The sequence below is a fragment of the Triturus cristatus genome, chromosome 9, assembly GCF_964204655.1.
Source record: "Triturus cristatus chromosome 9, aTriCri1.1, whole genome shotgun sequence".
In the NCBI taxonomy this organism is placed as follows: domain Eukaryota; kingdom Metazoa; phylum Chordata; class Amphibia; order Caudata; family Salamandridae; genus Triturus; species Triturus cristatus.
Window position 1 is genome coordinate 563,526,058 of NC_140592.1, and position 72,089 is coordinate 563,598,146.

The following is a 72,089-nucleotide window of genomic DNA, read 5'->3' on the forward strand; positions in this document are numbered from 1 at the left end:
ACATTGTTGCCTGATGTGGAGCATGTGGAGGTAAGAGATGAAGCAGATCGTGATTGTTTGGATGTACTTGATTTTTGTACAAAACCAAGGCCTGACATAAAAGATGACCCTTTACCAGAAAGTGATTATGTCATGTTTGTTGATGGATCTTGTTTGAGAACAGATGATGGAGTACTAAGTGCAGCATATGCGGTATTTACAGTTGCAGCAGTGATGAAAGCATCCTATTTGAAAGGAGTAAGGTCGGCCCAAGTAGCTGAACTTATCGCCCTGACCAGAGCATGTACGATTGGTAAAAGTGTGAGAGTGACTGTGATAACTGATAGCCAGTATGTGTAAGGAATCTTGGAGCTTTCTGCAGGAGCGTCAGGAACCAGTAGAGTATGCCTCAATCTTCCCCTGCGGTCCTCCGACTCTATCAAACCCTAGAGCCTCGGATGACACGCCAGGGAAAAACAGGGAAACAAAACAAGGGAAGAGTGGGGTCCAGTCTATGGTTGGTTGAAGAGGACTTCAGGATGAGACAATACTCCGCTGCAATATAAAGAATGGGTTAACTTCAGATATCACAATGTCCCTCTATGTCTTATTAAAGTGTATTCTGTAATGTCGCATACCACAGGTCTGTTAACTCCGGATTTGGAACAGGGTTAAATTGGTGGCGTCACTCTGGAGCATCCTATACCACAAACAACAGAGGGTTAGAAACAACTCTTCCTGAAATTATGCACAACTCTCCCTTCTCATCTATGCTAGACTCACAGGTTCAGTGGAAGGGGTCTCCTTTGAGGAGTTGATGCGTGGTTTGCCTAGTACTGCGCTTCTATGGTAATACGGAAAACTATGAAAGGAAACAACACAAATTACTTCCCCCTTTCAACCTTACATGTAAGAAAAAATAAAGCAGCGCACAGCGCTATTACCGTGTCTCTGTCGAATTGAAGAATACGGCACAGTGGTTCACGCTAGATACCCCTTCTGCCTATGGGGCGAATGATCCACGCTATATGCAGACTGTCAGGATGCAGCACTTTGGATGAGTGGAGCCAGACTTACAGAAGTGCTGCCCCAAGGTACCGGAAACCGCTTCAGCTGAGCGACGAACCACTGATAGACAGGACCCTCAACTACAGGTAAGGAGGAGGAATAAACTAAAATGCCAACAGAAACCAAGGCTGGGTAAGATAGGGGCACCGCCGAGGAGCGGATAACAATGAGGAAGGACTATGTATACCAACAAGGAGTAGGCAAGGGTATGAATGGTAACGAATGAAAGGAGCAGATAACACTCACTTGGATGCGGGGGAAGTGAGCGGAACCGCTGTGAACAAGGAAACTCGTAACGCCGTGTCACGAGAGGCGAAACGAGCTGCGGGACTCTTGGGACACCAGGAACCGTACAACAAACGGTGCAAGCTAACTATCGTCAGCGGCGTCTCAAACGCCAACAATACGGCCGCTAAGAAACTCCCAGGATGCTCACTAGAACACCATACCAGGACTACGGAGCCTCCGGGACCGGAAACAGGAAACAACAAAATCGGAAGTCAGGCAATGTGTGTAAGGGACGGAAACAGGGCTCGGAGCTAGAACGCTAAGCGCGTTCGTTAGCGTTTCGAGTCCTTATATACTGGACCTTCGTTCGCGTTCGTCCTCGGGGCATGACAGTATGGCTATGGGGTGGTCCATGATTTCGGCCAAATTTGGCTGCAAAGAGTAAGCAGTCATGCTTCTACCATTCCGTTATTACGGCGAGCTAACCAGGCTGTCTTCACGCTTTAACAAGCAGAGATATGTTCGCATTCGCAAGGCTTTGCTTGTGGAACTACAAGAATAACGGGTAATATACTGCATATATACACCTTGCTGGCTGACCTGAAGCAGGGCTTTTAAAACTTTACATTGGCATCAGCCTTTCAATTCTGACCGCTCAGCATAGCCTCAGTCCCATTACATAAGGAACATTGCATGTGACTTTCAATGAGAGCGCCTAGCATCGCGTCATTTGCATTGAGGGAAGGAACACTGAAAATCATATTACTAATTAAGAGCGCCTAGCATAGCACCAGTTGCATTTACCTGAAGAACATTGAAATCTGACTTTTAATTCTGACCACTTAGCATAGCCTGCATAGCGCCAATTGCATTACGTGAGGCACTTTGAAAATCATATTACAATTAAGAGCGCCTAGTATAGCACCAGTTGCATTTACTTGAGGAACATTGAAATCGGACTTTCAATTCTGACCGCTTAGCATAGCCTACATAGGAAACATTGCATGTGATTTTCAATGAGAGCGCCTAGCATACCGCCAAATGAGGGACATTGAAAATCATATTACCAATTAAGACTCCAATATGCCCTTATTAAAGTGAATAGTTGCGTACTCGTGTTATGCGCTACGAAGGCAGCCATGTACGTGCGGAGAACGCTTCCGGTATGAATGTCATCCATACTTGTATGTGCGTGAAAGCGTGCTTCACTTCTCGAACATCGTACCCATATCACACTGCTTGATATGATACTGTGCATGACGCCTCATCCAAATGCCAAGCGTTACCAGTGTGCGCATCAAGGTTACATCAAGCTTACATCGTGCTACACTTACTGTCCGATGTGAATAGTAACTTCACACACATTCAAATTTTTTAAACATCTTTCCAATCTATTGCGAAACCCTCTAAACAATAAATAACTTCTCAACATTGCTTTGCTAAACGCAGACATGCGTAGGTTTACCTGGGCGATATAAAGAGGCTTGACAAGTATTTTGCGCTTTTTTTTTTTTAAATCACATGCCCCTTGAAAAACCAGATACTCGAACCCTTAACCATCAGAATTGGCGTGTAGGACCTTAACCAGTAAGCCACACCAGACTCTGAACACACACGTGAATGCACTGCGCCTCCTGCGCTATATTATGAAACTCTTATTGTGGTGCACTAGCTTCACCGTCTTGGGGTTTCGAAAGCACTATACATAATGGGTGCTCATATCACCCCGCTGTGCTCAAATCTACCCATGTGAGAAGGTTTAAAAAATTGCCTGAAGACTGCACAAAGCTCCCCGGAGCCGGCACGATAACCCACTGAGACACCTCGCCCCTGTATCTAGCTAAAGATAAGGATATTCACACCATTTCTTTTCGGTTGATTGCGGCGCGCGTTCATTAAATTGTCCACTTGTTTCCTGGACGACATTATGTTATAGACCATAAAATATATAAACAAGACTGATTTTGGATATATTAATCCTCTGTATTTCACTGCAGCTTAATTTCCACAGGGATGAGATATTTCTTGGAAGCCGCGTAAATATAAAAAAATGGGGGGGTGGGCACAGACAGAACACTCGGGGTAGCGTGACCATGGCCAGATGTAAAACTAGCACAGTACAAATCGGCCCCACAGACCACACGTCAGGCCCACTAACAGCCAAAAATTCGGGTCCACACAGTGCCCTATAAGAGCAACCCATCGGGATCTGCCTGATCGCCCCACAGGCCAGTCCGAGCCTGGAGCGCTGTGGAGCGCTTCAGATGCCAGTGAGGCTCCAGACACACAACCCGACAGTCTGGGATGGTCTAGCAGTTAAGCTGCCAATGTTTGGGACCCGTGGTCCTGAGTCTGAATTCCGGACCTGGATCTCTGCTGTAAATAATGCGATTCCCCGCAAAATACTTAATGTAATTAAGCCCAAAATTTTAAATATCGCTGCTATGTAATGCGCACTGAAAAAATGCCCAATGTAACGGCGTTGTGAATTAAAATGTGTAAATCCGCAATGATAGCACTCCGTTGCTACGCCGCTATGTGGGCCCTCTGAAAGTATTACCGCCCGCCCTGCTCTTTGCCACAGAAATATGTTCACCAAGACCGTGACAAACCAAGTCTATTTTAACGGAATATTAGGAAGTTACTACACTGCTATTTCACCATTAGCTTATGGAAACAATAAATGTGGCTACAATGATTTTTACCACAGTTCATGTTCTGCGCTTCGACATTGCCATCAGCGTGTTGTAGGCACCTGAACTTCCCGAGCTCAACGCTCATCTAAAACTAGTCTTTCATGTTCCGATCCAGATGTTCCTACCCAAGCGTCTTTATTCGCGTGAAGATCTTGTCATTATCATGTCTGCAAATCTAATCTTCAGACAGTGTCCATATAATGTAACACACAACGACAGCAACAAAAGTGTGCTATAGATCCCTTGCTGATGCTATTTTTATTTATTTATTTTGAGAGTTTTATATAGCGCTGGCTAGACCTGGAGGTATCAGAGCGCTTTACATAAGGTTCCACAGAAATTACAAAATTACATCAGTTACACGTTACATCAGTTACTAGAAAAACATTTCAAGAGAGTAGAAGACAAAATACATGGAGCTTAGAAGGGTAAAGGGGTAGGAGGTAGATAGGATGGAGAGGCGAAGGAGAGTCTGCTCAAAGTCCGGCTGGGTAGGTGACGGCCGAGGAGGGAGTCTACAGCCCATCTCCTCTTTAGCTATTGCATAGATCCACCGGGCATCAGCCAAACAGCTAGGTCTCAACGGGAAAGGAGCAAAGATGAGGGATAAATGGAGCGTAAAGGAGAAAGGGGGTGGAGTAAAGGGGGTAAGAGGGAGAATACTTCAGTACAGGAGTTATTAGCGAAAACGAGAAGCAGGATCCAAACAGATCAGGGAGAGTTGGGAGTCCAAAGGAAGGAGACAGCAGCGGAGGAGAAGACAATACAAATGTCCCGAAACCGGCTGGGTAGGTGACGGCCAAAGCAGTGTGCCAGAGCCAGTCTCCCCTATAGCTGTCGGAGCAGCTCCACCGGTAATTGGTCATGTGGTTCGGACTCCGCCGGCATAGGGTGATGAACCGGGGTAGGTCGAGGTTGTTGATCACTGTAGCTCTGAGGCTGGGGGTTTTCAGCCACGAGACTTGTCCATGTGAGATCAGTGGCATCTATTTTAGGGTCAGGTGCTGAGCGTAGTGCAAGTCTTTTGTTGTTAAAAGACAGGCCAGTTCCCTGGATAGAGATTATGGACAACCAGGAGACTACAAGATGATCCAGGGCGGAGGTCACCAGTTGGAGAGAACAGTAAGGTCATTCCCTAAGCAAAAGCAGCCTGGGTGCCATGTTGGGGTCTCTAATTGTTTAGAGAAAGGAGAAAGCCCTATGGTAACAGGGGCAAGTCCAGTCCACCTCCAGAGATAGTTATGGCCCCCCTGGGTAATTACAAGGAGTCACCACTCACCGTCGTCTCGAAGGAGGTCACTGGAGTCCCGAGGCGCCATCTTGTCTTTTTTCAACAGATGGTCCTTATCACGAAAAAGAAGATGACTACCACAAGCACGGACAACGCTCGCTGGGTCATAGGCCAATGTCGATCGCTTTGTCTCCGGGTGTTGCCTTTAACTTTCAGCCTCCAGACCTCCGCATCACGGGTCTCTTGTGTTATTCTGAGGGGTTAAAGCCCGTAATTATACAGCAATGCAGGGATTTTGTGCCGTCGGCCCCCGATACTGCAGCCATCAGCTTACACCGAAATTAACTTTGTACACCTCAGCGATGATGATAACAGGTATCGTACTCACTTTTTTATCCCCAATGGTGCGAGGAGAGTTGTGGCATAGTTGCGGTGGTGCCGGTAGTTTGCAGACACGGGAGACACAGCCCAGTTTCGCTTTCTCCTATTCCGCTGCGTATGCTGCCACCATCTTGATACAGCCTGAGGCGCCGAGGGGCTCACCTTAGTTGAAGGAGACCCACAGGCAAACGGATGCTGCTTGTTAGAATCACTTAGAACTATGATAACAAACTAAAATAACTGCAGGATTACGTATTTTGCGGTACATCTCAATGGAGATTTTTTATGTGGCAATGCCCGATCACCCATTTGTTACTGGATAGAAACCCGTTTTTTAAGGTTACTATATTTTCAATAATGAATCCTCACTGGATATCTGATTGTCTGCAAGGCAGCAGCTGGAATTAAACATGCGCATGGTCCTACCAAAGCATTTAAAATACAGATGTTCCTACCCCTGCATCTGTATTCGCATGAAGATCTTGTCATTATTATTTTTGCGAATCTAAACTCAAAACGGTGCCCAATATAATGTAACGCAAAACGACAAGAAACAAAAGTGTGCTATAGAGCCATTGGTGATGTTAAAATAACTATTTGGGATTACGTAATTTGCGGTACATCTCAATGGAGACTATTTATGTGGTACTGCACGGTCACCCATTTGTTACTGGATATGAAATACTTTTTAAGGTTAATGTATTCTAAAACTAGCACATTTCTATCAGATCTATGACATCGATCCGACACAGGATTTAGCTTTCTGGCTTAAAAAACGTCTGTCCGTATCAACAGAGTCATTCGTAATTCATAAGATATAGCAGCACTTCTCATTCTAATTCAGACTTTGAGGCAGTGTCGATAGGATAGTGTTGAAAACCAGGAAATGCCTGCAGGTGCTGAAGAACAGGCGCATACTATATGCATGAAAAAGAAGTGGGTGTCAGCAGTTTACCATGTGTCCGCAGCGCCTCAGCTAAAGCCCAAACCATTTCTGGCGTAGAAGAACACTTTTAACCTTTCTACCAAAACCTGCTCCAAAGCCAAATGGACAGATGTGAGAACAGATGCGCTATTCTTATTACACCTCCAATCAGGCAATCCATTAAATCACGTGCTTCTTCTTGGATGGACCAATACAGACCGTGGATTCCGGAAGTCCACCAAACCTTTCCACCTTCTGAATACTGTCTGACCATCTCTCTCCATCAGCAGACCCGGTGTGTCATACTACAGTGCAACACGAAGTTGACGTAGAGACTAGCATTTAATTCTACATCAGCCATCCTGTTTCCAGGCGTACACAAACCTCTATCATGGGCATTTTGTCAGACACAAAGTACAAATTGCCTTATGGGTGCATTGTGACCCTGTTGGACATGGAGCGCCGAGTGCCTTACTGTGCCATTCGGGAATATTTCATAGGCTGCAGTCCCTACAGCGTGGACACAGCCCAGTAAAAGTAAAAAGTGCTATAAGTGCCCGCCAGCTGAAAGCACACGCTTCAACTCCCGCGGTATAAAGCCATCCTCACTCGCATCTCCACCGGCTGATGGGAAGGCGAAACCCACACACAGCTGTGCTATCCAGCGTGATCGCTCCCCACCCGGGAACTCCCAGCCACTTAACTTAACTGAAACATTGCTTCTGCAGCTCCCCTAGGCCCCGCAGCTCCAAACCGGCTCCCCAACGATGATGATGCTTCTCCTCCTGATGGAGGCCTGAACACGGACTCGCCAGCAGCTTCGGACAAGTGCACCACGGCCTTGTATGGCAACCTGACTCCAGGAGGAATCCTCACGCCACCTGAAAAACAAAATGAAAATTACATTACGGGCCGCTGGTGGCCCGGGTGCTGTGCCAGTGGGGAGCATAGAACAAGAGACTGTTCTGCTCCCCACACCCCCTTTTAAAGGGGGGGGTACGGGCCAGGCCGGTCTAAACCAGCCGGACCCCCAGGCTGGATGCCCGCGTGAACCGGAAGCACTAAAGTGCTTCCGGTTCACGACACGCAGAACGCCGCCTATTAAACGCTTATGGGCAGGTGGGAGTGCTGGAGCGGGTAATGCAAAATTTTGTATACCCCCCCATTCTGCATGTTTATATTAATCCGAATAATCAATTAATCGTAATATTAATAATTTGGTTGAAGTGATAACTCACCAACTATATTAACAGAAAAATTACACGTGGGAATTGCACTTTGCATGGCTATATTAATTGTGAATTAACTTGTGCACGCATATTAATAGTAGAAAATTAGAATATTACATGTTATATGTTGCTTTGATGATGTATTTGTAATTTGTGCTTTATTCAGTGAGTATAAACCGCTCTGAGTGTTGCTTCTGCTAGATAAATACACACACATATGGATATTAGCAAGGGGATAACATGTTATTAGTCATTTCTATGTTTTAATTACGTTTTTGTGTTTCTTTTGCTTAAGTTGACCATTTCAGCCTATACAAGATGGCTGAACGAGACGTTAAACATGACTGCCCTGACAACACGAGGTTCTGGGTGAAGTGCGCAGGAGTCACCGCCAGCAACAGTGGCCTGGACCTGACCCCGGGAGAACATGTACCCTCCAAGGACGCTCCGGGAACCCATCCAAGACTAAAGACAAAGCTCAATTTAAAAGCCGGAAAGAGCAAGTTTGATGACTTCATCATTCAACACCCTGAGAACCGTACCCCGCCACCCCAAGTTGACCAATCCATACTCTCTAAACTCCGATCTTGATACTTTTTGACATTATTTTCATTATAAAAGTTGGTAGGAATTGAACTGATTGCGCTTGCTCTTCTCTGACGAACTCGATTTCCTGACGTTATGCTGACGGAGAGGACGGTGACACTGCTGGACAGCTGTTATCCTGAATCTTTGAAAGACTGAATTGCGGCCTAACTTTGCTGAATAAATTCTTCTTTGACTGATTGACTTAGAGGACGACTTTACCCAGAATAGGTAAAAATGATGCTCTAAAATGCTGATGATGATGATTTCTAATTTTGTTGCAATATAATTTAGATAAAGAATATTTGATTAATTGACAAATGTGTTGTGTCGGTTATTTGAATAAGAGAAATGTGGTAAGGAAGTAATGCATAGATAGATGAGCATTATTCATTAAAACCAAATATAACAACTAAATGATCCATCTCCTTATGAGAGGGATATCTTAGGAATCTGAGGGCAATGTGTTTAAGGGTAAGGTAAAGGTATTACTCTCATGTCAGCATTTGGAAGCGTAATTTCCCTCAGAAAACAGATCAACGGAGTGTAAGTATATTGGTGTTATGGGCCCCACCAATGAATGTATTTGAGTGAATTGGATGCCGAGGTAGTTGGTCTGTGCCGAAGGGGGAATTTGACGTTCTGCGCTGCATCAGCAAGATGATGGTTTTTATTGTTTTGGTTTGGTGATTATTTGCTTGTAAATAGCTTATTGATTATTGGTTATAGATATTGATTTATGTACTAACACTCTATGTTGAGTCGTGTTGAGTTTTATGTTGTTTGCACGACTTCTGAGATGTAGGAAGTCGGAAGTTTGTAACGGTTCCGTAGTAGGGCAGAGGTAAGTGCTGCTCTCGGGAAAGACGGAATTGTTGTTATCCTGTAGGTACACAGGAGAAAACGTGTGACGATTGAAGTTGCATGACGCATTGTCTGGGTTCGATTCGGTGACATCGCCGTGTGTTGCCATTAGAGACATTTTCTCTGTGAGAGAAGTGTGTATGATAGCGAAGGTTACCTGTGAAATTCTGGTCTTAGGTACCAGAGATCCAACTGGCTTTCCGATAACGCTTATCACTGGAAAGGTAATAGGTATTCTCTGAGCTTGCTAGATGGACAAAGTAAGAGGGAAGCGCTGCTTTGTTAACGTGTGTTATAATTCTGTAGTAGAACAGACTGTTTGCTGTTCTCGGGAAAGACAGGATTCTGCGTGAATGTACTACATTTTCTAGTGTGAAAGTGCGTGAACGAAATAGCATTTGGGTTAATTGCGAAACTCTGGGTTTATTTCTCAGGAGCATTGGGTCTCCAACTATGTGTCTTAAATACTAGAGAAACAATTAGTTAATGCTTGTTAGAAGGGTGAAGTAGAGGGATGTGCTACTTTATCAACAGAAGTAACGATTCCGTAGTAGGGCAGAGGTAAGCGCTGCTCTCGGGAAAGACGGAATTCTCGTAAGAAAGGTCTATTGCTATTCTTTGGTTAGCGAAGCAGACAATGGAGACGTTTTTATGTTGTTACTAACGGAATTGAAGAAATTGAAACAAAAGCTTGCGGAGAACGACCACGCTGGGATTGGACAGTCGGTCAGAACTAAAAAACACTCCGGATTGGTGCGTTAGTGTGCGCCGTGCTAGGAGTGGAGAAATACAGGGTGACGTAAAACGCTCCCTATTGGTGCATTAGTGTGAGTCGCGCTGGGATTTGAGAATTGTGACAGTGACGTAGACGCTCCGGATTGGTGCGTTAGTGTGAGTCGCGCCGCGATTGGACAGAGTAGCGGTACAGTCGTAGGGAGAAACTAGTGAGACACGAAAGAAAGGAAAATGTATTACGATCCACCAGAAAAGAAGAAAAAGTCATGGTTTGGTAAAATTAAGAAGTGGTTTAAGAAGGATAAACCGATCATAACTAGGGAAGGACAGTTACTTCCTCCACCAAAAACCCCTACATCCTTAATGATTGCGAAATATGGATATCACACCTGTATTTGGTTAGGCAACTGGGTTAAGTATACTGAGAAAGACGGAGTGTTGGCTTTTCCAGAGCATGGTTCATTTAATTTGGCAGTTTTGAGAAATTTGAGAGAGAGAATGATGAATTTAGAACCGAGACCTAGACCCACTCAATTCGAGGCTTTGACGGAGTGGGAAGACGAAATGCATGACCGAGAAAGACAGAGAAATGGTAGAGGATATAGGTACTTGTTTGGCAGATCTTACGGACATGAGACACATGATGATCGAATGAGAAGGTGGCGGAATGCGAGTATGACTGAGGGTTTGTTTCCCATCGCGCAATTTGTTACCTGATTATGCTGGCTACCAGACCACTACAAAATACCGAATGATCTAGAGATACGTTCATCACTGAACCGATATCGTAGGAATCTTTAAACAAGGAAGAATCACATACACCACACACATGAGCCCTGAAGAAGTCTCACTGGAGACGAAACGCGTTGGCTATGGCTATGTGAACATGAAATGTGAAATACAAAGGAATCTTCACCCATAAGAAATACACGAAAGTATATAGGGCTGGACCTCTTGTGTGTTGGAATGTTGATGCAGGATTTATCCTACATTTGTGAGAGTAAATGAGGGAAGTACTCTCTGGTTTCGTGCACTATCCTTTACTTATTACAGTAACCACTGCCATTTGTTGTGTGCGGATTCAATTAGCCTCTACCCTCATTCATGTGTTTATGATATTAGAGAGGTAGAAAAGAAGTCTGGAGGAAAATTGGATGGAGAAAATTCAGCAGAATTAGCTAAAACAACCCTAGAATTAACGGGGAAAATAAGAGAATTGACTAACAATCTGGAAGCGGTAACTTTACCAGTAATGGTAGGTCCAGTAATGCCTATTTTTGACAAGCAGAAAGACAGCGAACATTGTTTGACAGTCCCTTATAAAAATAATAAACTGTGACCCCCCTGACCTCTTAGTCCTCCTTTCCCTTGACCGCCATCTGGTGGTCGGATGTAGGGTCCCCCTGCTGTAGTCTGACGCCCACTTCATGTCACTACGCCTCGCCTTTTGTTTTTAGTTGTTATTTATGGTAAACGTATGTATCCTGATTCCCTTAGGAGTATCCGGAGCTTCTGTAACGGGCTGGGGACCTTGGGTCGGTTGAGGACTTTAACACTGTGTGAGCCTTTTTGATTCTAGCGGCCGGCCCTGGTGGTTGTAGGCCCATGCTTGTATCCTTTTTTCTGTTTAATAAAAACCTTTTAAAAAAAAACAAAACAAAAAAAAAAAAAAAGTAATAAACTGGTTGAACAACCAAGAACGTATGAAAATGATAGAGACAATGTCAGAAACTCAAAAAGATTTTGGACAAGGAAATGTAGAGAAGCCAGTAGGACCATCTACAGAGGAGTTGAGTGAATGGTTGAGAAGCTTGCAAAAGAAAGACAAGGAATCTCAGTCAATAGATGTAGCTAAATTACGAATGGTACTGGAAGAATTAATAGTAGGAACTATTCCGACAGAGAAGTTAAAAACCTACCAAGATGAGGAGTTGTTATTTCTGTGCAAAAGCGTGAAATGGAGAGCGAAAAGTCTTCATGAAAGATTAGAAGAAGTGGCAAATGAGATGGGTATTGATATTGAAAAAGTAAAAGCCTTACAGAAACCCTATCAAGTAGATTTCACTGAAAAAGACATTGAAAACATGAATACCACAGGACGAATAGGTCAGATTAGGGATATAATTATTTTGTTGAGAAAATGGGGAGATGTGGACAAATGGAAGAGCAGATGGTATCGTAAGCGAGACGAAGTTTCAGACAAAACGTTTTCAGCTTATCCTGTGAGAGAGAAAGAGAAGGTTGTGACAGAATACCCTATGAGAGAGATTCCAGGAGGAGGATATGTGCATGTCCCATGGACTAGACCGGATATTTTTTCATTTACGAATGACTTCCCTCGACTGCGTGAAAAGCCCGTCGAGTGGTATAGACAGGTGGACAGATTTGTGAAATTATCCAAAGTATTGTGGATTGATCTAAATAGCCTGTTTGACATAATTGTACCAGCAGATCTATGGACAGAATGTAAGATAGTAATAGATTGGTCGACACAGGAATACCCAAGGGAGCCTAAGACAGTGTCGTACTTTGAAATTTGGGACCGCGTAGGAGGCAGGGCCCTACCCCTGTCTATCCCGGTATTAGCGAACCGCGAATGGTCAATGCGGTATGTACAAGTGCTTTGTGTAACGTTTTAGCTATGAATGCACTGTGTATACGTTATTATACATTGACTTTGTGGGTTCCATCTTAGAGCGGTGGCCATCTTATGGTTGCCCTCACATAGGCTACATATCATGAAGCAAATACGGGCCTTTAGAGCACATGTGCCTTCCTTTGACTTCTCTGTGACCTGGGCAGCTTGGCTCCGCTGCCCCAGGTCAGTCTGGTCCCACGAGCTCCCCGTCCCCTGGCCACCTGTGATTAGCATCAGGGCTTGACACACCATAAAGCCTTTTCATCCCACACGAGCCTCCAGCTAATCTCTTTCACACCTGACTGTTCCTGCTTTATGGCTTGTTTTCCAAACAGGAGATGCTCGTTTTTATCGGGGCCTGTTGATATCTGATGTGGGATCTGAGCCTTGCTGGGTAAATAATTGTGGGCTGGCTTAACTGGAATGTGGGATGGTCATCATGACCCTGCCTTTTCGTGTGTAATGTATACATTTATATGGCCATATCATAAAACAAGGAATGTATGCCTGAAGCAGGATATTTTGTATTTAAGGAGAAGCCCATTTCTGTAACTTTTAGCAGTCTCCTGAGAACATACACGCTGTTGTACTTCTAGGATACCTGTAATTGGTCTGCAGCCAATAAACTGATCTTTGACTTCACCCAGAAGACTCTGTGTTTCTGTAGGTCTGAAACAGGTAGAACCCGAAGTCATAGGGTGTGTTCCCCTGCACCGCTGGGCTTAAAATTCCCAGTACTTCAACAGGAGCTCCAGACCCTGAAGTAATGAAGAAATATGAGCAGGTTATGGCATTCCTGAAGAACAAGGTACCACCTAAAGAGACAGATTGGGTGAAAATTGACAGAACACATCAAGAAAGCAAAGAATCAGTACATGCCTATTATGAGAGGTTAATATTAGCCTTTAAACAATTCAGTGGAGATGAGAATTTGAGTGACAAGGATTTGAATCATTTCGTATACAGGTTTGTATATGGTCTTCGTCCAGAAATTAGTGAAATGATAAAACAGCATACAGTAGATTGGCAAAACAAGAAAATAGACGAAGTATTGAGACATGCAAAATATTTCAGTGATGAAATTGAGGCAAAACAGCGAAAACTAAAAGAGAAGGCAATGTGGGCACAGGTATAAGTAGCAGAGAGACAGGAAGCACAACTAGTAGAACAAGCTGGGTGAAAACAAAGATTTTATCCTGGGAAAAATAATGGGAATATTGAGGAAGCTAAAAAGAAATTTCCGTGTCATAATTGCGGTAGGATAGGGCATTGGAAATCCGAGTGTAAGAATCCACCAAGTACTAATGATGAAAATTCATCCTTGAATCCACAGGTGCAGAATGAGGTGAGTGGTCAACAGCAACGACAACAACAGGGTGTTACACAACACAATCAGGTGCCAAAACCATCTTTTCCACAGAACAAAAATTGCCAGAAGTATAGTAAGGAGAATGGATTCTACAACGAAGAACAGGTAAATAAGCTGCAACGCGCTAGCGCTGCTTCGCAGTATTGGCTGCAACGCGATGAAAGCGATTCAGAAGAAGGTTATTGACGGTGCCGAAGGGAGGAAGAAGAGTGCGTACTTGGCGCAACTCTAGAAGTAGACCAGACAGGCCCATTTGTAGATGGAAAAGTTAATAATGAAAATATTACTGTCCTAGGTGATACTGGTGCTACTCGATAAACTGTTAGATCAGCTGATGTCAAGAATCTTCCTCTCTCGGACGAAACGATCCAAGTAGTTGGGGTCTCCAACAGACAGATTAAAACTTACCTTACAGAACCAGTGAAAGTTAGTATAGGGAAATTTACTGAAATGCACAGATTCGTAGTGTGTGACACTAGCCTGTGAACTTGTTAGGTAGGGATTCATTGTGCAAGATGAATTGCACTATATTTTGCACTCCAGATGGAATAGCCTTTAAAACACCAGATGATGATGTGTTGTATAAAATGACATTGGCAAATAGAGAGAAAGAAGTTACAGGAACATATGCTGTATTCAACGCTGACGAACTACCAAAAGAATTGAAACAGTAAAAGCAGAAGTTTGGGACTTAACAGGAGAAGATGTAGGATTGATGATAAATGTAGATCCAGTAAAGATAACTGTAAAAGAAGGAGTATGTTATCCAAATGTCCCACAATATAAATTGACCCCTGAAATAATTGAAGGAGTTACTCCTGTGATTGAGAAAATGGTAAAACAAGGAGTTTTGAGAGAAATAATGAGTAGCCCATGTAATTCACCGATAATGGGACTGAAAAAGCCTAGTGGGAAGTTCAGAATGGTGCAAGATCTGAGAAAGATAAATAAAATTGTTGTACCATGTTGTCCCATTGTACCAAATCCATCTGTGATTTTATATCAGATCCCTCATGACGCAGAATGGTACACAGTGATTGATTTGTGCCATGCTTTCTTTTCCATCCCATTGCACCATGACAGTCAGCAAATTTTTGCATTTCGTTTCGGCGAGCGTATTTTGGCGTGGTGCCGAATTCCACAGGGATATACAAAAAGCCCCTCAATATTCAATCAGCTATTGAAAAAGTCTTTGGAGAGTCTAGAAATGCCTGAAAATTCAGTACTAGTCCAGTATATCGATGACCTACATGTGGCATTGAAATCTCGTGAAGCTTGTGAGGTAGACACAGTAGCTTTGCTGAATCATTTGGCAGATGGAGGACTAAAAGTGTCCCCATCGAAAATTACAATTTTGTAAAAGAGAAGTCGAATATTTGGGACACAGCATTGAGAAAGGACATAGGAAAATAACCATAGATAGAATCAGGATCATAAAAAGAATGAGTCCACCAATGACACAAAGAGAAGTGAGAATGTTTCTGGGAATGGTTGGATATTGTCGTCAATGGATAGGCAATTTTTCATTGATTGCAAAACCTTTGGTACGTCTGACAAGAAGTGATGTGAGAGATCCGATTGATTTGAACAAAGAGGAGTTGGCAGCATTTAAGAAGTTAAGAAAAGGATTGTGTGAAGCGCCAGCATTAGGTATGCCTGACTATGATAAGGAGTTCGAGTTGTATTGCAGTGAGAGAAATGGATGTGCACTCTCTGTTCTAGTGCAGAAACATGGAAAACTGAGGAAACCAATTGCATATTTTGCATCTATGTTGGACACAGTAGCTGTAGCCCTTCCTGGGTGTCTGAAAGCAGTAGCTGCTACATGTCGAAGTTTGGAACAGAGTGAAGGAATTGTGATGGGATACCATGTGAAAGTGTTTGTGCCTCATGATGTGGCGATTCTTTTAACAAGGAGTCGTACTCAGTATATGACGCACAGCCGACTGACTAAGTATGAAAAGGTCATTTTGGGCGCAAGAAATGTGAGTCTTGTGAGATGCGTGAATGTGAATTCTTCAACATTGTTGCCTGATGTGGAGCATGTGGAGGTAAGAGATGAAGCAGATCGTGATTGTTTGGATGTACTTGATTTTTGTACAAAACCAAGGCCTGACATAAAAGATGACCCTTTACCAGGAAGTGATTATGTCATGTTTGTTGATGGATCTTGTTTGAGAACAGATGATGGAGTACTAAGTGCAGCATATGCGGTATTTACAGTTGCAGCAGTGATGAAAGCATCCTATTTGAAAGGAGTAAGGTCGGCCCAAGTAGCTGAACTTATCGCCCTGACCAGAGCATGTACGATTGGTAAAAGTGTGAGAGTGACTGTGATAACTGATAGCCAGTATGTGTAAGGAATCTTGGAGCTTTCTGCAGGAGCGTCAGGAACCAGTAGAGTATGCCTCAATCTTCCCCTGCGGTCCTCCGACTCTATCAAACCCTAGAGCCTCGGATGACACGCCAGGGGAAAACAGGGAAACAAAACAAGGGAAGAGTGGGGTCCAGTCTATGGTTGGTTGAAGAGGACTTCAGGATGAGACAATACTCCGCTGCAATATAAAGAATGGGTTAACTTCAGATATCACAATGTCCCTCTATGTCTTATTAAAGTGTATTCTGTAATGTCGCATACCACAGGTCTGTTAACTCCGGATTTGGAACAGGGTTAAATTGGTGGCGTCACTCTGGAGCATCCTATACCACAAACAACAGAGGGTTAGAAACAACTCTTCCTGAAATTATGCACAACTCTCCCTTCTCATCTATGCTAGACTCACAGGTTCAGTGGAAGGGTTCTCCTTTGAGGAGTTGATGCGTGGTTTGCCTAGTACTGCGCTTCTATGGTAATACGGAAAACTATGAAAGGAAACAACACAAATTACTTCCCCCTTTCAACCTTACATGTAAGAAAAAATAAAGCAGCGCACAGCGCTATTACCGTGTCTCTGTCGAATTGAAGAATACGGCACAGTGGTTCACGCTAGATACCCCTTCTGCCTATGGGGCGAATGATCCACGCTATATGCAGACTGTCAGGATGCAGCACTTTGGATGAGTGGAGCCAGACTTACAGAAGTGCTGCCCCAAGGTACCGGAAACCGCTTCAGCTGAGCGACGAACCACTGATAGACAGGACCCTCAACTACAGGTAAGGAGGAGGAATAAACTAAAATGCCAACAGAAACCAAGGCTGGGTAAGATAGGGGCACCGCCGAGGAGCGGATAACAATGAGGAAGGACTATGTATACCAACAAGGAGTAGGCAAGGGTATGAATGGTAACAAATGAAAGGAGCAGATAACACTCACTTGGATGCGGGGGAAGTGAGCGGAACCGCTGTGAACAAGGAAACTCGTAACGCCGTGTCACGAGAGGCGAAACGAGCTGCGGGACTCTTGGGACACCAGGAACCGTACAACAAACGGTGCAAGCTAACTATCGTCAGCGGCGTCTCAAACGCCAACAATACGGCCGCTAAGAAACTCCCAGGATGCTCACTAGAACACCATACCAGGACTACGGAGCCTCCGGGACCGGAAACAGGAAACAACAAAATCGGAAGTCAGGCAATGTGTGTAAGGGACGGAAACAGGGCTCGGAGCTAGAACGCTAAGCGCGTTCGTTAGCGTTTCGAGTCCTTATATACTGGACCTTCGTTCGCGTTCGTCCTCAAGGCATGACAGTATGGCTATGGGGTGGTCCATGATTTCGGCCAAATTTGGCTGCAAAGAGGTTTCCTGACCTCAAGTGGGACTCACATTAAGAATGCTGAAGTGGTTGGAAAGTTGCTTGAGGCAATACAGCTGCCTAAGCAATTGGCTGTGGTAAAATGTGCTGCTCATAGTCGCTGTGGTGATTACATTGCCACTGGAAATATATTCGCCAATGACATGGCACAGTATTGTGCACAAAATCAGAATTCAATTAATCGGCCAAAGGAAAAAGAATCGATTTCTTGTTTCCCAATGTTTACTAACACTGTGGGAACATGGGATGAGGTAAGACAATTGCAGGAAGCAGGAGAGGAAGAAGTAAAACAGTGGGTAAAAGCAGGATGTGCACCAAGAGAGAAAGATCATGTGTGGGTCTATCGATATGTAAGACCAGTTATGCCTGATAGCATGATGTCTGCCATGGCACGGATGTATCATGGACAGGGACATATAGGGAGAGATGCCATGATTAGGTCTTTTAAACAGACTTGGTATAATGCCAAGTTTAGGCTTGTGGCAGAAAGTATTTGTCAAAGATGTCTAATTTGTCAGCAGTACAATCCCGGAAGAAAGACAGTGGTGAGTTTAGGAACAATAGGTCGAGAGGGAGGGCTTTCACCAGAATGCAAGTAGATTTCTTTGAAATGCCTCCTTGTAACAGGTTGAAGTATGTCTTAGTGATGGTGTGTCTATTTTCCAGGTGGGTTGAGGCGTTCCGAACAAGAAGAAATAATGGAATGACAGTGGCAAAATTATTGTTGAGGGAATTTATACCTAGGTTTGGGTTCCCAATAACAATTGAATCAGACAGAGGAGGACATTTTGATAATGAGATCATAAAATTGATTTGTGAAGCATTGAATGTACGACAAAAACTGCATTGTGCCTACCGACCAGAGGCTTCTGGTGTAGTAGAACAAATGAATGGTACTATCAAAAACAGAATAGGTAAATTTGTGTTGAGCCACAGGTATGAAATGGCCCGATGTCTTGCCTCTAGTACTCATGACTATTAGATCAATACCAGACAGAACTACTGGTTTGAGTCCTCATGAAATCCTCATGGGACGCGCAATGAGACATGTATTTATACCAGTCAACAAGCTGATGACAATAACTGATGACATGGTATTGGAATACTGTAAAAGCCTGGCTGACGCAGTTCATTCTGTGTTTCATCAGCTTGGAGCGGATGCCACCACTCTTGAAAAGAAGCCAGCTCATGATCTAAGCCCAGGGGACTGGGTAAGGATAAAAGTACACAGAAGAAGAAACTGTTTGGTTCCCAGGTGGGGAAAACCAAGGCAAGTCATCTTGACTACAACAACAGCTGTGAAGTGTGCTGGATTGAAGAACTGGATCCATGCAAGTCATACCTTGAGAATTCCAAATCCAGTTGACTGTAAAGAAAAGGAGTATTTTGATGAATCAGAATCCAGTACTGAGTCAGATGACGGAGGGCCAAAAGATAAAGAAGGAGAAAACTCTGAAAGGGGGGAGACAGATCCAAGGTTAACTTTGGTCCCCAGAAGTAACTCCCTGAGGAAAAGATTACAGATTTCTGAATCCAGTTCAGACTCAGAGACAGAACAAAGAGCCCATTCATCCAAGAAAGAAAAAAGGAAGAACAAAGAAAAGGACAGTGGAGAAACAATAAAAGAAATCCGTGAAAAGGAAGTGCCAGATGAAAGGTTGAGAGAAATTCCACCTGAAACAACACCTTTAGATGGACATGTGCCAGATACAGAGAGAGAGGGAAAGATTATTGCGGAAGACCCCCGAGGAGGTGTAGGGAACTCCAACATCCAGTTAGAAGCAGGGACAAGTAGTCAACAGGAAGATTGCGTGACGGAGATTCGAGGAGGGACAGAAGTAGGGAAAACACAAGAGGTGGAAAAGGAACTCGTTGAAGGTAAAAATCAAGTCGAAACAGAGTCTGAGGAAAGCGAAGATGAAATATCAGAAGGCCGAGTTCTGAGAAAGAGAGCTTGGAGAACTGAAAAGAATGATAAAGGGAGCAAACTGAAAAGAGCGGCCAAAGACGAGGTGTGGCCAAACAAAATAAAGAGACTAAGATATCGACTGACACGTGTAAATTCGCCAAGAGCTGAACAGGTGAATGAAGTAACGAGTCAGGAAAAATCAAAAGAAGAAGAACATACAGTAGTCAAAGAAAACAAACGAACAAGAAAACCTAACCAGAAGTATAAATCACCGGAATGGATATATGTGGCCCTGCCTGAAGTGAAGGAAGATTGCCAAGGAAATCCAGAGGTGGTTGTACCGGAAGTGGTTGAGGAAGACGAAGAATCAGAAATCCTGAGAGTTATCTTGTCCGATATTGGAGAAGAAGCAGATGTTCAGGACAACCTGTATGCTGAAAACAAAGGGAAGGTGAAAGATGATGAGATGCCAAATTGAATGAGACAAGGAAGTTACTGATGGAAAAACAATAAAAAACTGAAAAAGACAAAAACTGGTAGAACAACGTAGGTTCTTAGAAGCCTTGGGTTAGAAACTAGTTGTGAAGTAGAAGAGGCTAAGTCAAAACACACGGCTCATTTTAGAAAGATGGCAAACATAGAAAGTAGCAAAAGTAGATGTACCTTCCTTAGAAGATGGTGCAAAATGTGTTGTTGTTGTACAGGATTATTAATGCTTCTTTGCAGTGTTCTCGCTCTACTAATTTCATTTAAAGTTACTGTAGATACATTAGAAGGACATAGTGATAACATAACTAATATAGGGACAGTTCAAAAGGTAGTTCCAACTAGAATAGATAAAAACTATTTACATAAAGATAGGTCAATAACAGATTTTTCTAACAATGTGTTTTCAAAATTGTTGTATGAATATGTAAAAACAATGGACGTAAGGGATTGCTACGTATGTATGCAATTACCTGCATCTGTATCCAAAGGAGTGACTTATCATCACCTTCCTGTAACATATGGAATAACATGTAGTGTAATAGCTAGTTTATTTTATCAAAGAGGTAAATTAGAGTATTATTTTTCAGATGTAGATACTATATTTTCACAAGTATCAGCAATTAACAAACTAAACAAGGTAAAACCTGCAAAGGCATTAGGTGAAATTTTCTTAGAGACAAATGAACTAACCTTAGAATATATATTTAGAAATAACTTGACTTGCAGTTTAAAGAAAGAGAAGACATTTTTGGATATGGTTGAAGAAAGGAGATTGAAAATGCAAAGAAAGGTTTCAGAAGGGAAAGTGGAGAAAACGGTTTGGGATGTAGAAACGGAGAAACATTTAAGAGGAGAAACGAGTCCAACTATGGCTTTAGACTGGCCTCAGAAAGGGAAATTGTGTATAAGAAGGAATCAGACGGCGTATGACAATTATTTTCTAGGGAACAGTGAGTGCCATGATACATACCGAATCATGGGAGGATGGGGATTTATAGGTGGAAGAGATCCAGTCTTTCCAGGACTGTATTTCATTTGTGGGAATAGGGCATATTATCGTTTGCCAGACCACTGGTATGGCACATGTTATGTTGGCCTGGTTTTTCCTAAGATTTTTCACATGGATAGAGGAGAAGATGGTGTACATAGTTTAGGTAGTTATTTAGCACATAGTAAGAGGGAATCTTGGACTGAAATTGTGGGTGACATTTTTGGAGCACTGATACCCGCAGTGGGAATATCTCTGAATGAGAACAAAATTATAAAACTTTCAACAGTAGTGGATCGCTTGTCAACAAGTACTGCTGGAAGATTTTTATTGGTAAATACTGAAATGGTTGCCATGCGTGCTATGGTAATGCAAAATCGACTTGCCCTTGATATTTAATTGGCAAAAGAGGGTGGAGTCTGTGGAATGCTGAAAGTTCAACTTTGTTGTACTTACATTCCTGACGAAAGTAAAGATTTGAAAAATGATATTAAAAATATTACAGAATTGCATAAAAAAAATGTACCACTGGAGGTTGAAGGTGTTTGGGAGAAGATAGGTAAGAAAATATCAGCTATTAAAGATTTTGTAGTAAAATTAGGTAGTACATTTATAGGTAAGATATTATTTCCATTAACTTGTGTGATTTCCTTAGTATTAATAATTAGACTACGTTGTATTTGTTGTAAAAAGAATAAAAACCAGAAAAGAATAAAAAGAGTAAACTTAAGGAGAAGGGATAAGAAACAAGAAAGAGAATTTGAAGAAATAGAATTTGAAGAATTAAAGGATAGCAAGTATAAAACAGCAAAAAGAGAAGAAACAGGGGAAACTGAAATATGAACGAAACAAGAAATCAATTCGAAATTTCCGTAAAAGGGATACAAAATTTTAAATTAATGTGGTGATATAGTTACCAAAGGGGGGATTGCTGGAGTGGGTAATACAAAATTTTGTATACCCCCCCATTCTGCATGTTTATATTAATCCGAATAATCAATTAATCGTAATATTATTAATTTGGTTGAAGTGATAACTCACCAACTATATTAACAAAAGAATTACACGTGGGAATTGCACTTTGCATGGCTATATTAATTGTGAATTAACTTGTGTACGCATATTAATAGTAGAAAATTAGAATATTACATGTTATATGTTGCTTTGATGATATATTTGTGATTTGTGCTTTATTCTGTGAGCATAAACCGCTCTGAGTGTTGCTTCTGCTAGATAAATACACACACATATGGGTATTAGCAAGGGGATAACATTTTATTAGTCATTTCTATGTTTTAATTACGTTTTTCTGTTTCTTTTGCTTAAGTTGACCATTTCGGCCTATACAAGATGGCTGAACGAGACGTTAAACGTGACTGCCCTGACAACACAAGGTTCTGGGTGAAGTGCGCAGGCATCACCGCCAGCAACAGTGGCCTGGACCTGACCCCGGGAGAACATGTACCCTCCAAGGACGCTCCGGGAACCCATCCAAGACTAAAGACAAAGCTCAATTTAAAAGCCGGAACAAGCAAGTTTGATGACTTCATCATTCAACACCCTGAGAACTGTACCCCGCCACCCCAAGTTGACCAATCCAGACTCTCTAAACCCCGATCTTGATACTTTTTGACATTATTTTCATTATAAAAGTAGGTAGGGAATTGAACTGATTGCGCTTGCTCTTCTTTGACGAACTCGATTTCCTGACGTTATGCTGACTGAGAGGACGGTGACACTGCTGGACAGCTGTTATCCTGAATCTCTGAAAGACTGAATTGCGGCCTAACTTTGCTGAATACATTTTTCTTTGACTGATTGACTTAGAGGACGACTTTACCCAGAATAGATAAATATGATGCTCTAAAATGCTGATGATGATGATTTCTAATTTTCTTGCAATATAATTTAGATAAATAATATTTGATTAATTGACAAATGTGTTGTGTCGGTTATTTAAATAAGAGAAATGTGGTAAGGAAGTAATGCATAGATAGATGAGCATTATTCATTAAAACCAAATATAACAACTAAATGATCCATCTCCTTATGAGAGGGATATCTTAGGAATCTGAGGGCAATGTGTTTAAGGGTAAGGTAAAGGTATTACTCTCATGTCAGCGTTTGGAAGCGTATTTTCCCTCAGAAAACAGATCAACAGAGTGTAAGTATATTGGTGTTATGGGCCCCACCAATGAATATATTTGAGTGAATTGGATGCCGAGGTAGTTGGTCTGTGCCGAAGGGGGAATTTGACGTTCTGCGCTGCATCAGGAGTGCTCCCACCTCTTCCTTTCCCCCGGGGACAGGTCCGACCGCCATAATGGCGGCGCGCGCTACTTAGCGCTCGGCCTTGCCCATTCTGATGCTGTAGCCAGAGGGTCCTTCACGTTTCAGAGAAGTCATTGAGAGAGCACCTCCTATTTTCAAGGGCTGTTTGATTTTTTTTTGACTGGTTGTTACTGCAGTTTGGGTGAGAGACTTATCTCTTTAAGAATTTTATCATGTTGTAAAGTGAAGTGCATTTTTATTTTAATGAAAATATTTTTACTGTCGGGACACACTATTGCTACTACGGAAGAGGACAAGTTTATCATCTTAGTGTTCCTCGGTTTCAAATGTAGGCGTGGGATTCAGATTTCCTCGGAGTGCCCTGATCAGATTTCCTCGGAGTGCCCTGATCTTCTTTTTTTTTTGTTTTGGAAATCTTTTTATTAACAAAGCTCAGGAACACTGCAGACACAAAAATCTTAATCCGGGTTACACAACAATCAGACACCACTGTGCAGAGATAACACATTTCATAAAAGCATGGGCGGCACCAGAGGCGCAACTAGAGCCAAATTTCGGGGGGGGCTAAGAAAAAATTTCAAGGGGGGGCTGAATCTTTAAGAAATAGGCAGCGTGGAGCTGCAGGGGCTCTTAGAAGGCGTGAAACAACAGCAAGGCCTCATTAACATGCAAATGGTCATTTAAAGACCTGTGAAGTGCTCGGGTGCGGCTGTGTGTGTGCCCGGGAAGCTGTCTCATCCCGGGCTGCCACACACGATGGAGGGGCTGAGGCCCTTTGAGTCCAATGGGTGTTGTGCGCCTGGGTGGCACACATCATCACCTACATGGATCGTGGTCTCAAGTCCATCCTCTATATTTCCGCCAAGGCGTCCAGATTTTGCCTCATTTCTTGGCGGCTACCCTACTTTTGTACACCGTTTCTTCTGCACGTTGGCACCAATCCAGGTCCCGCTTCCACTCCTCCAGTGTCAGAGGCAGAGGCGCCCCCCACTTTCTGGCAATGTTTCGTTTAGCCACCCCTGCCGCAAGAGCCAGCCACAAGCCCTGGTCTCTGGACCAGTCAGCGTCCGTTGTAATCATCAGTAGTAACCACTTAGCATCAAGGGGAACTGTCACACCCACCACCCTGGACATGACCTCTACAACCCCGTGCCAGTAGTGGACGATCTCAGGACAATCCCAGAGGATATGTATGAAGGTACCCTCCCCCGACATCTCCTGGCACATCTAGTATCTGTGATCTTTCACCATGAGTAAAGGCTGGTGCGAGGTTAGTATGTGTAGTGTAATATTTTGAGTTGGACTAGTCGAAAGCGAGGGTGCATCGCTATTTCCCTGGGACTCTGAATCGCCTCCTGCCACTCTTCCTCGTCCTAATCTTCTTTAAGGTATATAGGGATCCATATCAAGCTACTTGGGACTTCAGAGATATTTTGGGTGAGGAGTCGCCCACCGGAGTGAAGCACTGGTCTCCTGAATGTTTTATTGCTGATTTACTTTAAATGTTCAATGCTGTACAAATTGGTTATGCTGTCTATAGTTGCAGTTGTGCTCTTGATTTGCATTTGTAGAGTGCTTTGATTAATTGTCTGCTGTATTATAAGACTTCTTGTGCCAGTGTGCTTTCCTACTTGTGTGTAAGGTTCTTGTGCGTGGAATCTTCACTTATTTAGTGTCCCTTTGGTTTAATTTTTTCTCTGTTATTGGTATGCAAGATTTCCTGTGAGTGGGAATTTTACGGTGTTTCTGCTACATTATAAGACTTTTTGTGTCAGTGTTTTTTCTACCTGTGCGCAAGGTTCTTGTGCGTGGAATTTTCACGTATTTAGTGTCACGTCATATATTGTTTTTATACGAGATGCCCTGGTTTGAGGAATTACGTGTGGGGTGGAAGTCACCCATTGCTTGATTTTTCATGAGATGTCTTTTCATTAAGGTTAGGTGTGTGGCAGGAATGACATGGATGTCACCTTTGTTTTGTGTTTAGACTAGATGCCCATATTTTAGGCATGACGTGTGGGGTGGAAGTCACCCATTGCTTCTGTGGGGATGTTAGTGTTCTTCTTTTGCGTGTAGAAGAGTTTTTTGTGTCATGTATTCGTGAGTACTTTGGGGGTGCTGGTATGGCGTCGCAGTGGATTTTGTGTGCCGTCCCTCTTTCTTGTTGGTCTCTGTGTTACTCCCCTTTTCATGCTAGTCTGGCCAGCTGGTGTGTTTAGGTCTCGCCTGACCCAGCGCATGCGCTGGTCTGGCGAGACTTAGTGAGAGGGCTCCAAAAAGTGCTACCAGTCCAGCCTAGAGCTACAGTGCATGTGCGCGGGCGCGCGCGCCGCACTTTACCACGATTACTTTCACTTCGCGGCCGTTTTGCATAGCCAATAGGTCTCGCTTTTGGGACCTTATAAGTATTTAGTTATGCAACTGTTGCATGGCTAAACACTTATAAGGTCCCAAAGGCGAGACCTATTGGCTATGCCAATGCTTGTTTGGTGATTGTAGCAGGATCGGCATGTGTTTTTTCAGTAGGTGTATTTTTTAGCCTTCTGTGTGTTATGGGGTTGGTTGAATTTCTGCATTTGATGTGTGTGCATTTGTGAAGTCCTTGGGTGTTCAGTAAAGGGGGATGTGAATGTCTGTGAAGGGGAAGATGTATGGTTTCCCAGGTTCTTGAAGAACATGTGCAGGAAGAGTAAGTAACAACTGTTTGCATCATGGTCATATGAAACATTTTTTTTTCCTTAATGTACCAAAAAAATATTACTCCGAAGACTTATATGTAGCTACACATATGTTTCAAATATCGAAGATATGTAGGGAATCAACAAGAGGAAGAGGAAAGAAGAAGAAAGAGAAAAGATGTGCCTGTGTATTTTACATGTTCTGATAGCGAAATACTGCCAATTTTGTTTTTCACTATTGCAAGGATGATCTCTACCATAGGTTATTATTGGGGCTGCCTTATAACATCTTACAAGTATACCTTACAATTGGTAAGAGATTGAGATTTGGAGTTTGGGCTCCCTGAACTCAAAATTTAAAAATAGATCTTTTAGTAAAGTTTGTTTTTAAATTGTGTGTTTGAAAATGCCACTTTTAGAAAGTGGGCATTTTCTTGCTTTAGCATTCTATGTCCCTGCCTGCCTGTGGAATCAATGTCTAGTTTAGACTGACAGTGGTGCTGTTTGTGTATTCACTCTAGACAGTCACACAAAGGAAGTCAGTAGAGTGTCCCTCCCACTATTAGGACTCTGAACCCCTGCACCAGTTCCCCAATCCACTTCAGGGACTTTGCGCACCACTGGAGCTTCCTCATAACCCTGAAACACCTGGGGTATGTCAACCCCCTCCTTCAAGCCAGGCGCCACATCTCTGGGTTTGTGTATTCCTCCCGCAGCACTAGACATCAAGGGCCAGATGTAGGTGGCTAAATACCGTTCGTTAAATATCTGCGTTACCGACCGGTATTTAGCCATGTGCGATGTAGGGAATACCGAATGCCATCGCAAATAAGAAATCGGTAAAAATAAGGGAAACCAGTTACCGATTCCTTACTTAGCGATTAGCAGACACCAAAACCCCTAAATACCAAATCGGTAAATAAGAAATCCTTAAATAATCGCAAATGCGATGTACCAAAAATCGGTAATACCGAATTTTCGAATTTTCGGTATTTAAGAGTCGCTAATTACCACTGACTCAAAGCAGGTGGTAATCAGGTGCACTGAATATAAACAGCCCCAAAATGCAACAGTGTGAACACAATGGCGGCCCTCTACGTGATAGCAAGGCGGCTACGTTTGCGAGCAGCAGGACTGAGGATCTGGAGACGGGAGGAGCGCGTGTACAGACTGCGTGTTACACTCTTCCAAATGACTGAGGCTGAAATACATGAGAGGTACAGGCTACACCCCCAAACCATCCTAGACCTGATACAGGACCTGCACCCACTCCTGGAGCATCAGACACCAAGGGCGCACACCATACCAACACATGTTCAGGTGCTCTGTAGCCTGCACCTACTTGCATCAGGAAGTTACCAGGGGGTGATAGCTGTGGCAGGTGGTGTGTCACAGAGTTGCCTGTCACGTTTCTTCAACTCCTTCTTGGATGCCATGATGCAGAGAATGCATCACTACATACGCTTCCCCAGCACACAGGCGGAACTGCAGAAGACAAAGCTTGATTTCTACCAAAAGGCACAGTTCCCACATGTAATAGGGTGCATTGATGGGACCCACATACCAATCTGTCCACCTGCAGCTACAGAATACATATACCGGAACCGCAAATCTACGCATTCCATCAACGTGCAGGGGAAATGCGATGCGGACAACATCATCACTGACATCATGGCCAAATTTCCAGGGAGTTCCCATGACTCCTACATATTCAGGAACAGTGGGATCTACACACGTCTGGCTGGGGTGAATTTGGAGAAGGATACCTGCTAGGTAAATCAATGTGACACACCCTGATGTATACCTTGGATGAATGTGATGGTGACTCTTATTAATGGAACTTCCTTTCCCATTTAGGTGACAGCGCATATGCCGTGCGGGCATTTATCCTAACTCCATACCTCAACCCTTCCACCCCAAGTGAGAGAAGATACAATGTGGCACATAAAAGAACGCGCAACATTGTGGAGTGCACCTTTGGACTTCTAAAAAGCAGGTTCCGTTGCCTCCACAAAAGTGGAGGTGCACGTTAGTACCGCCCCATCATCTGCTGCAAAAAAATAGCTACATGAGCCATGCTGCATAACCTTGCCACAAAGAAAGGAACAGCAGTGGAACTAACTGACTCTGAGGAAGAGGGTGAGGACTGTCCACAGCCAGAGCACAGCGTAGCAGGTGTGGCAGCAGCACCAGATGGGAGACACAGACGGGCTGAGATAACACGCAACTATTTCTGAGTAAGTAAGGAGACACAGCCAGTTGAGGGGGGTGGAGCAAGCTGACACCAGACCACTTACTGTGTGTGAAAAAGGCCGCTTTATTGAAACAGGTGCAAATCACAACTTTCAACCCTTGGCAACTGCCTTCCAAAACTAAGAACCTCACTATACAAGAATTTCCTGACCCCTTGTTCCTCCCCCCACCCCTACGATCCCCACATCAGATCCCCCCACCTCACAAAATACAACATAACATTCCATAACCATACTCTTACCCAATCCTACACAAATATAGCATTTCCAAATCCTTAACTCCCCTGACCCTAATCCCTACCTGCCTTTGTGCTACTGTAACTAACCAACCTCTAATCTAAACGTATCCTACCTGGTTACCCTTTCCCTGCTCCTGCTCCCAAACTACCAACATATAACAACAAACTACAGCCAATCCCGGCCAACTGTCAACCACCCCGCCACCCAGAAAAAGGCAGGAGTGTAGGCGGATAAGCCGCCTCCCCCTTTTTCTGCGCCCCACAACACCAGACCAACTCACTGCTCAATGCCTATAAACACCTAGTAACCTGGCCAATACCTCTCTCAATTCTAATAGATACAAATCCATTCCCATCCTTGATAAATGGACCCCGTCATCTCTGAAAAATTCCGGCGTGTCATACCTAATCTCCTTATGAGCGATCCTGCAAATCCCCGTCTGTCTACAAAACCTCACCATTTCCGTGTTCAACTTTCGCCTGGTCTTGTCTACCACACCAGGATTCACTGCCCCTCTCCAGACCCTGCGAGGAACAAACTCTGTCCATACAAGAGAACAACCAGCCCACCGAGTGTTAATCAAAGCCAAATCCTTCTTCATGCAATGCATAAGCACCAAGCCAGTCTCCCAAACCATGTCGTTTTTGCCTAAGTGAAGTACTAGAACATCAGGGCACCTACCAGCCACCAAAATCCCGTTCAGAACCTGCAATAACTCATTCCACCACATATCACCCCTGCCACGCCAACCCACATAAAACATATCTTTATTAAACCCCAAATTTTCCCCAAAATAGCTCGAGCGAGCCTGGAACTGAGCCCGTTTCACAAAAGAATGGCCAACGATCCAAATGGACATCTCCCTGGCGAGGGGACCCATCACCGAACCAGCAACGAGAAACATGAGTGAACAGCAGGAAAAGAAGAACACACACGCTATAACCCCCAGGTACGCTGCGCACATACCGCTGATAACTGCCCGAAGACCACCTTCCCAACCTCATAATGTCCCCTTGCTCCCAGCCTCTAGAGTGAGATTCCGAAGCCGCCCCAATCCGGAACCAATGCGTCCCAAAATCTTTCCCGTCAATCCCCAGCCTGCTCAATGCTTTCCGCAGTACCGCTAAAAGCTGCGAAGCCTTGACAGACCGGCCATCCCCATGCCTAAAAACCAAACCCTCCACAGCCCCAGAAGAAGACCTCCACCTCAAGCCCCACTGCAAAGGACAAATCTGCGGCGCCATCCCCTTGGTCAAACAAACCCATTTGCCCCTTCCCCTCTGATCCGTCTTAGCCTTCCTCAGCCAAATGTGAACGCTGTCGGCACTAAAAGAAACCTCCCTCCAAGACAACCCCTGATCCACTTTAGTCCCCAACAACTCCGAGACCCGAAAAGCCCCGAAAAACATCCAAGACATCAGTGTGGAGAAAAGTATCACCTCCCCCATGTCATAACACAGACCAGGCAAAACTCCTATCACCCCCTGCAACAGCTCCCATGATAAAGGATTCCGCACCCGGGATGCGCGCCCACATTCCCGCACCCAACCCTACAATATACGTGCCCCAAGTTCCCCCGCGAAGGGGGCATAGCCCCACAATAGCTTCCCTACGAAAGCAATTCCCGCAAGCTTGCCCGCTATCGTCACTTTCGTAAGACCCTTCTCCACCAAGTCCAAGATAAACTGAACTACATCCTCCTGCCTAGCCGCTAACGAGGCCCGCCGCCATGCCCCAGAACGTAAGAAATCCTCCCATGCTGCCCGATACACGGCTTTCGTGGAGTGGGCTAGGGAACCTAGAACCAGTTGCAATATCCTGTGTTGCCTACGTACCACAGCTGGTGCGGCATTCTGGTTGGGGTCCTGTCCGCGTCCTTGGCGAGCCCACGGAATCTCCCCCACTGCGAACGAGACAAAGCATCCATAATGTCATTGTCCACCCCTGTCACATGCACCGCGTGAAAAGCAATATCATGCTTCAGACAGCCCAGCACGAAGACCCTCAACAACTCGGCACACCACCTCCCTTGCCAGTACAAGCCAAATCCAGTATTCCCTGCCGCATCCGAAAACATTTGCACATCCCACAGCATGTCAGCCTCCCTCATCAAAGGCACGCCACTGAAATGTCGCAAGAAAAACTGCCACATCTTAAAGTCCTCCTGCACTCCCGCTGACAGTCGTACGTGATGATGCGGAAGCCTCTGCCCCGCCAGTGCCCTACACAGTCGTCTACAAAAAGTCTGCCCTACTCTGACCACCCTACAGGCAAAATTGAGGTGGCCCAGCAATACTTGTATGTCTTTCAACATGACCTTTTGTTTTGCCAACATGGTTTCCAGCAGCCCCAACATTTGCTGCTTTTTATCTATCGGAAGGCGTGCTTCCATCAACCGTGAATCCAATTCAATTCCCAAAAAAGAAAGGGCCATGCTGGGTCCCATCGTCTTCTCGGTAGCCAACGGCACGCCTAGTTCCCTCATGATCTCATTGAAACTGTCCAGAGCTGTCTGGCAGTCCGTGGAGCCTGAGGTGCCTACAAAAAAGAAGTCATCCAGGTAGTGCGTAACTCCTTGGTGACCCATGCGTTCCATAAACAACCATTGTAGGAACGTGCTAAAACACTCAAAAAGCTTGCATGACATAGAGCAGCTCATCGGCAATGCTTTGTCCACGTACCAGTGACCGCCAAACTGGATACCCAACAGATCCCAGTCATCCGGGTGAACTGGAAGCAGCCGGAAAGCCGACTTTATGTCGCACTTTGCCATCATTGCTGTTGCGCCCGCGGTCACCACCAGTGACATGGCTACGTCAACAGATGAATACGACACAGCGGCCTCCCGCTCATCAATGAAATCGTTCACTGACCCTCCTTCAGGCCACGACAAGTGTTGAATGAGCCGAAACTGACCTTGCTCTTTTTTAGGCACCACACCAATGGGTGACACAATCAAATTAGGTAAAGGCCAGTCATGAAAGGGACCCGCCATGCGACCCTCACACACTTCCTTATCAAGTTTGTCTTGCACTACCTACGAGTGCTCTTTTGCCGATTTTAGATTGTCCGACCACCTCCTCACCCTAGGCCCCTCGTACCCGAGTCTGAAACCCTCCTGAAACCCCATACGCAACCGCTCCACAGCCTCCCTCTTCGAATACCCCTGAAAGGCTGCCAACAAGTTCTCCACATTAACCGGAGTACGAGCCCTTGGACCCAGGCCCCTTAGCCCCTCGCCCCCCTCCAATCTGCTGCTGCTGCTGCTGACCCCCTGCCTTAAAACCTCCCAACTGCCACTGCTGTGAGCCCTGCGCCTGCCACTGGCCGCCCCAACATTTGGCCAAAGCATGTCTTCCTCCACACCCTGAGCACTTGTGTCGGAAACAGCAATACTCCCTGGTGCACAAACCTTTGTTGAAATCCCAGCACGTCCCTTTTGCCCCCAACTGTCCTCTGCCTGTTCCACCTCACCCCCGCACGGGTGGGTCCTCCTCGAAAGGGCCGATACACGAGTGGGAGCCCGCTAGCCGTAAAAATAGTTTTACCTGACCCCGCTAGCCCTATCGTATGTTGCCACAAATCAGAATCAAGTTCCCCCCATTTTGCCTCCGGGTCCCATGCCATGCGTGCCCAGAATTCCTCATCGTACTGCGCCCAGGCGTAGCCACCACCTGTAATTTGTGCCTTCATGATGACGTCCATGTACTTAAACATGGCCACCGACCGGTCCGGGAATTTTTCACAATATACGCTAGCGTATATGAGAAAAGCCGCCGTCCAATTTTCTATTATCAACGGCACCTTTGGCCTTTTTGCCAACTCGAATTCCTCCTCTTTGGAACCCTGCTTTGCCCTCACCTCCCTATGGAGGAGTTTGAGCATCTCCACATATTCCCCTTTCCAAATCTTTTCTTTGGTGGATAACATCAGATGCGCGCCCAAAGGTTTAGTAACCTCCATGTATGGCAATCGTTTTATTTTCACCTCCTTACTCTCCAACTTTGTCTCCCCCTCCCCTGTCTGAATCCCCGTCACCTTCTTGTCCGTCATGCTCTCCACCTCTTTGACCGTCTTACCTGACCCGTCCGCCGCACCCTTACCTGAATCCTCGGTTCCTACCCCAACGTCCACCACGTAAGCACCTTTGTTTAACCGACCCCCCTCCCCCCTTCAGCCCCACCCACAGACACCATCACTGGACGCCCGAGCAAAGATCGTTTACCTGGCGCCAATGACTCCGACCTCCGTTCCACCCTGTTTCCTGGCTGCATGTCCGATCTGTCCTCCCATCTTGATGTCCGACCCATGGGCAGCGCCGGGCATCATGACACCTGGAAAATACCTCACACAACATTACTCGGCCCCCCTCTCCCTCCTCGCACCTCTCCCTCTTCCATACTATCCTCCTCATAATCTAACTCCTCCTGCCTCACGCCCCCAGCGCTCCCCACTGGTGGCGCAGAATGAACCCTTCGAGACAAACATAGCTCCTCTCCAGTGTTTCTCCGTCAACTGCGTTGTCCTTCGAGGCGCTGCGACCCCATGGGTGTCGGGGCCGGTGAGCCCGTTCCGGGCCTACTTGTGCCTGCCATGCCGGGATCCCGCACCGGTACTGGGTACGCCGCCCGAGGCTCCACCCTCCCTTCTCCTTGGTGCCATGGGGCCGCTCCCAGCCCTACCAAGTCTGGCACCCCGCGCCGATCAGGGCGTTGTGCCACCGCCTGCAATACAAAAGGATGGTCTGGTGTGCTGGGCCTACCTCTCTTCTCTTTCCCATCCCATCCCCTCTTACATGCCGCCCCCAATGTGCACGCAATCCAAGCCTGCCCCACCGCGCTCAAATCTACCACCTCCTCTGCGTCCCCCACCTCCCCCTCCCCCTCACTCCTCTCCAACCCCCGCCCCAGACCCCCCCTGAAAACTCGGCCCGCACCCCCTCCTCCAATTCACCCCCCACCCACTGCGCCGGACAATCCCCAACCCCCCCTACAACCTCTGGGCGCCCCCCCACACCAGACCCGACCTGCCACCCCCTCTCATGAGCCCCAGCTACTCCCTCTGCCAAGGACGGTAAAATGTCTAAGCCCGCCCAGTCACGGTCGCTCCCTTCTGAGTCGATAAGCAACAGGGAAACCCCTCCTACAGCCTCCCCATCCAACCCCCCAGAAGCCCCCACACCTCCCCCCAGTCCTGACTGCTCCCCTACCCTCCCCACACCCTCCCAGTGAGCCTGTCCCCAATACCCAACCCCCTACTCTCTCCCCCTGCCGCCGAAAACACTTCCCCTTCCACCTGCTTCTCCCCCCCAACCTGGCCCACTGCCCTTCCTGAGGGTTCTAAAAATTGTGTGCTAATCTCACTAAACAGGGCTGCTCTCCTAACACGTGAGCGGTCCCTCTCCTGTCGTGTATGCGGAGGGGAGCCATGCGCTGGACTCCTCCTCCGATCTCCCAGCCTTGCCTCCATGAATAACCCGGAACCCTTTCTCCCCCCGCCCCGCCTCTCCAACATCCCCCGGGCAGCGCGCGTCTTCCGCACGCTGCCCCGCTGTCCCTCTGCCTCTGCTGACAGCGGGGCCGCTCCTCCAACCGAGCAGCCCGCTGCCCCGTCACATTGCGCCTGATTCCCCCCCGGGGCCGCTCTTCTAATATACGAGCGGCCCCCAGCAACCAGCTTGCCCGGCGGGGAGACGTTGGATGCGCTCCCCGTCCGAGGCACTTCAGGGGCAGCCACACCCACGGCCTGACTCCCCTCCCCACGACTCCACCAACCACAGACCCCAGATTCGGGGCCGCGCTCCGAGCCACAGCACGGCCCCCACCGCTCACCTTCATGTTCTCGGCCTTCTTAGGGGGTGAGCAGGCCGCGTCGGCGGCCGCCACCCCAGCAGACGCGCACCTCACCGGGCGCGGGGGCACGGCAGCGGCGGGTATCAAAAGATCCAACTGCCCCGCCTCCCAAAGTAAACGCATCGCCTCCTGCACACGAACATCGCCACCATCCATGACTAAATGTCAAATACCAAGCATGCCAAACAACCAAGCACATGTAAACTAACTGACAAAAACCTAATCTTATGACAGCGCTCCCAGCCACCAGGTCACCAAATCTAAAATGGTGGCTGGGGAAGCGCGAAAATGACCTATATACCCCTTGGGCTATATTTACAAATATTGGGCTACAATTGGGCTAGTCCCAAATGTAGCCCAAAAACCTACAAAATGGCCGCTCGCCGGCCACTCCCCCCCTCCCAATCCGCCCGGGGGAAGACCTCGCCGTGCTCGGCTGCCCCCCAAGCCCCCATTGGTGCCAGCCTCGGCAAAGGAGTAACTTGCCGGCTTCCAAAACGTTTCGTCGAGCCTTAATCCAGAATCAGTCATAGTCATGTAAGACTTGAAAACTCGAGTGTTTGTAGCTTCAGGTGTTATGACAAAACCCCAGAATGGACTTGGGGAATGGAGTACGTTCCACTAAATTGCTGAGCGAAACGTGAGGCAAATCAGACAGCACAGCACGCACTTCAAGCGTTATACCAAAACTGTCCAGCCCGCTCTTATCTGCACGTGCTAAAAGCAATTATTTAGTACACGCTCTCAATACATAAAGTAATAACAAGCTATTTACTTTTTCTCCGAAAATAAACTGAACAAAGACAGACCCCCGCATTATAACAACTCGCCTCAACAGCTGACGCAGGCAAGTCCTTTTCTTGAAATTAACCCGTTCACTGCAAATACAATGTTATTGCAAATGCATTGCCACACACTACAAAGTCCAAACATTCCTTTGTAATTTTCATTTTCACAGGCCACCAATCGGCCCTTGCTTCATCATCTCCCCATTCAAGTCACAAGGGAAGAGCAATTCCTACATAAGGTACTCCTTCAGGCACTGAAGGGTGTTACAGTGGACAATTTAATTTGATTTTTAGGTGGCAGTAACCAACACCTTCCCCACCATTTTTTGTTTTTCTTGTAAATAGATACCACCAAGATACCACCAAGTCCAGTCCCCAAAATCAATGTGGGGTTGGAAACGCGTTGACCCTGGCCTCTGGGACAAGATACTTTTACAAGTGCCCGTGGAGAAAAGTGCACAAATAATTATTCTCCTAGTGTGAACACTTTCAATGACAAAGTCCCAGAGTTGCACACATAGGCAGGAGACTCTAAAAACTTGATGTCTGTATACTTAATCTCCGCCCCAGTGTGTTTACCTACCAATATAGGACTGGTGATCTGTGTTATGTTCAATTGTGTTCATTCATGTTGACCAATTGTGTTAATTCATTTTGTCGATTTTGTTTAGTGTCAATTAATTCTTAACTGTTTGTGTATGCAATGTTAAACCGTGAAATTGTGTTCTTTAACATGACACACTGTTAATGTGTATATTTGTTTTCAAAATATGTGAATAATTGTGAAATAAATCACACGAGCTCGTTGCATGTTAAATTGCACATTCAACTTGTGCCACTAAAAACCTTTCATGCAAAAAACTATTGTGGTCCTTTCTAGTGTGCATTTGGACCCAAATCTTCCATAGGTTTATACTTAATTATATTAGCCATGCCCCTTTGAAAGAACACCCCAGTTTTTTTCTTCCCACTTAAATCCCTGCTCTCAGGTTAGTATGTAGGCCATTTTTTGGGCTAGTTGTTGACCTGCTTTATGGTTAGGTGAGCCGGTGTTTACTGTTGATTTTTATGATATTAAAGCAAACATTGCCTGCAGCAAACTCAAATCAGAGCAGTGTTCCATACCTTACAAAAAACGTATACAGTGTCTTTACAAGTTTAAAACTGCCCTAGTTTGCAAACATGGGACACTTTTCTAGCTAACTAACTCACTAATGAGTTATTTTGGTACATGGGCTATTTCCTGTCCCAGTCTGATGCTGCATATCAGGCAGGGCCACTGGAATTATGCAATTGTGCAGCACCGTCGATTTCTGCATAAGTATGCATTTGACGCATTTGCCACATAATGGAAAAAAAAAATACCAGTATTTGTAAAGCACACAGCTACCTCCGAAGTGGTGTCCTGGCGCTGGGGGCCATCAGGAAGATTAAGCGAGCTATTGCCCAGAGTCACATGGTGCTGGGCTAACCTGCCACGGGCACAAGGGATTGAACCGTGAACCCTGTAGTCCGGAGTCAGGCACCCTAGCCGCTGCGCCACCCCTCTTCCACCATCATCCATCCATCATCTGCTGCATAATCTACAGATTTTAACCCCTTTGCTGCTAGGCCTTTTCCCCCCCTGTGCTAAGCCTTTTTTGGGCTATTTGGGGTAGTGCGCGCTTAGGCCCCTGTAACTTTTTGACCACATAAGGTATCCACACCAAATTTGCGTCCTTTTCTTCCAACATCATGGGGATTCTAAAGGTACCCAGGGTTTGTGGATTCCTCTGGAGGGGGCCCAGAAATTAGCCAAAATACAGCACAATTTTGTTTTTTGGGGGAAAAACGGACTGCAAATGAAAGCGTCTGGGTTTTTCTCTGCAAATGGTATCAAAAAAGGGTTTGTGGGGCTGAAACCACAATTTTCCCAGCTTTTAGGGAATGACAGACTTTTGTCAGAAAACCAACATTTTTTACACAGTTTTGGCATTTTTCTGGGACATAGCCTATTTTTGCTATTTTTTGTGCTTTCAACCTCCTTCCAGTTAATGGTACACAATGGGTGTGAAAGCAATAATGGATCCTGGAAAGCTATACATTTTAGAAAAGTAGACAAAATTCTGAATTCAGCAAGGTGTCATTTGTGTAGATCCATCATGGTTTCTTTATAGAAACTAACAGTTACATAGAGGAACAATTTAAAATGAGTTGAAAAAAACAGCCTTTTGTGTCAACGTTTTCACCTGTAACTTCTTCTAATTATGACAGCTCTTTGAAAGCAGTATACCGTTACATCCGCAGGACCTTCCTGGTTGTGGGGGATATATAGGACTTGTAGGTTCATTTAGGAGAGTAGGATCTGCACTTATGTTGCCCCCACTTTTTTTCTGATGTTAACACTGGTGTCTGGCTATAGTCTGGCTGGGTCCCTGCTAATCAGGGCCCCAATCTCTCTGTTCTCTCTAAACAACTTTGAGTGCATACTAGATGCACTAGTGATTGGATACTGTGGTACCTTATGAGCCCCTAGTATATGATACCCTAGGTACCAAAGGCATAGGTACTTCACAGGCGTACCAGGGCCTGACGCATGTATTATGCCACCCCTGGGAAGCAGACTAAATCTGACACCACAGGCCTGCTACTGCAGCCTGGGTGAGGTAGTGTTAGCACTCCTCACTGAGGTATAGGTTCCTATATCTCACCATACACACACATATAAAACTATCAGTCACCCCTAAGGCAGGCTCTATCAATCCTGAGGGCAGGGTGCTTGGTTTACAATGTGAGGGGGTGACTCTGCATGAGCAGGACCTCTCTGCAGCTGGCAGAGTCTATTTTCTGTGGCTGTTTGTGGATGCGGTTAAACCATATACTCTTAAGTGCATTATAACCTACCGGTAAATGCTAACTTTGGAATGACTGCATCAAAACATGTCGTGGTACATGTCGTGTCAAACAACGTGGAATCATACCCCCACACCAGTAACTGGTGTGGGAGTATGATCCCACCCTTCTAGAGGGGACGACATGTACCTACTGTGATAACACAGTAGAAATCTGAAAGAGCCCTGGCATCACAAAATGGATGCCACCAGCACAGACACTGGGCTGCCCTCCTGCTGCTGACTGAAACTCGCAGTGGAGGAGGCCCAACAATAGGCATCCTGTCACAGGGAGGTGTCACCACCTTCCAGACAGGATTTAGTGCATTGGGGCTGGGTGGGTGCACTCCTAGAGTGCTTTGAAGTCCTGCACTGGGGGAGCAGTAGGCTCCTCTGTGCATATGCCAGCTCAAACCGGGTCAGGGGCTACTTGTCCCTGCACTGGCGCAAAACTGGACAAAGGGAAGTGGGTGTAACCACCCCCTACCCTGACCCTCCCAGAGGAGTGGTCATACAGCTAGTCCCTCCCTTTCTTTTAGTATAAGATAGGGAACCCTTGCCACTGCAAGTTAGATATCCCTGGACGACGCTTTACAAGAAGAATCCTGGCCCTTCGACGTTCCACTACCTTTGGAAGACGGAAGAATCTCCCATGGAGTCAAGGAGTGACTCCCCTGCTTGGCAGGCACCAAAAACTCTAACCAACGGTCGCAAACTTTCCTGCTCCCGCTGGAGTCCGAAGTCCCTGCAGCCCCAGAAGTGGATTTCCTGACTTCTCGGCTGCCATTGTGAGTCCCGAGCAGAGCTGAGGCGAGTGGACCCCACGAGTGACGAGGAACAGCAATAGCTGGGTACCGTGCACTATTGTCGAGTGCAACCCCTTCACGATGCTCTACGAACTTGTGCATTGGACTATTTGTGGCCCAAGCCTCCAGCAGATTGTGCACCGAAAGTCAGAGGCCTATCCAATCCCGAGTGACCGTGGGCTCCTGAAAAGCATTTCCTCATGAGGCATCTTCGCGATCCCTTGCCCGTTGGCTTGTGGGTCCTCTGAAGACTTTCTGATAAAACCAAAGGGCTCCCCTGCTTGCTCCAGGCCTGCCCTCACTTACCCTTGCTGGCTGAGTCCCTCAGCCCTTGCTGGTCTGCACCGCTCACTTTATTCACTTTCCACAAGACTTGCTGTTGCCAAGGCTTGTTGGCTCCAATCCGGTTGCTGACACCTCAGTAAGCTGCAGACGTTGTGGGACACTCTGAATCCAGCTGCTGGTCATCGTCGATGCCTCCTGGTCCTCATGAGTGAAGAGTCAAAACACCCTTGATCACCTGAAATCACCCGACTTCCGTGGGCATCCATCTTCCTGGCCCCAGGTCACTGGCAAGTGACTGTGAACACTGTCCCTTCTGCTTTCAGGTCATCTTCACCTTGAATCCAGCCTTGGATTCCACCGAACAGTTCTTCAGTCTTCGCAAGCAGCAAATCTTCTTTGGCTTCCATAGAAAACAGCGACGCGACCCGACACCAAAAGACACCTTTGCACCCGGTTTCCCTGGGTGAGGTAACTCGTGCACTCCGGTGCCCTAGTGTGTGTTGGCCCTCGAATTACTTACCTTGTAAGTGGCTTGCTTGTAGACTTCCTCGAAGTACCCTAAAACTTTAAAAATCCAACCGCGACTTGCTCCATTGAAATCAATAGGGAACCCTCGGCTGTGTTCTCACACTGCACGCGTCTCCCGTGGGTCTTTTACTTACCTGCTTTTGCTGCATTAGTGAAGCCCCAGCGATTCTATAGGCCCTAGGCCTTGTCCCTCTGCAAGTCGACTTTCCTAAACCTCTTTTTTAGTATATGGTCTCGTACGCCCCTAGGGCCCCAGACATATTTGTGCTTAACTTATTGTGAAACGTTGATATCTGAATGTGTTCCTGACTTCTAATCTCATAAAGAGATTAGTAGAGTGTATCTAGAAATAAATACATATATATTTGATATATATACCTGTGTGGTGTCTTTTCATTTGGTAATTTAAGAGATTATAAGGTAAAACAAGCTGCTTTACATTCCTCAGAGACTTAGCCTGAAGGCTGCTCTCCACAGCTACCACTAGGATAGCTTTCTTTAAAAGGTTGTCTTAAACCTATCTACCATAAGAGTCGAATTGGACTGGTGCAAGGCGGCCACTATAACTAGTGACCAGCATATGCCAGGCCAACTTCTCATATTGGTGGGCAGCGTGTGGGATTCCAGCTTGCCATTGTTTTACCAGAAAATCTCTATTTGAATTACTAACTGAAAACCACTAAAGGTACTCAAGGTAAATATAAAAGTCAAGCTTGGTATCAATAAATTCTACTGAACTTAGAGTTGTTTGTGAAGGGACACCCTTGCTACAGCTCAAGCTAGGATCAGTCGGCCACAAACTAGTGTAGGTAGTGCAACACTGCAAAACACTAGAATGTCCTCAAGGGATGGAGCCAGTGGGTCCACCCAACCTCAGTATAAGGACATGACCTTCTTTGACTTGAAGGCCAGGTGTGTTGCAAGACACCTGGGGTTAGGACAGAGTCCCTCCACACTACACCTGATAAATCTACTGATAGCAGATGATCTTAGACTAGCTCTAGGAGCTAGTAGATCTGGATCAGGGGGTGGGTCAGCCATAGTCTCTGGGTCAGATGATGAAAATCAAGATGTCCTGGAGTCTGTGATTGAAGGGCCAGACCCACAAGGGTCTGAAAAGGACAGAGGAATTCTCCCTAAGAGAGCTGACAGAGTGGAAGAGAGGCCTAGGTCCCCTTCAAGGGAATCTAACCACTCATATCACTCTGACAGAGAATCTGTCCAGCAGAGGAACTCATACTCTAATAGAAGGGAGACCTCCTCTGAAAGAAGGTACAAAATGCTCCAGTATGAGGAAGCAAGACTTGCCCTCAGAACCAAGCAGTTGGCCTTAGATAGAGAAGCCTTTGAGCTCCAGAGAGCTTCTAAAAAAGAGGGGTTAGAACCCCCTGGTGGCAGCAACAGTGTCCCTAGAGGCAGGGATTACATTCCAGACCATAGGAACCTGTCCAAGGTTGTTCCTCCCTACCAGAGTGGGGATGATATCCACAAGTGGATAACTGCTATGGAGAGGGCCTGTAAAGTACAACAGGTCCCCCAGAAACAGTGGGCAGCAATCTTGTGGCTCTACTTTTCTTATAAAGGAAGAGACAAGCTCCTCACTGTTAGAGAGGAGGATGCTGATGATTATGATGTCCTGAAAAGTGCATTAATAGATGAGTTTGGCTTAACCACTGAACAGTACAGGTTGAAGTTCAGAGACACCCAAAAAGCACAGAATCAGACTTTGTTGATTGTGCAACCAAGGCTCTGGAGGGTTGGCTGGTTGGTAGTAGAGTTACTGATTTTAAGGGATTGTATAATCTTATGATGAGAGAACAGATCCTTAATAATTGCCAAAACCAATTGTTGCATCAGTTCCTGGTGGACTCTGATCTGACCTCTTCCCAAGAATTGGGAAAGAAGGCAGACAAATGGGTCAGAACCAGGGTGAGGCAGAAAACCCAGAACCAAGGGGGTGACACCAAGAAGCAAGATCCTAAAGGCTCTGAGAAAGGTGGGGATAAGGCAAAAGACCAGAAGTCTTCACAAGAGCCCCAAAAATCTGCATCTGGTGGGGATTCACAGTCTACAAAGGCAAAAGGCCAAAAGAAGCCCTGGTGCAAATTCTGTTAACAGAAAGGGCACTGGACTTCTGATTGTACCAAGTCCAAAGACCAAACCACCACCACTCCTGCCCCTAAGGCAATTGTTCCCTCTAGTGCAGCTACTGGTGGAGGTGGTAATCAGAATAAGGGTGTTGTAGGGTTGACCCTGGGTTCCGATGTGGACTCTGTCCTAGTCAGAGTACCCACTCAGGCATTGCTCGTTTGTGAGGGAGACCTTGACATGTCCTTCCTAGTGAGCCCCAGTAATCTGGGCAAATACAAACAGCAGCCTGTAATAAATGGCTTTGGCATTCAGGGACACAGGTGCTAGTGTCACCATGGTGGCAGAGGATCTAGTGGACCCTGCACAGATCATCCTGGGTGAAATGTACCAGGTTACCAATGCAAGTAATGTCAGGACCAACCATAGTCTGGCAGTTGTGAATTTCTCCTGGGGAGGGGTAACTGGCCTCAAGAAAGTAGTACTCAGTGCAGACCTCCCTGTCGAATGTCTATTGGCAATGATCTGGAGACCTTAGCCTGGTCTGAGGTAGAGTTATGGACTCATGCTGATATGTTGGGCATACCTGCAGAGGTATTTGCTGTGACCAGGTCACAGGCCAAAATGCATAAAGCTGAACCAGCTCTGGATCCTGAAACTATGGACCAGATGCTACCCAAGAGGAGGAGCAGTAAGGTTAAGGCAGTGCCTTCCCCTCTGTCTTAGATCTCAGATTACCCTCCCGAGGGAGGAGAAGCAGAGCCTGAAGAAGGAACTGCCCCAGAGGAACTTGAGCCTGGTCAGGTTGAATTCTTGGGGGCAGGGTGACCTTCCAGGGAAGATCTGAGTAAGGAGCAACAGTGCTGCCCCTCTCTTGAACCCCTCAGACAGCAGGCTGCTGCTGAGGCTGCTGGTAGTGCTAGTGGGTCCCATAAAGTTTATTGGGATGAGGGACTCCTATATTATGAGGCTAGATATTCTACCCATGGAGCCACCAGGAGGTTGGTAATACCTCAGAAGTTTAGGGGGTTCCTCTTGACCCTAGCACATGATGTCCCATTGGCAGGACACTTGGGCCAGAACAAGACCTGGGATAGGCTTGTTCCACATTTTCATTGGCCACACATGTCAGAGGACACCAAGGAGTGTTGTCGCTCCTGTGTCACCTGCCAAGCCAGTGGCAAGTCAGGTGGCACAACAAAGGCCCCCCGATACCACTACCTGTGGTGGGGGTTCCTGTCGCGTACCCGCGGGTTTCCTCTCCTCAGAATGACGCTGATGCTATATGGGGTCCACCTCTCATCTGCCCCTAGTCCGGAGGACGTGTTACACACTCGGACGGAGGAGGCAGGTGAGTGGGGGAAGTGAGACAGGAACGGTGGGGACGGAGATCTAAAAGGAGACAAACACACAATGAGTGATAGCCGACTGATTCGAGCTCCCCCTTCTGTGTTTCCCCTATAGAGTGAGTCGCTTACCTGCTGTCTCCTCCCACCTTACTGAGGTGCGGGGCGGTGAAGTGAGGGGGCGCTGCGTAGGCTAAGTATCTCCAACACAGGAGTCCGGTAAGTTCCGCTTAGCGGGGGCAACCCCCAGGGTAGGTGAGTGCTCGGTGAGTGAGGTGAGCGGGACCAAGAGGTCTCTGGTAATCCCCAAGAGCCTGTCTTCCAGCTCACTGAAATGGCGCCCAAGTGGCGCAGTAGTATGTGTAGGTAGGTGAAGGCGCTACCACTGCCAGGCTCCGAATCCTTGAGCCGAGGAGCGCAATACCTACTGACTGAGATTGCCCGGAAATCCTTGGGCAGGTCTGCGAACAAGAATTACCTCATTGGCTGATTCGCCCGGAATCCTTGGGCGCTGGTGGTCTCTTGGCGCTACGCCTCTTTTCGCGGAGGAGCCGGGAGGCGTGGAGAACCAAGGCAGAAGTACCTGTTCCGGTACTCCGCGGGTGACGAAGGGCACCGATGAGAGATGCCTCCGCTCCGGTCTCTCGGAGGAGACGGGAGTCAAGAACAGGAAACCTTTCCCCGGTCTGTTCCGAGGGACGTAGGCGGACGCCGAGAAAGGCGGGAGATTCAAAGGTCGAGGCGTCGTATTCCAGTTGCCGGGCACCAGGACGAGTTCACGGGAGACCCCGCACTGCTGCAGCTCTTCCGGATACATCCGGGAATAATCGGCCTGGTCGTGAGGGAGAGGACGTGTATTTGTACTTCCCATGGCACACCCACAACGTGACTCGTGGACTGCCGGGCGTCTGGGAATTGTAGTTCTTCCTGGTTTTTTGGCGGACGCGCCTCTCTGCGCAGGTATCCCGCCTGATCGTGACAGTTCCCTTTGAAAGGGTAGGGATTGACATTGTTGGTCCCCTTGACCCTCCAACAGCATCTGGGCACAGGTTTATCCTGGTGGTAGTGGATCATGCCACCAGGTATCCAGAAGCAATTCCCCTCAGGACCACCACAGCCCCTGTGGTGGCAAGAGCCCTCATTGGGGACTTCTCCAGAGTGGGTTTTCCTAAGGAGGTTATATCTGACAGAGGTACAACTTCATGTCAGGGTATCTAACTGCAATGTGGAAGGAGTGTGGTGTAAACTACAAATTCACTACTCCCTATCACCCACACTGCAATGGGTTAGTTGAAAGGTTCTACAAAACCCTAAAGGGAATGATTAAAGGCCTCCGAGAAAAGCTTAGGCGAAAATGGGACCTTTTACTTCCCTGCCTTCTGTTTGCATACAGGGAGGTTCCACAGAAGGGGGTTGGCTACAGCCCTTTTGAACTTCTGTTTGGGTACCCTGTGAGAGGTCCATTATGTTTGGTGAAGGAGGGCTGGGAGTTACCTCTCAAACCTCCCAAACAGGATGTGATGGACTATGTACTTGGTCTCCGCTCCCGGATGGCTGAATACAAGAAGAAGGCAACCAAAAACCTGGAGGCTAGCCAAGAACTACAAAAAGCTTGGCATGACCAAAAGGCTGTACTGACTGTCTATCAGCCAGGACAGAAAGTGTGGGTGTTGGAGCCTGTGGCCCCAGCAGCTCTCCAAGACAAGTGGAGTGGCCCCCATACAATTGTTGAGAAAAAGGGAGAAGTCACCTACTTAGTGGATCTTGGAACTCCCAGGAGCCCCCTTAGGGTGCTCCATGTCAACAGATTAAAACCATATGTGGACAGCGCTGACATGGGCTTGCTCATGGCAACTGATGAGAAACAGGAGGAGGAGAGTGACCCTCTCCCTGACCTGCTCTCATAGAACCCTGATGATGGCTCAGTAGATGGTGTTGCTTTGGCAAGCAGTCTCACTGACCATCAGCAAACTGTAGACAAGTTCTGCAGCAGTTCAGACATATGTTTAGCCTGACCCCTAGTCAGACCTCCTGGTGCACCCATGAGGTGGACACTGGAGACAGTCTGTCTGTCAAGAGTAAAATCTACAGGCAACCTGACCATGTCAGGGACTGTATCAGGACTGAAGTCCAGAAAATGTTGGAACTAGGTGTGATTGAGCCTTCAGATAGCCCTTGGGCTAGTCCGGAAGTCCTTGTGCCTAAAACTCATACCCAGGGTGGTAAGAAAGAGATGAGGTTTTGTGTTGACTACAGAGGCCTCAATGCAGTCACCAGGACTGATGCCTATCCAATTCCCAGGGCGGATGAGCTCACAGATACTTTGGCCTCAGCCAAATATCTGAGTACATTTGACCTAACAGCTGGCTACTGGCAAATCACGTTAGCTGATGATGCCAAGCCCAAAACAGCATTCTCAACCCCTGGTGGGCACTACCACTTTGTGGTGATGCCCTTTGGTTTGAAAAATGCACCTGCCACTTGGGGAATAAAGTTCTGACAGGTATGGAAACTTATTGCTCAGCTTATCTAGATAATATTGCTGTCTTTAGTTCCACCTGGCAGGATCACCTGGTCCACCTCAGAAATGTTTTAGAGGCCCTGCAAACAGCAGGCCTCACTATCAAGGCCACTAAGTGCCAGATAGGGCAGAGTCAGGTTGTGTACCTGGGCCAGCTTGTAGGCGGGGGCCAGGTTCAACCATTGCAGAACAATATCCAAACCATAATGGAATGGGTAGCTCCAACAACCCAGACACAGGTTAGAGCCTTTTTAGGCCTGACTGGTTACTATAGGAGGTTTGTTAAGGGATATGGATCTATAGTGACCCCCTTAAAGGATCTTACCTCTAGGAAAATGCCAAAAAAGGTTCAGTGGACAGCTAGCTGTCAAAAGGCATTTGATGACCTGAAGCAGGCCATGTGCACTGCTCCCATCTTACAGAGTCCAGACTACACAAAAAAGTTCATTGTCCAAACAGATGCTTCTGAGCTGGGTGTGGGAGCTGTACTGTCTCAACTGAATGATGAAGGTCAAGACCAGCCAGTAGCTTTTATAAGCAGAAGGCTGACCCCTAGAGAGAAACGTTGGTCAGCTATAGAGAGGGAGGCCTTTGCTGTGGTGTGGGCCCTGAAGAAGCTGAGGCCATACTTGTTTGGCACTCACTTCATAGTTCAGACTGACACTTGTTAACCGATTGCAGAGGAAGGACCCGCGCCGCTGCTTATTTTGTCTCTGGGCTGCTTGCTGTTGTTTTGCCCCGTTGCCTGGTGCTCCGTGTCCTGCCTGCTGTCTCCCCCGCCGCCGCTGCCTACAAACACCTTAGGTGCGGCCGCTGTGCGGGGAGACTACCTGGCCCAGAAGCCCCTGCACAAACATCGTGGGACACGCCCCCTTCGCGCCTGGTGGCGCTTAAAAATCAGGCTGACCTCCGGCTGAGTGGGACACTTGTTAGCCGATTGCAGAGGAAGGACCCGCGCCGCTGCTTATTTTATCTCTGGGCTGCTTGCTGTTGTTTTGCCCCGTTGCCTGGTGCTCCGTGTCCTGCCTGCTGTCTCCCCCGCCGCCGCTGCCTACAAACACCTTAGGCGCGGCCGCACTGCGGGGAGACTACCTGGCCCAGAAGCCTCTGCACAAACATCGTGGGACACTCCCCCTTCGCGCCTGGTGGCGCTTAAAAATCAGGCTGACCTCCCGCCTCGCATGACGCGAGCGGGCGGCACCGGGAGAAGACCGGGACAAGGGCGGGACCGTTTCTGGCCGTTAGTGGCCGTGTGAGGCCGGCTGGGCCACCCCTCTTGGCTCTTTGTATTCGTACTTTGGTTATTTGCTATCTGTTATTTCAAATCAGGGTTTTTGCTTGTGTAAAATCAGCGGTAAAAGGCTATAAAAGTTACATATTTATTGTTTATAGTGTTACATGCAGTCTGATATCATATCATAAGGATAAAGAATGGGGAAGCGCAAACCTGTAATACCTGTCCCTGCTCCGGTCCCAAAGCAAAAAGAAGTTATAAAACCCCAGCTCCCTAGTTTAACCGCTATAGATCGCATGCTCCAAAAAACTATAGGGGTGGTGGTCAATGCCATCGAAAGCACTGAGCGTCGTCTCTCGCTTCCTGATGGCTCTGTGCCCCCCTTACTCCCTGCAAATGTATTGTTGTTCTCTACCAATTCCCAGGACTCGTTATTGGCACCGTCCTTTGTTGCTCTTCAAGGTGGTGGCTATCCCCTGATGTTACAAAATGTAACCCCCACGGCGGTCACCTCATCCCCAAAGACTCCCCCTTCCTTTGTTAGACTATCGTTGACCCCTCCCATTTTACAAATCCAGGCTACTGTTGATTCTTCGTCTCAGGTTGGGGTTCTTATCGATAATGGGAGTTGTAATACGCCTGTTAATACTAGTTCAGCTTCTGATTCGCAGTCAAGCGTAAGCAGTGATAGTCCTAGTGTAAGAATTAGAGGGCAGATGGCTAGGCGTAAGTCTAAATACGCTGCTAAAGATTGTCCAACTGCAAGAAGCTGTAAGGGGCTAACGGAGGGAACCAAGAAAAAGAAAGTGCCCGTTAGAAATTGTGCAATAAGGGGCAAGATTATTGAGAACAATGCAGCTAGGGATGTGTACTGCTCGATTTTCCCGGCCTTCTTGTGTTGTAGAGCGATTAATATGACTTCAGTCTCTTTCCATCCAAGTCTAAGGATTAGAGTAGTGAATAGAGCCTATTTATTAGACACTTTGACACGATCCTGTGCTCCTCCCCATAGATCAGGGCTTACATACATAGCCTAGGGGATAGATTCGTTAGTATTAAGGATAACCTGCCCTATAGTGAGGGTATTTCATGGAGTCGTGCTGAATTCAGGCCTGGTAGGCCTCAGACAGGAGAGACTCCATCTTTCTTTCTGCCCCGGCAGCTTGGGACATTTCTAGGTGAAGGGTGATATTTTAGTTATGAGGTGTTATTCGCTCGGAGAGAACCGGTTCAGGCCGGCCCTTATCGAAGGAGTGTATTCTTCCCCTGCCGAAGACACTACATCAGGCCGGCCGGCTGGGAACGTGTCCTTGGCACGGGGAGGTACAGGAATTTGGTGGGCGGCAGGTTTCGAGCTGGAATTTTCCATGAGAGAATGCACCTCTATATTAGTGAAAGTCTGAGTTAGATATTGGCACTTGCTTCTAGTCCATAGGCGGCACCTGGCCGTTAGCAGAAAAGCTACTACTTATTTCAGGGAAGACAGATGATGAACTTGAATCCAAAGAGGAGAGAGTAGCCGATGAGGAAGAGGTTCCAGTGACTCGGAAGAGGGAGAAGGGAGTAGATCCGCGACTGCGGAGGTGTGACTTCCAGGCGAAGCCGAGGCACAGACGAGAAGGGAACCTAGATGACCATTGAGCACAGGCTACATACGACTAAGGTGATGTCGACCCCTTTTTATTGAAGTGTATAACTCAACCTTTTACTTTCCTTGCAGGTTGTATATATGATGTATTCTGTGAGTGTGCATGTAGCAATTAAATAAAGTATTTAGCTTGTTGTGAGTCAGCATGTGTTGTGTATCCTTGTATAGGAGGATAGCCTATTCTTCTAGTCAGATTCAACTTGACATGAACAGATGTTAATCCTGATCAGGTAAGTGGTAACTGAATGAGGGAGAAAAGAGCCCCTCGAACTAAAGAACAGGTTGTGCTCAACTAATAGTCTTTGTGTGATCTGATACATAGTAACCCCGATTCCCCTATCGTGTACTACGGTGATAATAGGATGAGCTTGTGCTAAGGCTGCCGTCTGGGTAGGAAGTACTGGGTCCGTTCGAGACCGCGAGGCTAAGGCTGCCGTCTGGGTAGGAAGTTCTGGGTCTGTCTGAGACCGCGAGACTGTGGCTGCCGTCTGGGTAGGAAGTTCTGGGTCTGTCTGAGACCGCGAGACTGTGGCTGCCGTCTGGGTAGGAAGTTCTGGGTCTGTCTGAGACCGCGAGGCTGTGAGGTCTGAGACTGCGAGACTGTGGCTGCCGTTTGGGTAGGAAGTTCTGGGTCTGTCTGAGACCGCGAGACTGTGGCTGCCGTCTGGGTAGGAAGTTCTGGGCCCGTCGAGAGCGAGACTGTGGCTGCCGTCTGGGTAGGAAGTTCTGGGTCTGTCTGAGACCGCGAGACTGTGGCTGCCGTCTGGGTAGGAAGTTCTGGGTCTGTCTGAGACCGCGAGACTGTGGCTGCCGTCTGGGTAGGAAGTTCTGGGTCTGTCTGAGACCGCGAGACTGTGGCTGCCGTCTGGGTAGGAGGTTCTGGGTCTGTCTGAGACCGCGAGATTGTGGCTGCCGTCTGGGTAGGAAGTTCTGGGTCTGTCTGAGATCGCGAGGCTGTGAGGTCTTGATATATATATATATATATATAATAGGAATTCCCTGTCCCTAGGTGGTATATATATATGTGGTTATTTAGGTGTAAAAAGGCCCTAGGGAGGGGGTAACGTTCTGGTTTGGGTTAGAAAGGCTCTGTTGAGCGGGTTCCACCTGATCCGAAAACCCAAGCAGAACATTTGGCGTCACGAACTGTTTACGAAACCTGTGTGCGTTTTGTTTGTCTTATGTTTGCTTTCGGTGTGTGCGTGGTTCTCTTTGCATTCTTTTTTATATATTTGCGTGTATAGTTTTTTTTCTCGTTCCTCTCTCTCTTTCTCTCTTCCTTTCTTTTCTCTGCGTTTCTTTTTCTTTCTTTTTTCGCGATGTTTTCTAAGAAATCTAAATCTACTCTTAAATTGTCCGTTGATATTCCCGGATGGGATTCAACGCCTTATGGAGCCTTAGCCCGTGAGTGGGCTGACTCTACTGGTCTGAGTGACAATTGGAACTCTTCTTTGGAGTCGGCGGAACCGGCTGACGTGATTACTTGTTTGCAGACGGCACCTGTATTGAAGGGTGAGGAGGTTCCCGCTTTGGGGCGCAGAGGTTGGGTTATTCTGTCTGCGTATCGGATTCTGCATGAGAGATTGTTGAAATTACAGATCTCTCTTAAGGATGTGGAGGCACACTTTGTTGAGATTCAGAATTCTAATACTCTACTGCGATGTCAAAATAAGTTGCTTTCTGACAAACTTGACACTTACCAAACGGTTGCCGAAAGGGCGGCTGTGCGGATTGCTCGTTATAAGTACAAGAACAGGCGTGGTCGAGTTTCGACGCGTAAGGTGCGTCTGGTCGTGGCGAAAGCTGGACTAGATTGGAATCCTGATGAATGGGATGGTAATATCTGGGACTCGAGTACCTCTTGTTCCTCGGGTGAGGAGTCTGTTACGCACGAGTTTTCTCGTTCCCGTCATGAATGTAAGTCTGCTTCTCGCACCTCTGATGGTGCACCCCGTGATTATGCTCGTTCTTCGGGCGGGATCGATGCTTCTTACACTGATTGTCCCTCTACTAGTACTGCTCGGGCTCCTTGTGATGCTCGTCCCGTGGTCTCTGTGCATCCGGTTTTTCGTCGGAAGTTGCAGCAATCTCCTAATGCTCCGCAGGGTGTTTCTTTGGACTGTTTAGAAGATTTTACTCAACAAGAAATTAGTGATATTTTGCAGCGCTTTCGGCAGCGGACTGGTGAGGCCTTGCTCACATGGATGGTGCGCCTTTATGAACTGGGCGCTGCCGGTATTATGCTGGATACTGGCGACTGTTTGAAATTTTGTTCTTTGAGTTTGGATTCTACTGTGCAAGATCATTTTCGTAACTATAATGGTGGTGGTCAAATTTCTTTGCTCCAATTGGCGACTGAGGGTTGTAATTTGAAGTATCCTATTGAATCTGACTGGCCTGTCAATGACAAGCCGTGGTATACCTTGCGTGATGCTGCGCAACGTCTTAAGGAGGAAGTGATGAAAACGGCTATTTTTCTGGGCACTGCTGACAGGTTGCTTGATGGGATGTTGACTTCTTCTGTGCGGAATCGTATCATTCGCTCTTCTCCTGTCGCCTACAAGCAGGTCATGATGACTTTGTTGATTAACCAGACTGGTAATGTGCTATCTACGGTGTTGGAATCGGTGCGCCAACTCGGTGAGTTGGGTGAGTGGTTTAAACCTGAACGTCAGCCCCGGTCTGACACTCGTACTCCTGGTGAATATAAATTTACTAGACGTGATATCTTTACTGGTCTTTTGGCTGATGGTGTACGTCGGGAGAACATTGATGGTGAGACTACTGCTCATTTGTGGGAGTTGTTTCGCAAACGGGGCTTGGATCGGAAGGAGGGTGCCCGGCGTGTTCGAACGACTGAGTGTGATCGTGGTTGTTCTGATGGTAGCGGTGATGACGATCGCCGTGGGCGCTCTGATCGTCGTGATGATCGGTGTCCTGTACGTGATCTGTCCCCCCGTCGAGAGCGGGACAGGGAGAGAGAGGGGGAAAAGGAAAGGGGGAGAAATGATCATGCTTACAGCAGGCGTAGAGATGATAGGGATCAATCTCCTGAGTTGAGGAGGAGAGAGAATCGTCACAGCTTGGTTGATCGTAACCCACGGTATAATACTGAAGACTTGAATCCGTTCCGTACGGGGAATGGATATGAACAGGAGGTACCGATACCTAAGAAACGTGAAAGTCTTTATCCTGATTTGTCCTGGTACACAGAATGCAGTAAGAATGACTAGGAAATAGGTCAAGCTCCAGTACACAGATGGGCTCATAGAGATAATAGACCCTATGTAGATATTGATATTTATTGGAGACATCGTAATATCCAAAGGGCCCGAGCATTAGTTGATACAGGAGCGGAGGCCACTCTTATTCATGGAAAATCAAAGAAGTTTACAGGGCAGCCTTTTACTATTACCGGATTAGGAGGAAAAGAAACCCCTGCAGTTCAAACTTTGCTTGAAATGAGAATAGGTAGAATCCCTAGAAAGGAATATTCTGTATTAGTGGTGCCACTCTTAGAATTCATAATTGGAATTGATATTTTGAAGGGAATGACGTTGCATCTTGATGATGGGTGTTACCAATTTGGAACGACGCATTATATCTCGTCCAGACCTATACGGGTTGGTCGTTTAAGGATGCCCCCCATACAAGTTCCCCAGGCGACCAAAGTGGTTTGTCAGAAGCAGTATCGTATTCCGGGTGGTCATGAAGAGATTAGTACCACCATTCAGGAGTTGGTTGATGCAGGTGTTATAACTCCAGTTACTTCTGCTTGGAATAATCCTGTTTGGCCGGTGCGTAAGAGTGATAATTCTTGGCGCATGACTGTTGATTATCGAGAATTGAACAAACACACGCCCTCTTTGACTGTTGCAGTACCGGATGTTATTACCCTGATTGAAAGAATCCAAACACATCCAGGTACATGGTATGCGTCCATCGATATTGCTAATGCTTTCTTTTCTATTCCAATTGCCCCTGAGTGTCAGGAACAGTTCAGTTTTACGTGGAACGGGCGTCAGATGACGTTTAGAAGTCTTCCTCAGGGCTATGTGCATAGTCCTACGATTTGTCACCGGCTGGTGGCAGAACATTTGGCTGAGGTACCAGTTCATCCCAAAATTCAGATATGTCATTATATTGATGATGTTTTGATCCAAGGCGAAACACAAGAGGATGTTCAGACACAATTAGATAGAGTCATTGAGTGTCTGCGTGAGAAAGGTTGGGAGATCAATCCGGATAAATTACAAGGTCCGTCCCAAGCTGTAAAATTTTTTGGTATTAATTGGCATGAGGGACTCCGCGAGGTGATCCCTCAAGTTAAACAGAAGATTCTTGATTTTTCGGTTCCGAGGAATAGGAAGGAAGCCCAGAGCTTCATTGGCTTATTTGGTTTTTGGCGCCAGCATATTCCTCATTTGAGTCAAATATTGGCCCCTTTGTACCGAATTACACGTAAAAAGAATGCATTTGAATGGGATAAGCAACAGCAAGATGCATTTAGTCTGGCGAAAGAGGCAATTCAACATGCTATGGATCTATGGCCTGTACGTGATGGTGATGTGGATTTGAATGTGTCTGTGCAAGGCCCTTATGCAAATTGGAGTTTGTGGCAGAAACAAGGCAGGAGTAAGGTACCGTTAGGTTTTTGGACCAAAAAGCTACCTGATGCTGGTGAGCGTTATACACCCTTTGAGAAACAGCTACTTGCTTGTTATTGGGCTTTGGTGGATACCGAGCAATTGACTTTAGGACATGATATATTCTTGCGTCCTGAAATTCCTATTATGCAGTGGGTTCTGAGTTCACCGAAAACTCATCGAATTGGGCATGCTCAAGAGGCGAGCGTGATTAAATGGAAATGGTACATACAAGACAGGGCACGTGTGGGCCCGAAAGGAGTTGCGTCTTTACATGAGCAAGTGGCGCAAGCACCGTCGACTGAGACTGAGAGTGAGTGTTCCGTACCTTTAGAACAGGAGTCTCCTGTTAAGTGGGGTAGACCTTTTGATGATTTGTCCACTGAGGACAGAAACCATGTTTGGTTCACAGATGGGTCGGCGAAGTTTATTGGGACGACACGGCACTGGAAGGCGGTGTCTTATAATCCGGTCACACAGAAACTGTTGAGCACAACTGGTGAAGGGAAGAGTAGCCAATTTGCCGAGCTTTACGCTGTTTACCAAGTTTTGAAACAAGAATTACCTGGTACATGTCATATTTTTACCGATTCTTGGTCAACTGCCAATGGACTGGCTGTTTGGTTGCCAACTTGGCATTCCCATAATTGGAAGTTACATTCCAAAGAATTGTGGGGAAAAGAGTTATGGCAAGAGATTTGGGAGATGCTCCCACAGAGTACTGTTACAATCTTCCATGTGGATGCTCACACTCCAATAGACTCCCTTGACAAATTTTTTCATAACATTGCAGATGAAAAATCTAAAATTGCTGAGGCAGTGGTGGACAGACAAGATCCTGATATTGCGGGATTGGCGAAATGGGCACACCAGAAGGCAGGACACTTTGGAGAGAAGGCCACTAGCAGGTGGGCTGCTGATAGAGGAATTTATATTCCCCTGGATCTAATCAAAAATGTTATTTTACATTGTCCCGTCTGTCAACATATCAGACAGCGTAAGGTACCCCAAATTGTTAGAGGCCATTTACATCGCGGGAAATTGCCCGCTCAAATTTGGCAGATTGATTACATCGGACCCCTTCCCATGAGTAGGAATTGTCAATATGTTTGCACAATTGTCGATACATATAGTGGCTTGCTGGTAGCTCTTCCATGTAAGCAAGCTACCCAATTGAATACCATAAAAACATTAGAATTAATTATGATGTATTATGGTGTGCCATTCCGAATTCAATCTGATAATGCATCCCATTTTCGTGGAAGATTGGTACAAGAATTCTGTGTGGAAAATAATATTGAATGGATATTTCATATACCCTACTACCCGCAGGCCTCGGGCCTGGTGGAGAGATTGAATGGCCTGTTAAAGGACCAATTACGAAAGTTAACAGATGACAAGTATAAAAACTGGCGAGACTTTTTACCACAAGCACTATTGATTCTGAATAATCGTCCTTTTTTAAATGCTGAATCTCCACTTATGCGTTTGTTTCCCCCAAATGTTGAGACTATGCCTAATGTAATCAGTGAAACTGTGATGTATTGGGAAATTACTCCCGGAGCTCTGACTCCATGCAGAGCTACCCCAGGGTCAGCAGGTTTAGACTTGCACGCCATGGATGACACCGTTCTGGAGAGTAAGAATCGGGTCATCATTGCTACTGGTGTTGGTATTCATATACCACCTGGGAATTTTGGATTGATCGCCCCTAGATCGGGGCTGGCTGTAAAAGGCATCCAGGTACTTGGAGGTGTCATCGACAGTGACTATCAGGGAGAGATTAAGGTACTTCTGCTAAATAGCAGTGAGATTGACTTACTGATACACCGCACTGACCGAGTGGCTCAATTACTCATTATGCCTGTTTTCAGTGGCGAGATATTGAAAGGCACTGCCCCAACTTTGCTAACTGTACGTGGCCAGAAAGGCTTTGGCTCTACGGATAACCCTGGGGCCAGGGTTTGGGTGCAATCGCCTAAGAATCCCCCTGAACAAGCAGAGGTTATTGCCACCGGTCAGGACAATACCATTTTGGTTATGAGGCCAGGGAAAGATAGCTGGGAAGCTGTCCCAGCTGATAAATGTTATTTACGAGAATGATTAATGCCTGTATTTGGTTCTTTTTCAGATCATTCTTTGGATTGTTGCTGCAGGATGTGTCGGAACTGGACTCCTTTTGGATTGGTTCGGCGAGAGAGAAGGGATCCCGTCAACCCGGGATGAACTGAGAACCCGAGTGTTGCGTTCCTTCAATGCGTGGGATTCGTCATCGAACTTTTGGACATTACTGGCCAAGAGAGTGACTGATGCCCCTCACTTCTGCTTGACACCGATGAGATCTGTGCATGACATTCTAGCGACTTGTCTAGTTGCTGTCCCCGCCTCACTGGAGACTTTAATTAGTATCTTTAACGTTTCGAAGGCTCGTCCGAATATTATCCTGGGTGATTTTGCTACCCATGTATATTGTCCTTTGTGCACTGAACTGCCGAATGAGCAACTCCCCATCCAGTCCCAAATAATTACGTATAATATCACACAAGGTGACCTATGCTTCTTTCTTACATGTAATCCTAATGCAATTTCTGAATGCCTACGCCTCAAGTTAAGAGGCGCCACTTCATTCACAACTCACGAACGAACTTTGTGTTTTCAGAGGACACCGACCACATGTGTCTCAGTCCAGAACAATATGACTTGCAATAGTTTGGTAGTTACTCCCAGTCACTATCGTGCGATGTTGCTACCTGCCGGATGGCTTTTCTCATGTGGTAACACTTCCTGGCCATATGTCCCTGCAAACATTTCCGGAGGTCCGTGTGCCATTACCAGACTGAGTTTGCTGATGTTCTCATCACATCCAAATGCCAACTCTCGTGTGCTTCGAGATACTATGATGTTACAGGAGGATTGTGACTCATCTTTGCATTTATATTCCAAGTCTGAATATCTTAGCCTAGCTGTTTCAATTATTGGTGTTCCTGCTTTGGCGGTTTATAATGCCAAATCTATTGGGAAAATGGCTTGCTGGATGGTGAAATCTATTAATCATACTTCTACAGTCTTGTCTGACTTGCTATTGGATGCCCAGGGTGAACGTAGGGCCATTTTGCAAAATAGAGCAGCCATTGATTATCTTTTGCTTAAACATGGACATGGTTGCTCGGACTTTGAAGGCCTCTGCTGTTTTAACTTATCTGATCATACACAATCCATTCGTACACACCTAGATAAGTTGCATGACTTAACGGATGAAGTTAGAAAACACATTGATCAGGGCTGGTTTGACTGGCTCTTTAATTGGTTACCGGACGTGCATATGTTACGCCACACATTAGGTGGCATTTTGATTGCTATCGCTGTTTTGATTTCTATCTGTTGCTTTATTCAGTGTATTTCTTCACTGCTTCACTTCTGTACACTCGGTACTAGACATAGATCAGTTAGTTTTGTTTCATATTATTCTTCCACCGATGTTAGTTCTGTTTAATGGATGTATAATAGACTGAAGTCAAGGGTGAAATGTACTGCTCGATTTTCCCGGCCTTCTTGTGTTGTAGAGCGATTAATATGACTTCAGTCTCTTTCCATCCAAGTCTAAGGATTAGAGTAGTGAATAGAGCCTATTTATTAGACACTTTGACACGATCCTGTGCTCCTCCCCATAGATCAGGGCTTACATACATAGCCTAGGGGATAGATTCGTTAGTATTAAGGATAACCTGCCCTATAGTGAGGGTATTTCATGGAGTCGTGCTGAATTCAGGCCTGGTAGGCCTCAGACAGGAGAGACTCCATCTTTCTTTCTGCCCCGGCAGCTTGGGACATTTCTAGGTGAAGGGTGATATTTTAGTTATGAGGTGTTATTCGCTCGGAGAGAACCGGTTCAGGCCGGCCCTTATCGAAGGAGTGTATTCTTCCCCTGCCGAAGACACTACATCAGGCCGGTCGGCTGGGAACGTGTCCTTGGCACGGGGAGGTACAGGAATTTGGTGGGCGGCAGGTTTCGAGCTGGAATTTTCCATGAGAGAATGCACCTCTATATTAGTGAAAGTCTGAGTTAGATATTGGCACTTGCTTCTAGTCCATAGGCGGCACCTGGCCGTTAGCAGAAAAGCTACTACTTATTTCAGGGAAGACAGATGATGAACTTGAATCCAAAGAGGAGAGAGTAGCCGATGAGGAAGAGGTTCCAGTGACTCGGAAGAGGGAGAAGGGAGTAGATCCGCGACTGCGGAGGTGTGACTTCCAGGCGAAGCCGAGGCACAGACGAGAAGGGAACCTAGATGACCATTGAGCACAGGCTACATACGACTAAGGTGATGTCGACCCCTTTTTATTGAAGTGTATAACTTAACCTTTTACTTTCCTTGCAGGTTGTATATATGATGTATTCTGTGAGTGTGCATGTAGCAATTAAATAAAGTATTTAGCTTGTTGTGAGTCAGCATGTGTTGTGTATCCTTGTATAGGAGGATAGCCTATTCTTCTAGTCAGATTCAACTTGACATGAACAGATGTTAATCCTGATCAGGTAAGTGGTAACTGAATGAGGGAGAAAAGAGGCCCTCGAACTAAAGAACAGGTTGTGCTCAACTAATAGTCTTTGTGTGATCTGATACATAGTAACCCCGATTCCCCTATCGTGTACTACGGTGATAATAGGATGAGCTTGTGCTAAGGCTGCCGTCTGGGTAGGAAGTACTGGGTCCGTTCGAGACCGCGAGGCTAAGGCTGCCGTCTGGGTAGGAAGTTCTGGGTCTGTCTGAGACCGCGAGACTGTGGCTGCCGTCTGGGTAGGAAGTTCTGGGTCTGTCTGAGACCGCGAGACTGTGGCTGCCGTCTGGGTAGGAAGTTCTGGGTCTGTCTGAGACCGCGAGGCTGTGAGGTCTGAGACTGCGAGACTGTGGCTGCCGTTTGGGTAGGAAGTTCTGGGTCTGTCTGAGACCGCGAGACTGTGGCTGCCGTCTGGGTAGGAAGTTCTGGGTCTGTCTGAGACCGCGAGACTGTGGCTGCCGTCTGGGTAGGAAGTTCTGGGTCTGTCTGAGACCGCGAGACTGTGGCTGCCGTCTGGGTAGGAAGTTCTGGGTCTCTCTGAGACCGCGAGACTGTGGCTGCCGTCTGGGTAGGAAGTTCTGGGTCTGTCTGAGACCGCGAGACTGTGGCTGCCGTCTGGGTAGGAGGTTCTGGGTCTGTCTGAGACCGCGAGACTGTGGCTGCCGTCTGGGTAGGAAGTTCTGGGTCTGTCTGAGATCGCGAGGCTGTGAGGTCTTGATATATATATATATATATATAATAGGAATTCCCTGTCCCTAGGTGGTATATATATATATGTGGTTATTTAGGTGTAAAAAGGCCCTAGGGAGGGGGTAACGTTCTGGTTTGGGTTAGAAAAGCTCTGTTGAGCGGGTTCCACCTGATCCGAAAACCCAAGCAGAACAGGATGCTGCGGCTGTTACTGAGGCCCAAGGTCTATTTCTTGATGCATGCTCTCAGGAAAGAATAGAGACTCCCCTGGATAAATCCCTTGATATCCAGGAATGCAACGATCCTGCTAGCGGCAATACCATCTTGCCGTGCCCCCCCATTTCTGAGAGGGACATGCCCCCGATTGCTTGCATTGAGCATATCCTGAAGTCTTTTATCTTGCCTTTGACTGAGAGGTTGAAAGAGCTAACAGCAAGACTTGACCGCTTTGAGCAGGGAACTTTGGATAACTTTTTTTCCATAAAGGCCTTAATCAAGCTACATTCTAAAAATGGCCCAGGAGTAGATGCTCAGAAACAATCTTCACTGGTAGCCCCTTCTGAAGTGGTCAAATGCTTATCCATAAAGCTGGATGGCGCCTTAGAGACCCCGAGAGGAACTAATCCCCCGGAGAGAACGGCGCCAACGAGCAAAGCTCCAGCGATAGCCATAAAATCAAATAAGGCTAGTAATCCAACGCACCAGTTACCATCTAAAGGGGATAAGGGGACATGTGATAGCGCACCTACACAGGTGCAGAAGGACAAACAGAATTGTAGTAATATAGCGAGAAAAGGCAATGATCAATCTTCAAATCTTGACCTAGCTCATAGTAGAGAAATTAACCCTCCATGTACTAATTTGCCTCCAGCTTGTATGCCCTATGTAGCTGTATTGGTAGGAGTCCCTTGTTTAAAGCAGGGAAAAACGGAATCACATACTGAACTTAAAAATAAAGCTACATTTTGGCTAAACAATAACAGGCCACTTCCGAGGGGCTTAGATGGCAGGATTATTCTTGTTAGACGAGTTAGCTGGGTGGGAAGAAGGACCAAGGACATCCAAGGGGATTGTATCCTGGTTAATTTTAAAGACAGTAGGGTAGCAAGGACTATTTGTAGCCAGCAGAACATGCATGGTGAGGGTGGAATTAGCACCCGGGACTTGGGGTACTTTTACCCGCAGCCACTAAGCTGGTATCAGAGACAGAGCATTGGCAACCAACTGTGGGGAGGGCAAGTTGATAACTTTGGATTCTACCCAAACCCTGCTTTTGTTAGAGGAGATATTCACCTCGGAAACAATACCAGGTATTGACGTAGAGACTACTTGCCTTTGAATCTCTTGTCAGCCCCAGATGATAGCAGAAGGCCCAAAGGGTGCAGGTCCCCAATTACTTCTCCTGGGATTTCTCCTAAACACCAGATTTCAGCCCACCCTGAGGTAATTTATAGGGGGGATAGACTCGAGTTAGCATCTCGAGTGGAGGCAACCAGTAATTGCATAGAAATTGTGGGGGAGTGTGTTAATAATTCTCCCTCCAGATTTGGTTTATTGCATTGCAACAATATATCTGTTACCCCCCTGGGGACTTCCATCTTTCCAGCAGCTACTTCTGTCGGGAAGAGCAAGGCTTCTCCATCGCATGCTCTTCCGCCATTATTTATGGCAATTGATTCTGGAGGTGAATCCCCAACACCCCTTAGTGATCACTTTATCTGTCTGCAGGATAAGGTGGAGGCTGTTGGGCCCGATCTGAGGATTATGAGCTGGAACATATCAGGAATTGCCAGGAAAACAGCTCTTCCAGACTGGAATACCCAGGTGGAGTCTTACACTATATGTATTTTTCAGGAAACATGGAGCCTTGAACCTAACTATCGGCTATTCAACGTATTTTTTACCTGCAGTTTTGCCACCATCGGGGAGGGGTCGGCCTTCGGGGGACCTCCTCATATGGGTGAGCATTTCCTTGGGCTGCAGCATCACCCAAAAACATAGTATCTCACCTGATATCCTTAGGATTTCACTGAGAGGATTAGGCAGCGGGAGGTCTCTTGACATATTTAATGTATATGCCAGGGGTACCAAAGGTAGCTCTTTATCCCCCACAGTAGCACTGCTGGAAAAAGCTCTTGGTGATACCTGTGATGGTACACAAGCATTGATCGCGGGAGACTTCAACTGTACGTTGAGCCCCTTGCGGCTGAAGACATCCTAGATGTCAATGAGGATGATTCCAAGAGGGGTATACCTATACTAGCGATCCAACCAATTAAAAGATGGACACAGAGGGCGATTCAGTTGAACGCTATGACCCTGGAGTATGGCTTACGAGCACTAAATGGCAGAACTACTTCAGATCCTTTGGGCGCCCACACATACAATAGGGCGAATCGCACGTCTAGGATTGATTACATTCTCCTTGACTTATCTCTTTGGCGATTTGTCCTAGATATGGTAGTAATACCCACTGTAGACAGCGATCACAACTTCCTGTCTTTAACCCTAAAGCATCTATGGGTAAAACAAAATAGCTTAGCTTCACCGTGCAACCTAAAGTCCACAGCTATAATTATTCCATCTAATTGTGGAAGGCGCCTCAAATGGCGCAAAGTTGCCCTAGATGAGGCAAATGTTCGGGTTATAGGACAACTTGTGGATGCCTCGCTAAGTGAGATGGAGATGTACACTTTAGAACATTCTGATCCCTCTAGAGTTACGTCACTGTTCCAGGAGACCCTAAAATCGGTAGGTAATCAATTTGTGGCGCATACACATGGGGGTAGGGCAACAGGGCGCCAGAGGCCCAATGTGAAGCAGGGATGGTACACATTCAAATGTAGACAGAAGAAATCTTCCCTAATTGAGGCTGTCAAGGCGAAGTTACAACCCCTGATCCAGCAAGCCAGGAAAGAATATAATTGGGTGGTTGCAAAAGCCAAAAAAGAGTGGGAGGATGCATATTGGCATACACTTAGAGAGGCCAGTGCTGGGCGGGATGCAGGTCGCTTTTGGAGCGCTATAAGGACAAGGAACAGGCCCGATAGCGAACTTATTACTTGTAATATTACTGGGCAGACCTGGTTTGATCATTTTTCAAGCCTGTATTCTTGTCAGCTAGGAACCGCTATTACTTCCGCTCCTTACAGCTCCCTAATACTACCTGGAGAAAACACCTTATTCCCATTTACAGCTAAGGAGGTTGAATACGCGATTAGCTGCATTGTCCCCCAAAAGGCAGCTGGCCCTGATGGCATCCCTGGGGATTTGCTTCTGTCTAAGCTGCCGGAATGGGGGAAGCTTATTCATACTCTACTCACTGCAATTGATAAAGGTGCCGCTATCCCCGAATCCTGGAAGGGGGCTGAGGTTGTCCCCATTTTTAAAAAGGGCCAGAGGGAGGACCCAGCCAATTATCGCCCTATAAGCTTATTAGACTCGACCCAGAAGGTTGTGGGGAAGGTGCTGCTTGAGAGAATCCTTCAATGGGCTAATGATAATGAGGTTCTCTCTGATTATCAAGCGGGTTTTAGGGCTGGCACCGGCACTATAGAGCAGGCTTTCAGGTTATTGTTGATTTATTGGAAAGTGGTTGTCATAGGCAAAGGCAGTCTTTATCTTGCATTCATCGACTTAAAGACTGCCTTTGACCTTGTGCCCAGAGGACAACTATGGAGTGTGCTGGCAGATATGGGGATTCCGCCTAATATCTTGTCTATTCTAGTAAGGCTACATGAAGGTAACTTCGCGCAAGTGAGGTGGGGCACCGAGGGGCAGAAAACGAATAGGATACCGGTGGGGAGAGGGGTCCGCCAGGGATGTGTTCTTGCTCCAACCCTTTTCTCACTATATGTGAATGGGGTTGTTGAGCATCTACTCGAAAAACCATCAGATGCACCATCCCTGGCAGGGGAGCGAATTCCCACACTCTTATTCGCCGATGACACGCTCCTAATATCAAAGACTCCGGTAGGCCTCCAAGGCCTCCTAGATAATTTTCAGGCCTTTTGCGACCAACGTGGCCTTGTTATAAATACTGACAAGACCAAGTTTTTAGTGCTAAATCCCCCGAAAAAACTTGGGCGATCCCCCGTACTTAACAATGTATCCCTGGAGAGGGTCACTGTATTCGATTATTTAGGTATCCGTATCTCAGATACCATGCAGTGGACCCCTCATCTCCATAAAATGCTGCTAAAACATAAGAGGGTTACAGGGGTGCTGTATAAGGAGCAGCGATCTGCCACGACCCGACCTATTGCACCTGTTATTGACATTTATAAGGCTAAGGGTGTTAGTTCTGCCCTCTACGGTGCAGAGCTTTGGGGCACATCTAACACAGATTTACTGACAAGGTCTGAGAATAAATTTTTGAGGGGCATTATGTCACTTCCGTAGAGTACCCCAATGATACCCCTGTTACTTGACCTAGGTTGCCAACCCATCGATGATCTGGCAAAACTCCGGCCGTTGCTTCTATGGGCTAGACTGTGGCGAGTCCCAGAACTTACTAAGTATGCGAAGGGCCTAGCGGAAGTAATGTCAATGGTGGGATGGCATAAAATAAAATGGCTTAAAGATGTTAAACATCTCCTTGGTAAGCTAGGTCTTAGTGAAGCCTGGGATAGTCGGTCCTCTCCCCCGAAAGCGACTATAAAGACCCTCTATTGGAACTGGGTTACCAATAGAGTTAGTATGTCAAGAATTCCTGTCATGCGAGGGGAGGAAAACGGTAACCAGCGAAAACGGACTACATCTCCCAGGATGCTTAGCGGTTGAGAGGTTATGTAAACAGGAGAGCTGTTACATAACTCAAGGAAAACACGCCCTTATGTAAACAGGAGAGCTGTTACATAACTCAAGGAAAACACGCCGTTATGTAAACAGGAGAGCTGTTACATAACTCAAGGAAAACACGCCCTTATGTAAACAGGAGAGCTGTTACATAACTCAAGGAAAACACGCCCTATAAAGGGAGGAACCGGGAGGTACAACGCTGTCGGATATTGTGTTTACACCGACGTACCTGCTTAGTGAAGAGCAGTGTTCCGGAGTGGTGCTCCAGTAAGGCAAGAACGGAGGTAGGTCGAGTCGTTACTCCCTGGGCCGTGTCTTGCCCCATCGTCACCTGTGAAGGACCCGGAAGCTCTACCGGATAACCATTGAGCTTCGCTTTTTGACTCGGCTGAGTCAAAGCACAGTGGCGCTTTTGCTGGTTGGAGTCGTAACTCCCAGCCCGACCAGAGATACAGGGACTGCCAGCTGTAACGCACACCAGGAGGTGTTTGCCGCGTTACAGACTCGGAAGTCCACGGGATCGATCGAGCGGCTGCTCTCGGTTCAGTCTTCTTTGCTTGTGATTGGGGTATCGGTGACGCATCACCAGGAGGTGACTCCGCGTCCCGGTGCAGTCTGAGGAAGAGTTTGAGCGGCGGCTCCCTTCAGGTAGAGACCCCGGCTGGGTGTTTCCCTGACTCCTCGATTCACCCCAACACTCTTCGTGCCCCTCACAGCCTACCGATTGGCATTGTCGGCCATTTCATTTCTGCCCTCTGTTGGCATACGCCGGGATCGGCGTATATGCAGAGGACGGTTAGGACCATCCGTGCTGTGGGCTGGTAACGTACTTAGCCTGGAGGATTCCAGTGACTATAACCTTTGTTTATTCCTTGTATTATTTTTGCCTTCATTAAAATAACTAAACCTTCACAAGTGGTTGCGTTCTCATTATCGTGTCTGTTAAACGATCCTGAGACGTTCAGGGCGTTACAAAATATCCGACCTTAATAACACTAACTGTCTCCCGGTCGATAACAGACATGGCAACACTTGATGATGTGCTGGCTGCTTTAGCGACCGTGCAAATTGAATTGGCTGCCTCCAGGCAAGAAACAGCCGATGTAAAAGCCAGACTGGATGCTATCCAATTGGACCCGCTCACGCCCAGCACCTCCCTCACGAACCAGACCCCTGCGGTAGTAGTGGAAATGCCGGTAGCTGTCCCCTTGGCAACACCAGAGAGGTACAGTGGGGATCCTAACACAGTGCAGGTATTCCTCACACAAGTGGCGCTACATTTATCGTGCAAACCAAGGGCGTTCCCCACGAGTCAGGCTCGTGTGGCTTTCCTTATATCCTATTTGGCTGGAAACGCGGCACAATGGGCCGTACCTCTGGTGAGCAGGGACGACCCCATCTTATGTGATTGGGGTGCTTTTCGCGAGGAATTCCTGAAGGTCTTCGACAGAAGGGCTGACTCGTACACGGCGGACCGTGAAATGCTTGAGTTGAGACAGGGATCCAACGACCTGGTGCAGTATCTCAACGCGTTCCGAAGGCTGGTTGCGGAAACCAAGTGGCCTGTTGCTAAACAGACGGCGCTCTTCCATCACGGGCTGTGCGATGAGCTCAAGGACCCCGTGGCTCATATTGACCCACAACCCAAGACATGTGAGGGCCTTATCAACCTGGTATTACGGCTGGAACATAGGCTAAGTGAAAGAAAGGGGGATCATGGGAGAAAAGGAAAATCCCTTCCATCCTATGTGACAGTGGGAAGTCCTGAAACTGCCACCGCATCCAAGGGAGAACCCATGGACATCGGCGCAATACGAGCGAGCCTCACAGCCACGGAGAAAGAGTCACGCCGTAAACAAGGATTGTGCCTATATTGTGGCAAAAAAGGCCACTACGTACGTGAATGCCCTGCCAAACCGAAGACGTCACATTATCGGGCCAACCGGTCGGTAACAGCCGTGGTGGACGTACCGGCGGAAAACTAGAGGACTCCCAGACCAAAGAAGGGGCATCTCGGAGTCACTCATCCATCCCTTCACTTTCCAACTCGGTCACTAAGGGACAACGACACCTGTTTCTCACGGTGCACGTGGGAGTGCATGACCAGTGGATACCCGTAGTGGCCATGGTGGATTCAGGGGCCACTGGCATGTTTATGGACCACAACGAGGCATGCAGGCTAGGGCTAGTGCTTCTTCCCAAAGCTGTACCCGAAGACGTCTATGCTGTAGACGGAAGGCGATTGGTGACGGGGCCCATCGGGCAGCACACGGGGGTCCTTCCGATGAGATGTGGGAGGAACCATTTGGAACAAATCGATTTTAACATCATCCGAGCGCCCCAATATGGCGTCATATTGGGATTGCCGTGGCTACAGAAACACAACCCCTCTGTGGATTGGCCAACACATCGCATCGAACTGACGTCACCGTATTGCATCCTGCATTGTGGAATAAGAACGGAATCCCTTGACGCAGATGAGAGCGGGAGTCAGACGGTGGCTACAGCGGCAGAAAAAGATGTGGCTCTCCCCAGGCTTATCACAGTTTTGAGGATGTATTTGATGAGGTGAAGGCGGAAGTGCTACCACCACATAGACAGTTTGACTGCCAGATCGACCTGGTGCCAGGGGCCAGCGTTCCCAGCGGCAGGCTGTATGCCCTGACGGAGCCTGAAAACGTGCATCTCCGGGGGTACCTGGATAAACTCCTCAAGCTAGGATTCATCCGCCCATCCAAGTCTCCGGCCGCCTCGCCACTCTTCTTCATCCCGAAGGCTAATGGGGAGCTGAGAGCCTGTGTGGACTTTAGGGCATTGAATGCGATAACCGTAAAGAATCGGTACCCCTTGCCTCTCATCAGTGTACTTCTGGAACAGGTCAAGAAAGCTCGTATCTACACCAAGTTGGATTTGAAAGGGGCATACCATCTGGTGCGCATGAGGGACGGAGACGAGTGGAAGACCGCCTTTAAGACCAGGTTCGGCCTTTTTGAGTACCTCGTCATGCCGTTCGGTCTGTGCAACGCCCCGGCAGCCTTTCAGTACTTTTTGAATGAGGTATTCAGAGAGGAGTTGGATATCTACGTGGTCGTATATATCGACGACATCCTCATCTATTCGTCCAGTGTGGAGGAGCACGTACACCACGTCAAAGCTGTGCTCCAAAAGCTGAGGGAAAACATGCTGTTTTGTAAACTCAGCAAGTGTGACTTCCACGTCACATCCGTGGAATTCCTCGGAGTGATGCTGAGTCCAGAGGGACAGGAGATGGCAGAACGAAAGATCAAGGCGGTGAAAGAATGGCCGGTGCCCCAAAGCGTGAAGGACGTCCAAAGTTTCATTGGCTTCGCCAACTTTTACAGGCGGTTTATAGATGGATTTTCAGGATTGGTGGCCCCAATCACACAGCTACTGAGGAAGTCCAAGGAGTTTGTCTGGTCCCCTGAAGCGAACACAGCCTTTGAGGCCCTGAAAAGCGCCTTTGGTAAGGCGCCGGTGTTGGCTCACCCCGATCCGGATCTCCCCTACGTGGTGGAAGCGGACGCATCGGATGTGGCGCTGGGGGCTATCTTGTCCCAACGCAACCACGACACAGGGGTGCTTCATCCCGTTGCGTACATGTCCCGCAAACTCAACGATGCCGAACGCAACTACCATATTGTGGAGAAGGAGCTTCTCGCAATCAAGGACGCCTTCACCGAATGGAGGCATTGGTTGATGGGGGCAAGACATGTGGTATCGGTGTACACGGACCATCGGAACCTACAGTTCATGACGGCCACAAGACACCTTTCTCCCAGACAGCTGCGGTGGATGATCTTCTTTGCGGGGTTCAACTTCCGCATCACATATCGGCCGGGGACGGAAAACCGGAAGGCGGACGCCCTGTCCCGTCAATCTGCAGTTAAGGAACCATTGCCTGCGACCGAGCATTCCATCATTTCCCCAAGGATGGTATTGGGGGTTATCCAACCGGATACTTTCCTGAGGGGAATAAAGAGAGGGATCAGGTCATTCGCATGGCGGAGGTGGCTCCGCAGTCACAGAGAATGGCAGCTGAAGGACGGGATACCCCTGAAGGGCAGGTGCCTATTGATACCCACGCCTAGGCTAAGGAAACAAGCATTCATCTGGTGCCATGACTCTCCATGCGCAGGTCATTTGGGCTTTGAAAAAACGGTGGCTAGCATGGGACGGCATTTCTGGTGGCCAACCATGAGAGTGGATGTCAGGAGGTGGGGACAGGAGTGTCCTACGTGTGCTACCATGAAGGCCGACCATGGCCGAACCCAAGGGCTCTTACATCCACTTCCGACCCCGGATAGACCATGGGATAGCATATCACTGGACTTCGTGGTGGGCCTACCGGTAGACCAGGGGATGACGGCAATACTGGTGGTGGTGGATTACTTGACGAAAATGGGGCACTTCATCCCCTGCAAGAGAGTCCCTACGGCCGGGGAATTGGCGTCACTACTCCTAAAGAATGTGGTACGACTGCATGGATTACCTGGGGTGATCGTGTCGGACCGGGGGTCGCAGTTTACTGCGCAATTCTGGAAGACTTGGTGCACTGCGCTGCATGTTAAGACCGCCCTGTCCACCAGCTACCACCCTCAAACGGACGGCCAAACCGAGCGCCTGAACCAAACGCTCAAACAGTACCTGCGATGTTTTGTGGACCAGGGCAGGGAAGAATGGGTCGACTTGCTATGGGTTGCAGAGATAGCCTATAACAACGCCACTCACAGCTCCACACAGTCATCTCCGTTCTATAGCAACTATGGCCAACATCCCAGGTTCCTGCCATTTCTACATCCGTTCAGAGAGGACAGGATTCCCGCCACAGCGGACAGGGTGGCACACATAAAAGACACGTTGATGCGCTCAAGGGCTGTCCTAATAGAGGCCAAGAGAAGATACAAGGCTGCGGCAGACAGGAAGAGAAGGCCCGGGCCACTGTACCGCACGGGAGACTACGTCTGGATATCCACAAGAAACATGAGGTTTCGAAAGAACAGTGTGTTCCATCCCAAGTACATGGGCCCCTATCGAATTACCAAGTGTATGGGTCCCGTGAACGTGAAGGTGTGCTTGCCCCAGTCATTGCGGATACACCCTGTCTTTCATGTATCATTGCTCAAACCAGCACCCTCCAAGCCGTCTGGGACACCTAGGCCGGTATGCGTGGAGTCGGAGGTGGAGTATGAAGTGTCGGGCATACGGGCGTCCAAATGGCGCAGGGGGAAACTGTGGTACCTGGTTGCGTGGAAAGGCTATGGCCCGGAGGAGCAGTCATGGGAACCGGCTGAAGGGGTTCATGCTCCGCGCTTGGTCTCCTTGTTCCATCGGCGTTTTCCTGCCAGCGCTGGACCCGTGGGGAGCCGCTGAGAGGGAGGATGTACTGTCAAGAATTCCTGTCATGCGAGGGGAGGAAAACGGTAACCAGCGAAAACGGACTACATCTCCCAGGATGCTTAGCGGTTGAGAGGTTATGTAAACAGGAGAGCTGTTACATAACTCAAGGAAAACACGCCCTTATGTAAACAGGAGAGCTGTTACATAACTCAAGGAAAACACGCCCTTATGTAAACAGGAGAGCTGTTACATAACTCAAGGAAAACACGGGAGGTACAACGCTGTTGGATATTGTGTTTACACCGACGTACCTGCTTAGTGAAGAGCAGTGTTCCGGAGTGGTGCTCCAGTAAGGCAAGAACGGAGGTAGGTCGAGTCGTTACTCCCTGGGCCGTGTCTTGCCCCATCGTCACCTGTGAAGGACCCGGAAGCTCCACCGGATAACCATTGAGCTTCGCTTTTTGACTCGGCTGAGTCAAAGCGCAGTGGCGCTTTTGCTGGTTGGAGTCGTAACTCCCAGCCCGACCAGAGATACAGGGACTGCCAGCTGTAACGCACACCAGGAGGTGTTTGCCGCGTTACAGACTCAGAAGTCCACGGGATCGATCGAGCGGCTGCTCTCGGTTCAGTCTTCTTTGCTTGTGATTGGGGTATCGGTGACGCATCACCAGGAGGCGACTCCGCGTCCCGGTGCAGTCTGAGGAAGAGGTTGAGCGGCGGCTCCCTTCAGGTAGAGACCCCGGCTGGGTGTTTCCCTGACTCCTCGATTCACCCCAACACTCTTCGTGCCCCTCACAGCCTACCGATTGGCATTGTCGGCCATTTCATTTCTGCCCTCTGTTGGCATACGCCGGGATCGGCGTATATGCAGAGGACGGTTAGGACCATCCGTGCTGTGGGCTGGTAACGTACTTAGCCTGGAGGATTCCAGTGACTATAACCTTTGTTTATTCCTTGTATTATTTTTGCCTTCATTAATATAACTAAACCTTCACAAGTGGTTGCGTTCTCATTATCGTGTCTGTTAAACGATCCTGAGACGTTCAGGGCGTTACATAGTATTGACCCAACTCTTGGCAGGCTAACGGAAGAGTTCCTAAGACATAAGGATGTTCCATCTCGGGAACTCTACCTAGATCTGGTTTGGAAATCTCATGATAGGGCCCTATATTTTAGATTTAGAGTAGGGTCTCTTCCTGTGCGCGCCTTAACTGCCCATTGGAAGCCCCCGTCCCAGACAACTCCTTTTTATCCCTTTTGTCAAATTAGTGTAGAGACTGTACCGCATATTCTGTTTGTCTGTCCGGCCTATGTGCGCCCAAGGCAAGAGTGGCTCAAACCTATATGTCGGTGTATGGGCACTAGGCACTCCGTATTCTAACATCGGACACCGGGGCATTGTACGCTTGTGGTCTTTCAAAATTTTTATTGTGGACATGGTCCATTAGAGCCAAAAGGCTAGCATCTAATGTCTAATTTGCTTTTTAATTGAAGGATCAACCTCAAATCTTACATTTTTAACTTTGTTTTTATTCTCCTTGATATCTAAAGAATATAAAGAGAGAGAAGGAAGGAAAGAAGGGGAAGAAAAGAAGAAGAAAAGGGAGAAGAAAAAACATAGAATTTTTTTTTTCTTCTTCTAAAAATGTTTTGGGAAAAATGTCTAAAACTAATGGTTAATTTAAATTTGTTTTTGTATAAATGTCTTTTTGTATTAATGTGATGCTTTTATGATTTGATTTATCGAAATAAAGCCTTTGAATGAATGAGTTCAGACTGACCACAAGCCCTTCCTATGGCTCAAGCAGATGAAAGGTGAAAATCCTAAACTGCTAAGGTGGTCCATTTCCCTACAGGGGATGGACAATACAGTGGAACATAGACCTGGGACCCAACATGCCAATGCAGATGGACTCTCAAAGTATTTCCACTTAGAACACGAAGACTCAACTGGTCAAGGTTAGTTTAGTGTCCCTGCGTTTGGGGGGGGGGGTTGTGTAGGAGAGTAGGATCTGTACTTATGTTGCCCCCACATTTTTATCTCCCTGTGCTTCACAGGTTTTCTGTGACTATACCATTTCCCGCGCTAACTGAGGTAGCGCACATATCCTATAATGCACAGTTGAGTTAACTTCAACCTCCGAGACTGTGGCCAATCCGGTGAGGTGTTTTGCAGCACTTAAGCAGGAACAGCAAGGGTTCCCAGCGATTTCGAATACGGGAGAAAGTGCGAAGCCCTCTGCCACAGAGAACCCCCCACACGGTATGGACTACAGGGATAACTTTGAATTTAGGGAACTCGTTAGAATCATACGCCTATTTTTCTCTATGAGCAATTCAAAAAGGGTAAAATCTAAAAGAAACTTTTATCTTCCTGTGCCCCACAGGTGTTCTGTGACCATATTAGCAGCTGAGAACGGGCTGTTTTGGGGATAACTACGCATTTCCTATTTACCGCCTACATATATAGAAAACCGGATACCATACGGTCAGCAAGTCAGTGGATTTTTAATAATATGGTAGGCTTAAAACCTTTTTCGAATTCCTGTCAAATGATAACATAAGATTATATAACAAATGTATATATGAATAAATAGATGGACAAAAAAAGAGGAGGGGGGAGAAAAAGGAAGAAAAAGCATGCTTTATAGCCCAATATAACCCGGCTGAGACCATAAAACATGGAGACCAGTAATAGCAGGAAAGAGATTTAGTAGATAAAATTAGAAGACTCTGATTAAAAATACAAACAATATTCTCCCCAGATAATAGAACCTAAGTTTTTATCTTTTCTTCCATGTTCAGGTATGTCTGTACATGCAAGCACAAATACGATGATTGCTTTTTAACACAAATTGACCACTGAACGTGCATATAGAGGTAAGAACTGGGATACTCCTAGTTTTCTCTCTCAATTAATACACAACACCACACGAGAAGGAGGGTCAAATTGACACACTCTTCCACCATTATATCTTTCCAGATTTCACCCATTTCAATGGCAAAGACCTATCGATCCTATCTATATATTTGGAAACGGGACTTTATGATATAAGGTAATCCCTTGGTTTTGGGGTCTATTACAAACAAGGGGTTGGTTTTACGCCTATCAAGTTATGAATTTCTTTAGAGCCCATCTGATAGAATATAACAGGAAAATTGTGTAATGTAAATGGAGATAAAAGGGTGCTGGACAATAAAAGCTATATATACGTCAGTATGAGACCTGATAAAAATAAAAAAGAATGGTTTATTCAGATGTAATCGATTGATAGCAGTTCTTGTAATAGATGATGTATATAGCCAAAACTTGTGAACTGATTTGTTTATCCTGATCTATTGTTAACAGGAGGGAGTAACAACGGCAACCAACCAGTGCCTATAACAAGAGGGACGTTATTATTGTCTTGATAAAGATGGACCATAGCTAAAACCATTGAAACGCGTCGACGCTATCACTTGACACAATCCATATCAATAGCTTTTCTTTGAGACACATAATGATCTGATTGTTCCGAAGAATAGTATTCTGAAACTTTA